Genomic DNA, 72,089 nt, shown 5'->3' with positions numbered 1-72,089 from the left:
AGGCGTGCCTTCAATCTTTCCCTCTATTCAAGTCTTCACTCTATTGTTACTGATGCTCTCTCCTTTAAGAACCATTCTCCATATAACGGCAGGAAGGGGAAAATGGAAGCTTGCGAAGCATATAGTACACACAAGCGCTAAGGAAATCAGTTCCAGCCTTGAAGAAGACAAGCCCACTTGCCGAAACGTCGGCTCGAGCACCCACCCCCCATTTTTTACGGATTCATTCTCCATATAGTTACTTTTACCAATTCTATCAATTTGACCAATCTCTGAAGTGCGCTGCGTTGCCTTCTTGACAATATAGATGAACGTGGTCAAGATTTAGCGAATTTAAGATCGCACACGCGAGTTCAAGGTGTGCCAAACGTAACCTGCTCAGTTTTTTGTTTCTCTTATGCCAGTGAAGATGGGTCAACAAAGGCGCGCGCACAGGCAGGGCAGATGGTCCCTCCCACCCCCCTCCTCTTTTAATGGGGAGCCCTGCGCACGCTTGCATATCAATGTTAGTTAAAATCTAGTCAAATCGAGTCCGTAGACGTGCTTTCACGGCGATCTATCTCTATTTGTCTTTCCGCTATTTTCGACGCTTTAATCTCTGCGAAGACCTCCGGATTCCAGTTAACGACAACCTACCCTCGAATAATTAAAACCAGGTGCCTCCCCCCCCCCCCCCCGTCCATAAACCAGTGTGCTTCCAACAACGTGGAATCTTGATGGCTGCCGATATATTTATACGAGCCGCAGGTTCACCCGCGCGTTCTTTCACGACTCGTTAAACAAAACGGCTCCCTCTGGAAGTGCCTCTGCAGCCTAGGGGTAAATGGTTTAATTTGCCCCCAATAAAGCGGGCTCCGGTGTCAGCGCCTATTTTGCGGAAGTGAAGAGAAGGCACTACCCGGAAGTACGCGTCGGTGATGGTTGAACAATTAGCCAGTGAACAATTAGCCAGCGCCTACGGTGTACGGTAGGCTTAAGCGGCTGCACGCCAGGGAATGCTCTTGGCCTAAGCGGAGGCTCTAAGCGGCTGCAGGTCGGTCGCGCGCCACGGCCCATCAAGTATAAGCGACCCACTAGGCCTGTACCTGATCAGTAGTTTGAAAGTCTGGTGCGGCTAATAGTTTTCGAGGGCCGAACTCTGGGAGTGCGATCAGCCATTGTCCAGCCGGCCATTCACTAATGATATCTACACCCAGCAGCAAAACATTTGCCGGACATTGGTTACACAACAAATGCGAATTTTTTTCTCTTTTGCCGCGTAATGCTTCCAATCAAGTTAGTGTCTGCATAGGTTGCAACACCAACTACAGGCTGGAACATTTATTCGGAAGTTACGTTCCCAGACATAGCGAGAGCATAAGAACATTTCTCGAACATTTCGCGTACTGCAAACTTTTGATGATGAGTGTACAGCATCATGGTTGGCTTAAGTTCTATATTGCCACGTACGTTTCTTATCGTTACTTTTGCTGTATTCGGTTTTTCGCCCACAAAGGCTGTCAGCAACGCTCAGCGCAAACTGCGCCTCATTGTTCGAGAAGCTTCGCGGTTATTGTAGATCATTTTGTTAAGATTGAGCGCAAGACGCGAACACTCGAGCTTATTCTAGAGATGGCGCAACAACCACCGATGTCGTTAGAAAGTTCGATAGCGTCTGTATAGAAGCCGACGCGCTTGACCGCTTGTCAGTTGATGGACGGTCGACGCTCTGTCCGCCGATATCATTGTATTGTTGTAGCTTTCAGTTTCTCGGCCACGAGTTCGGCCTAATAAAGAGTTTCATCTCGACTTGCTGACTGCTGCTTTCGTCGACGTCACGACCACGTGACAATATTAGGAACAATCCTACAGGGAGAGAGAGAAAGAAAAGAATGTAAGAAATTCGGAGTGGTCAACAAGAATTTGTTAAGTTTGCTGTCCTGCATGTCGGAAGCACAATGAGGGAATGAGAGAGAGAGAGAGAGTGAGAGGAAGTTGAGTGCAAGCAGTTCGCGATACATACATGTACATTGCAGCGTAGCTACAAGCGACCACTGAAGACAGTTGGCTTCAAGAACTGTAGAAGGAATTTATGGCTTCGTAGGTTCATGCATAGGCGTGCGCTGGGTTCCCTTCAGGGGGGAGGGGGGCGAAAGTACATCACAGCGCCCCCTCCCCTTACTAAGTCAACGTATGGGGCAGACTTCGCCCCCCCCCCTCCTTCTTATGTGACAAAGGGGGGCGGCGGCTCCGCCCCCCCCCCCCCCCTGTACGCACGCCCATGGGTTGATGAGATGCGAGGAGTCGAATCTGTGGGCACCACTCGAGGACATGTGCGCTTTCTTAGCCGACGTTCCTTATATGCGGTGTCCCTGACAAAATGCGACGTCGCGACACAGGCACTTCGTGACTTCGTGCCACTATATTATGCCACAGCGAGCGCTGTGCTACCTTTGTGCCCAGATGACAATCAGTCCACCAGGACGCTAAGAACCAATTCGAGCGAGGTCAGAGCAGCGGTAATCGCGAAATCTTTTCTTTCCTCTTTAAGAAGTTCAACGAAAGATGTACAACCCTGTATATATGCGTCATGCACGCATGTTTTGCCGCTCGGTGCCCCTCTTTTCATCATCATCCCGATATTCTCCATCAAAACTGGTTATGTAGACCACTGACATGGCCTGCGGCCCCCGCTTCAAACCCAATATTTGGCACAAGAGGAAGCGGCTGTCGGAAGCATAAACAAGCCCGTCACTTCGCGTAGATATAAAGTCTGCGGCGAAGTCGAGGGTGGAACCCAAGGCCCCTCACGTCTTCACCAACGAAGCCCTCAAAAAGCGCAAACATTCGATTTTTTTCTTCTTTCTTGGAGGTCACCGTGAATCGTCTCACTCCCACATGTCCACCGGTTACTCTATCTCTGCTATCCCGTTACCGCCTGATGCAACTAGGAATAGACTACGCAAAGTTTGATTGAAAGGTGCATAAGATTGGACGACGCAGCGTCAGAACGCGAGGAAGCGAGAAAATAGAGTTTGTGAGGCGAGTGATTCTGCTTGGAGTTTTGCCGCACGCACGGACGCACAGCGCAACTACATAGGGTCCAGAAAGCAAGCGAGGCTTGATGGCTACGGTTCTGCGTTAGGCCTCGGTGACGTGCCTCCATCCCACTCTTCGTCCCTGTTGGATGTGTCTGACCGATGGCGGCATCCATCAAGGCAAAGGGCGGTGGCTGTCAAAAACTTACGTCGCCGGCAAGACCCGGGGTCCGCCGGTAGGTGGCAGCAGGGACGCTTCTATGTAGTCGTAGTGTTAGTAGTACACACGCGCATCTTGGATGGACCTACTTTCTTCGCGTAGCGGAACCTTATATCGAAAGAGTGCTGCGGACCGACGGCTGCGTGTGCGGTGGACGTAGGCTGAGATGAGATTTGTTGCGCTTCCTACTTCTGAGTAGATCTTGTCCTCCCTTCAGTGTGTTTGTGTTGCCGTCACCGAAAACAAAATAAAGACGAGAAATGAGACACGTCGGGTATGTTTGGCAGGTCACCACGTCCACGAGGAATAATACAAGATGGAACGCGGGTACGGCGTGCAACTCCTGTCGGCCGGTTTTTCGTGTTGGCCGTATAAGAGGTCTTGCCAGAAACATCTCCTGGGCACGACTGCGTGGATATGATGCAGTGTAGAGTGAAGCCAGAACGTAGTGCGAAAAAAAAAAAAAGCGGAAGACTAAACGACGACTAAATAACATTTGACCCCATATTCGTGATAGAAATAAAATTCCTGCGCTAACTTCAGTGCTATTTCGTCCGAAAGATGAAAGAAAAACGTCCTTTAGGAAGATGGTGGACGCTAAGTGGTACTGTTGACCCTTGGAGGTCAGAGCTTATCTCTGCATAGAATGATAGGTAGAGGAGATTCGTAGTTGCCTGGATGCATGATGGATAGTCGCCGACTTCGTTTTGACCGGTGATCAAAATAATATTCGACAGAACGATGCCATTCCTCTTACTTTGGACTTTTGATTGCTCTTTTTTAGGACGTTGCAGCAACGCTGTCAGGCGTGTCCCATCAGTAAACGGAACCCCAAAACAGTCACAATAGTTTATAGTGCAACGTGCCTGAAAATGAAAACAACAATAAAACGGAGATTTAAACACCCTTCGTACCAAAATTTTTGTTGTCATTCTTTTAATCTATTACTTTCGGCTGTGCCTTAGTGGAAATCTAGGCTTATAAAAATTCCATCCAACTATGTGAAAACGGAAAAACCATTTTTTCCGATTCAGTGGAAACCACTTATTATATTTCCCACATTGAAAGATGAAATGGTTTAAGAGTGCCGGCTGCTTTTAATTCGCCTATCATGTAGGTAATTAAATATCTTCCAAATGTATCGAAATATTACCAATTCTTGGCAAACTAGATAACCATACATCTGAATTTGCCGTCCTGAAACATAAATGATTACTGATTTTATTAAAGTCGGTTAATTTTATTTTACTCAAGCACTTGGCTGGCTGTAATATATATTAGTAAATAATATCAATCAATCGATCAATCAATCAATCACTCAATCAATCAATCAATCAATCAATCAATCAATTTATTTCCTTTCAATAGGAGGAGTACAGGACTAAAAGCACGATAGCTTGACGAGGTCCCGACCCCGTTACATGTTGGCAAAGCAGCAGGATGATGGACAGTCATGCATGAAAAATACGGAAAACTCTTTAGAAGTATAACGTGACGTTAAGTAATATAAAAATCATGATACAAGGCGCTGAAAATAGAGAGAATAGTGCATATTTATAATAACAAAGTGGCATGAACATGAAAAGCAACAAGCAACAATGAAAAGCAACATGGAAAGCATCAATATCTCGGACGTTCGCAGATCTCTAGCAGTCATTGAAATGGTAAAATGAAAAGAAACAAGTAATGCGTGGTGGTGGAGTTTCAGAAAATCTTTCCTACCGATTTTTGGCACTTGCAAATTTATCGGTTTTTTGGAAGCACGCTATAGCTGCAAAAAAATGGCGGTAAAAAATTTCGGGTTTTTTACCTGTATTAGCTCGAAATTGTTGGCTAGCTTATTTTCAGCGAAGTAATTTTAAGGTAACGCTTGTAATCTTGTAATCTAAATTCTGAAATTGTAATCTAAATATTTACGCGTTCACATGTGCTATAACGCAAGAATTCTGGTGTTTCCAGAGATAATCCTTCATCCTCGCAACGGAACTGTATACGCTAAAGCATAAGTTTGCCAGTGAAGTGGGTGTTGTTATTTTTTTGCACATGGCTCGTACAAAACTGCTGAAGATTAATGTATTCAAACAATGCCTCTGAGTATTGTAGACTCTACTTGATCCACCTGAGTTGACGACTACAAGCGTTTTACCACGAAAGTGTTTTATGCCGGGGTTCACCACGGCTCCACTGACGCATTTCCGTCACGGATATGACGTTGTAAAATATAAAGACTAACATATGGCAAACAAAAAACTATAAGAAAGAGTTCCGTCACCGGGAGTCGAACTTACGTCCTCGTGATCGCCAGCGCGCAGCGCGAAACGACTCCGCCACAGACGGCATGTTCTCTGCTTTGCCAACGGCGAGTTATTTATGTACATAATTTGCCGGTGGCGGTACTCAGGGATCGGCGGTACAGCGTGTTTTCGTTATCACTAGCGAGATGGCGCGAAGGGCTCGAAGACCGCGCTTTAAAAGTCGTCCCCCACGCGGATTAGCGCGCGCCTCGACAGGGCGTGGTCGCTCGTGCGGCCGCTTATCTGGTGATATCGGTGGTTTGTACGTCTTGCGCTCTGCCTGCAAGTTTCGGTTGAGAGCACGAAGGTCACCTAGCTCACTGCAGCGGCCGCTTTTGCGAAAGGCGCTCGCTGCTCACACAGGAATAAGTTACAACTGTGACAGTTCGCGCTCATCCCGTGTATGTTCGTTCCGCGCGTCCTTTCTGCTTGAGCAGCGCATTGCAAGTTTCGAGCGGCTTGTAGTTCTTCGCGTAACATTACAATTTGATGCTGTAGCATTCATTCCTTCGCGCAGGGGGCGAAAGAATGCACAACAAACGCTAAACTACGTCTGTGAAGACACGTTTTACTTTCGAGTTATGCCGATTCCTATGACAGAGGGATCAGCCATGTTTTATGTTTGACTGCATGAGCAAGATTTATGGCGTTCATGAAAATTGATTTACGCTTTGGTATCAGAGGTTACAAGAACCGAGGAATTTTCGAAAGCCATAACGTTCCTACTGTATGTAAATAACTGTACAAAGTGCGCTTGTTACAATGTAATCTGAGGAAACATGAGTTCATGCAACCTGAAGTTCATTGAACAAGCGACCAATACGTGTTCACAACACTTGCATAAGCATGAGCGCCGGTACAACCAAAAAACAAGCGGATATACATTTAAAATTTATCGTCCGAACGTTTGGTGCCGGTGGCACGAAATAACGTCCTTTATTTCACCAAACAAATGGCATGGCCGTATTTCTTTCGGGCGCCTGCTCTCGCATTTTAAACAGTAGAGAACTCCTAAACAACTTGATATAGAGATGTCCAAACGGCACACGTACATTGTGTTATACAGCGACCTCCCTCAAAAGACGCATTTGTTAGGGAGGCTGACGCTGTAGCTGTTCTTGTGTATGCTTGAGTCAAGAGGCAATTGCATTCTTGTATCATCCATCCATCTCTCCAATAGAACAAGTTTCCGTTTTTCTTCGCAACCAGACGGCATTTCGGCGCTCCGCATTCGCGGCACGTCGAGTGTTTTCCCAGTATTCCACCCATCGGAAAACGCTGTTGTTATGAAATGTTGCAATGGAAAACGCAAAAAAAAGCAAAACAGCTGAAGTCATACTTCTAAAACGCAAATGTTGGAAAAGATTGGACAAACAACGAGGCAGAGAATAAATAGGCGGATACAAGGACTATTCCACCAAGCCTTATTCAATTTCATGCACGAATTCAAATTGTTTGTTTACGTGTGACGGTCCTCGAGTGATATCATGTACATGCGTTATGCCAAAGGACAGTCTTTCGAATAGAAAACCATTGTATGTAATTTAGAAAGGTGAGCATATTTAGAGAAGGGCACGCAGACACGCCAAGGCCAATTACTGGCAATACTTACACACTCATAAAGAAACGTTGTCGTAGTTACTCTCAGTTACTAACTACACGTCATACACGTTACAACCGCTTTAGTAACTCCAACTAGCAGCGGTGGCTTTAGTAAGAGTCACTAACTATAAGTGACAGTAACAGTTACGAATGGCGCTACTGTAACGACTCCAAGACCTTATAAGCGTTATAGTCCGCATTGCAAAAAAAAAAAACAGAGAAAAAAGTGAGCTTCTGTAGCCTCTGTGGAAATAGTGAAAAGTTAATAACTACGTGTGGGACAAAGTAAGCCCTGCTATTGCTGAATCTTTGCTTGCCGTTACGAGGCTCCCGCTAATCTTACCTCAACTGTGGGCTCTCTTTATGTTGTTTCTCTATGCTCAGTGCGCTAAACACGCTCTCATGCACTGTGCTAGTAGAGACGAATGTACTAGATCCTCAGGTCGAATTCGCAAGGCTATTATTAAGAGCGAAGCTCTTATAGCCGGCCGTAAAGTGTTCATGGTCACCAGAAAACTATCATCGCCAAGGGGTATGCGCCAGAGAAATTGGGCAAATCCCACTACTCACCAGTGGTCAACTAAAAATGAAGAAGGGTACAGTTAGCCCAACAAATGGCCATACGAAGCGACTGCGGCGAGCCACAAAAAAAGAAAAAGAGGGAAAAACATAGACAGAAATAAAAGGGAATAAAGACATAAAAAGAAAGAAAGGCACATAAATAGCTAGAAAGAAACAGACACGAAAGAGAGATAGAAAAATAGTGCGCAAGGCAGAAAGACAAAGAAAAAGAGAGCAAGAAAGGGAAGGAAGAAAGTGAAGATAGAAAAGAGAAATAGGTTGAGAGAGAAAGAAAGAACTCGAAAGAGATAGGATATAAAAATAGATAAAAGAAACAAAGAGAGAAAGAACAAAAATAGAAATAAAACAAAATACAACGAACGCCACCCAGCTGCGCTCTTCCTGCACGCTTGACATCACTAGTACGAAGCTGCTATAATTTTTCTTTTTAAATTCTGTCATCTATTGGCAAGTTCTCCACCCTAATGGTAGGTCTACCGCCAATTTCGGCTAGCCCCTGCCTTTGGCGAAACAACTTTAGCGACACAACACCTCGGGTGATACGGGTCGGTCAGATTTGAGCAAACGTTCTTACGCTGGAATTGTTCCCAACAACACCGCACCGAATTTCGCGAAAAGAACTGGATATTCCGTCGGGCACTAAATGCGAGCGCCTGATAGTGGGCGATTATGCGGCTTTGCTATAGAACTCCCGAAAAGTTATGTCATTCCTTGCGCAAAAGAATATAATAGACTCAAATCAAACTCAACTAAGGAGGACAGGTATGTCTTCCGCCCCTACAAATACCATACAATGAGGCTCAGCAATTTGTTTTGCTTGCACTTGCTGTCCTCAATCGATGAAACATTTTCGCCGCATGACGGTTCCCTTGCTACCAGTGCTCTTTTTCAGCGCGAACCTAGGAAGCGGAAACGCGTTCGTAAGCAGCCGAAAGAGAAGAGCAGGTCAGGCAGAGGACAAATAAGGCACAGGTCACTTAGCATACACGCAGAGCAAAACGGTTACCCCCTCCCTCCCAAAAAATAATGCAAAAGCGAAAACACGAGAAATTCGGAAAAGATGGTCAGTCCTCCGAGCTGCAACGAAGCCGAAGACGCACAAACAAAAAGAACACTGGCTCGGCTCGACTTTGAATCTCACAGAAGCGGGCACAAAGGCTACGCCTTCACCTCGCAATACACGAGGGAAGACCGCTAGAAAAACAAACTTTGCAGTCCGTGAGACGGCGTGGGCGGGAACACATACACACAAGAAGCAAAAAGCAACAACTCAGCTAGCAGACGATATAGCATACGATTCGTGCAGCGAGCCACAAACAGAGCGAAAAAAAAAAAAAGATGTCGGTAGGAGTTAGGAAGCCAAGTCAAGCCCCAGCCGCGTATGAAGGCGTAGTCATGCGAAGAGGAGCCGCTGCTCTTTCCTGTGTTTGCGAGCCTCAGAATCAGACGCGTGGAACAAGAGGAAAGGAGAAAGAAATAGCTCAGATAATCGCGAATAACAAAAGGAAAATCGGAACTCTGCGGGCGGGCCTTTCGCGCAGAGGAGGCACAAGGAGGCGGAGTTGTCTTTGTTGGCTGAAGCAGAAACTCGACTGACGTGAAGCCTCGTTGTAGTGAGCAAACGGAAAACCGGGCGCGCTTTGGGGGCCTCTCTTTCCTTTCGTAAACTAGGTAGAACAAAGACGCTCCTTCTGCTTCTCCAAGGACGCCAAGGCGGCGCAGAAACAAACACTCTGTATTGTGTTCTCTTTCGTTTCGTCTTTTTCCGGAAACACCGCTTTGGATTCTTGCGGTGCCCCTAAGCCTATTTCAGCGAAAGGCCCCGACTCTTTGATGAGGTGGCCATGGGGATTTGAAGTAGCGCCATGTTTTTCCTCTTATTTCCTGCATATCACCGATGGTTTCCGTTCTTGTCTCTGCTTTTTACGCGAATAGCGAAGGGGAAAGGATGTGTGGTTGGGGATGAGGAGGCACGTGAGTTCAGAATCGAAGCCTTTCGCTCTGCACTAAACTGCACCAGGCGCGTTTTGTTGCTTGTCTTGAAGGTGCTTGGTGCTTTGTATGCAAGTGCTCTTCAAGCATCGAAGCTTTGTTTCACTTTTTTTTAGGAGTCGCAGCCACTCACAAATCCATTATTCCCTGGCAGTTCCGCTTCAACAAGTGCTTTGAAGTGTCGTGGGAAACGAGCTTCCTCGCCCGAAACTTCGGGCTTCATTTCGTGCCTAGGCTAAATTCCGATTCGTTGTTTCCGTAGCCACACAGAGCATGTTTGGAGACCTTGTACACGTATAGTCGCGCTCAATATGACTTGCAACACGGGAGCGCGGAGCCTCACGCGTTTAAATATTGCGCATGCCATCAACTTGCCCTCATTTCCGTAACTAAATGCTATTTTCTTATTTGGGAAACCTATCCAAGCGAGATAACAGCATTTAGTTGTTGAAATAATGGCTGTTCGAAGCTGCTCGCAATATTTGAGCTCGTGAGGCCACGCGTTCCCATGTTGCAAGTCATATTGAGCGCTACTGTACACGACGCTGGCCCCACGTGAGCCGACAATACCGGAACAGAACGAATGCGCCAACGACGGTGGTTTGCGCAATGTGTCTGTTTAACTGCAACATACTCGGTTACAACCTGAAGGCTCGTTCACATGTGTGACTTGCGCCAGTCGCGCGACCAAGTCACTCGCCAAGCGACTGGTCGCGTGAGCAGCGAGCGACTCAGCCGCTCGCTGACTCTGGCGTACCAACTCGTTCGCGAGTGCGGGGGCTGGCGTCGCTCAGTCTGCCCGCCGTGTATATATATATATATATATATATATATATATATATATATATATATATATATATATATATACACGCTGTTTGTTTTAAATCAATGAAGAATCTGCACGAGGAGATTGTGCAGACGGGCCACCCTATACCGCAACAACACAGCAGTGTTTACTCACATTTTGGAAGTATTGCCATGAAATTTAAAAAGTACACCCAAATTTAACCTGATCATCTGAGCATTTCGTCAGCAAACTTCCCAGTCTTACTTTGACGCTTGACAGTGCCGGGGATTCGCAAGAAGGCGGAGCTCTCATCGCCAGCTTTGAAGCAGATGACTTACTCATGCTACACGAAGAATACAAAGGTCATGTAAAACTTTACACGGATGGCTCGACAACTGTTGGAGGATCTGCAGGAGCTGTGATCTTCCCAGCGAGAGCCGAAAACATACAGTTTCGAACGTCACACAAGAGACAAGACGACATCGACAGCCGTGGAGCTCGCGGCACTCCGTAGAACACTCCGCAGGATTGATCGAGAAGCACCACAAAAATGGGGCGTTTTTACTGATTCGAAACCAGCCCTGCAATGTCTTCGAACTGCTCTACGTCGTGGGGCTCAAGACCAATTGGTGCTGAAAATAAGACAACTGTACCATCAACTAATAGACGAAGGACATGCTATAACTTTTCAGTGGTTGCCAGGCCACTGCGGCATCATCGGTAACGAGCATGCCGACGATCCAGCTAAGAATGCTCACGAAAATGGCGCGATGGAACCTATACCACTATCAAGAAGAGACGCAGCAGCAAAGACTAATACGCTCGCGCATGATGTGGCAAGGTCTATGTGGAACACGCCCGGTTTTCGCCACACCCGTCTTCACCGCCTGGATCCATGCCTACGACTCAGTATTCCATCTGGCCTGCCCCGATTCGAGACGACCCTTCTCTGCCGCATGTGGCTTGGGGTGTCTTTTACGAACGCCTTTGCGTGTCGCATCGCAATGACAGACAGCGCTGCATGTGACCATTGCGGCAATGACGAAACGATTGAACACTTTTTATGTCAGTGCCCTCGGTACAGCTCTGAGAGACAGTCCCTCTCGGCAGTGTTTGCTCGCCTCGACGACCAGCCGCTTTCTGAGCGGTCAATCTTGGAATGTCGGAAAGATCGAGCTTCACGCCAGAATGCAACGAAGGCGCTGATGAAGTTTCTGCGAGCGACCCGCCTCGTTGAACGATTGTGACACTCCTGTGTGTGTGTGTGTGTGTGTGTGTGTGTGTGTGTGTGTGTGTGTGTGTGTGTGTGTGTGTGTGTGTGTGTGTGTGTGTGTGTGTGTGTGTGTGTGTGTGTGTGTGTGTGTGTGTGTGTGTGTGTGTGTGTGTGTGTGTGTGTGTGTGTGTGTGTGTGTGTGTGTGTGTGTGTGTGTGTGCGCGCGCGCTTCCCTCCCTACCTATCACATCCCTCTCTTCCTTACCTTTCTGTCTCCCCTTACCCTTTCCGCACTGCAGGGTAGCAAACCAGATATGTTTACTGGTTAACCTCACTGCCTTTCCGCATTACATTTCTCTCTTTCTCTTTGGCGTAGTAGATACGATGAGTATGAAGAACCTGCTATGAATTTAGTACCTTAAATTCTCACTTATTAAACGAAACAGGTAGCTGACAAAGCAAGCTACTTCGCAGAAGTCTTCAGGCTAAGCCGAGTGCCAATTTCTTTGCTATTACAGCCCTCTAATATAAAGTCTTTCTTAAGAAGAAGAGCAAGTTCAGTCGATTAATACATAAGCAAACCACATTGAGCTGGCTGTGTATAGTTATAAGATAATAGATGACCATGAATTTATATACTAGGTGTCGTTCCTTGCCCTCCTACTTTTCCCAGCTTGGGTGGGGGTGGATGGAAAAGCGGTGCAGTACCCCTTTACACGCTCTCCGGTTCCTCCAAGTAAATAGCCTACGTGAACTGTGTAAGCTCAAATTTTCCTTGAAAAAATGTGGGCGATTATAACGTTAAACTATCCCGCATTGTTTCCTTCCGTATTGGTCGTTAGCTGTTAATGATTGGTCGAAATTTTCTGGGTCATGCTCACAGCAGCTGCTCGTAAAACGACGCAACAAATGACGCGTAAGTGATCCACCGCGTAATTACCACGTACGCATGACTGCGTAAAAAATAATAATTAACTATTTTCAATACGGCGTATTGTCTGTAATTTGTTCTTCGCTATTCGTCAAAAACTTTCAATGTGCCATAAAATCGCCTCCAATTGTTACGCGACGTCACAAGTCTGCGAAAACTCGCGGCGTTAAAACGAAGTGTGCACAATAAGAACTTTACTGTGCTGAACAATAACTCATTTTTTTCGGAATAGCCAGACAGTGTCTCTTTCTGAACGTAATTTAAGAAGGCTGCCCGCCAATCACATTGCCAGCGGCTGCTTAGAGCAGCGGGTGAGATGGATTCATATGTGTATGATTGATACTTTCAGTTCTAGTATGACGATGTTTAGCTGTTTTTGCGCGTGTACAGCTCTCTGTCAACTCTTCATTGCTGAGAAAGAGGTAGAGAGAGAAATAAACATTATTAGGAACAGACACAATCCTTTGCATGTAGGCAGCCTTCTTAGTCCAGAAAACCGTGGACGCTGATCATCTCCAGATCAAGTAACGGGGCAAACTTGAAAGCTGGGCTTCTCAATGTGCTGGAGGCTACCATATGATAAGCCAAGTGAAGGAGGCTGATCGGAGACTAAAGTGGGAATTTATTTTAGCTGTCCTGGCCAGACACAACTAAAATACTGGGCACTTCTGCACGCTCATCAACTCACAGTAGCTTGAATATGAAGAAGTGTAGATGCTATTCGTTTTCAAAGGAACTGAATTTCCTGAAAAAGGAGAGTGTTTGATCGGGCTATAAAAGCTTTACTGTTTCCCGCCCATATTTGCGTCGCGGATTACTTTAATTTCAGGCCAGAAAGGACAAGATAAAATCATGACAGATTGCTGTGATGTTACCGAGCCCCTGCTGAGCGATAGCCTCCTCTGCAATGCTCGAGCGCAAGACGCACAAGCGTGGAATAGGCAGCCCGCACCGCAGGTAGCCTACAGTGCGTGGTCATGACACACGGAGGACAGTCGTCACAGCAGAATCGTAGGACAAATTTTATTACAAAATTACGTTATTACTCGGTTCAAGTAAAACTTTGCCTGACTTGTTAGGTTCCCAGTCTTCAGCCGACAATCACCACTGTCGAAAGTGGGGGGGGGGGGGGCTCTGGCCCCCCAACATTTCACAGTGGTGGGGCTAGCGCCCCCCTTGCCCCTCCCCCCCCCCCCTCCGGTAGATACGCCTATGCTCGCTGCTCGATATTTCAGTCGCTCCGCGGCTGTCGCAAACCGCTGAACCAATCACATGGGCAGGAACAGGACGTCAGCTTATTATCCGGGGCAATGCCAATGCGAGCCACATGCAAGCGGATGTGAATTCTGTGCGACGATGCACGCAGAATTCACACCCGAGTGTGAACAGCGGTCGCCTTGAGTCGCTTTTTGGTCGCCAGTCGCATAATGTCGCGCGACCGGTGCAAGTCGCAGTTGTGAATGAGCCTTAGAAAAGAATGCCAGCTCCGCCCATAGAATCACGGTGCGTCTTCCCGTCACGTGTTAAAGACAGTCGCGCTACCGCTCAAATCGTAGGTACTCTTTTCTTGGTTAATGTAAACAATAGGCGCATTAAGAGCTAAAGGTTCGTCGCTACTACCCAAAACATTACGTTTTGCTGGGCAGCGATGGCAGAATCCCTGACAAAATTTACCAGAACTTTCAAGTTACCGCCCCAAAACCAGAGACACAAACGTGCCTCTGTATGGGAATATCAACTATCTCAAACACTCGAGAAGTGCTCGACGTCACGAAAATGAGTAAGCGCTATTGGGTGGAGCATTTATGCAAATTTTCTGTGGGAGGGACAGCGATGGATCTGGGTGGAGCTGACATTTTTTCTTGAGTTGGAAACTAGTTTTTATAGTAAAAACGTCTGCGGGGCACTCCGTCAAAGGGCACAGCCTAACCTTGGCCGTCACGACTTCTTCGACATGAAGTCTAAAGGGGCATTGCGAGGTAACGCATATCAGTTCTAAAGGTACGACTCTGCAATTCGAGTCATACATGGTAAGCAAATCGGATGAAGCATAAGCAGCCAAATGGCATAACATACTCTACAAACCTACGAGGCCTTTCTTTTATCTGCCTGTGCGTGATGTAAACACGGGCCCACGGCGAGTGCACAACTGCCGACGACGCGCACGAATTGAAAGTTCACTGAACGTCCTCTGCCGTAGTTTGATTCAACATTCCGAGAATCGGGCATTCTCGCTACATTCTGACAAAAATTTAGGTTTGTCTTCATCTTTTCGAGCCACGCTTCTTGGCGCATACATAAAAATGCCTGGCGACTTCTCTTTGCAAAAGCAACTTCTCTCCTGCTCTTATAAGTAATCAACTGTAGCGAAAAACGTAAATACAAAGATTTAAAAAAGAAAGAGGAAAATTTTCTCGCACTTCCACATCTAATCAACTGCAGCGAAAGAAGACTAAACTCAAGAAAAGGAAGAACAAAGAAGAGTAGCAGACATGTGAATCACGCACGCCTTCCTCGCTATAGGCAATCACGCATACTCGCACGCGCGAAACGCGAACGCATATGCGTGCGCACGCTTTGTTTATTTGGATTCTTCGAGAGCGCCTTTTGGTCTTGTTTAGAGCGACTTCAAACATCACCGACATTTCTCGCGTCTTAAAGGGAAAGACACGGCCGCCTATTGATTTGCATCTTACGCTCTCTGCATAGCGTGCTTTCGCTCAAACATTCGTATTCATTTCTTTCGCTTGCTTCGCTCACACGTTGCTCGCTATGTCCTTGCTTTCATCTCGCGGATGTGCTCGCGCTATCTCGACAACGCATGCAAAAATGTCAGAGCGTGCAACGCGGACTGGTTCCGCGCATTTTTAGACATAACCTCGTGGCTTTTCTTTTGTTGCTTTTTTTTAAGCGTAGGCTTTCTTCGCGTTCTATGAGAAACAAAATAAGGAATCGATGGGTTCCCGGAGATGCAATGCGTATGACACGACGGTCGCGCTTGTCACTGGCATTTGCGTGCGACCAATTTTTAACACTTTTTCAAGCAGGGGGCGCCATCCAACTATTTTTTTTTCTATTTTTGTGATGCCTTTGAAACTCGCTCGGCTTTTCGCGCCTTACTTGCACCTTGCATACATTCCTCAATTTTATCGCCTCAGTAGACGGCATGCATAGGAGCATTGCAGATAGGACAACAGGAAAACCTGCACAATACGAAGCGAAACATTAGACGCCTCAATTTGTAAAAATTGGGAGGAAAAAATTACACCATTTCCCGCTAAAGGCGACCATGAGGCGATGCGAAGCCGGAGCACTTCCACGACCGCGTTCCGTTGGCGTTCTTTGGGCATGCTAGCGACCTCGCGTCGTGGAACGCGAAGAGGAACTCTGCGCGCGTCTTGTCTTCCCTCTAGCCTGGCCGTTAATTCTCACAGGGCGAGCGGGGAACGCAGTCGGCAGGCGTGCGAGAGGGGGGCAGCGTAGGAGAGGAAAGAGAGGGGGAGGGGACGCGCATATGCGCTGGAGCTCATCGCGTCGTTGCGCAGGAGAGAATTTCGGCATGTCTAGCCAACGTTGGTCTAGCCCGCATTTTAGAGGAAGAGTAGAGAGGGGGAAAGGGGATGGAAAGTGGAAAGGGTGAGGGGAGAGGAGAAGTGGAGAGGGGGAGAGGGGAGTGGTGAGGGTATGCGCATGCGCAATAAGGGTGGTCACGCCGCACACCACCACCGGATTGAACTCCGCCATAAGACACTTCGCATCTAAAAAAAAGAAAAGAAGTTCTTCAGATGAGCCATTTAAGTATTCCAGGTCGATGAAGTGGATGCGCTTGAAAGACGAGGACGAAGAAGAGACGGGACACACACTGCGCAACTTACAACTTGTTTATTGGAAAAAAGGGAGTAGCGTCACTTATATACACCGAAGCACGCGACACAGGGCCTGCGCATTACACTTCACTGAGCACTCACAGTGACGTGTAATGGAGAAGGTTCGCGTTTTCCACTGGCAGTTTCGGAGAAACCAACTCCGCGACGGAGCGTTCCGCGCTGCTCCGTCTTGCAAAGATGGATTTCGCGGGAACTCCGGCAATGCGATGCCATCATTTCCTGTGCAGCTGGGCAACACGGTTGTCTTCAGCGCTTTTTGAGGCGGTGTCTGATCACCCGGTGCACTTGTTTACATTCCAAAAAAATCACAGCATATCCACGGAGTGAATGATGATGAGTGGGCGAAGCTGCGGAGGTTCATCGGTAAACCGTGAATCTTCCGTGAATTCTGCCCAGTACATCATCACCGACGTGAGATAGGGCGCGTTTATACTAAAGGTTCGATGAGTTATGACGACTTGCAGCTCACTTTAATTTTACATGTACGCTGTGAATTTTCATTGTTTAGAAAACCATTGCTTTAGAAAACATCTGGCGTCTTTCGTTAAGCAGCTGGCGTCTTTTCCTCTTGCTTTAGAAACATCTGGCGTTCTTCCGTTTTGCTTTTACAAAACATCTGGCGTCTTTCGTTGGTTTATTTCATCAATCAACAGCGTTTTGAACAAAATTGTTATTGATTAATCACGCACAGGAGAAATCTCACCAGGCACTACCTTGGAGGTAAAGAATGGCTGCTAATGGGAATGAGAGACAGAAGAAGTCGGCTTTTAGCTACCGCTGCGAATTTTTTATTGTTCAACAACGCACAGGAAAAATCTCCCACCGGCACCACCTTGGAGGTCAAAGCGTAAGACTGGTTACGGACTACGACTACGACTACGAGGGACGAACGGGTGCCGCCTTAAGGAGCTTCGCCCCTAAAATGGCGTCGTTCAGCTGTGCTAGACGAGCTATTCTAGAGCTGCTGGTCTGCGTCTTGCTCTAAGCGATAGCGAGTATATATAGACGCCGTCTACTGACGAGAAGGAGCTGCGTTGGTCGCACTGGCCCGTCTCGAGTTCGCTGACATTGGCCTTTAGGGGCACGCAGTAGACAGACGCGCGAACGCGTCCACAGTGCAGCCCGGCCACAGTCTGCCCACTAATGCAGGGAGGGAGACGCGCGCATCGCGTTCCATTTTGACCGGCCCCGTCTCAAAGTTGCTTTTTTTATCCGCTAGGCTGTGCGTTCTGGCGCTGCAGTCACACGCGAAAAGTCGACTGCACGCTACCTATACAAGAAATATCTAGAGCGCCTGATTCTCCATTGTTGACACCTGCAGACGCAACGTTCCTGATATTCGTTCACTTTGAAAACTGCTCTCGAGACACGCACGACAAAGTGGCCTTAAAAATAGCTGTCCGACGCTCGCCTGGCGGTCGACCGCGTTCTTCGCTCGGCCTGTGAGTATTAACGGCCAGACTAGAGGAAGACACGATGCGCGTAGCGTTCCTCTTCGCGTTCCACGACGCTTTGAATGGATGGATGCAGGTTACGGCGCGGTAGTTCGCCCCAGCTTAAGATCCTGGACGAGCCAGCTCCTAAAAAATTCTGCTCAGAACATGCCGCATTTTTGCGGGCGCCGATTGCGGCTGCTGCCACGTGCACATACGTACCGGCTAGTTGCGTGGGCAGCCGTCATAAACAATTATTATCATTTCGTGCAGAATCTATGATCACTGTCAAGTACTTGGCAATTTCCTCTGAACTCACTCCCACCATTCGCAAACACGCCCAGCAGCAGCCGGCGCACAGCCTGAGAGATTTCCGTGTGCTCGCCCATATTTATCAGTGCAACGCAAGAAAACGGTATCCCTGCTTTCCTTGACTGCGTGGTCGAAATGCGCGCTTTGCAGTGGTGACCGAAGTTGCCATGGAAACGTAGAGAGCGCAAGAAGAAATCTTTTCCGGAACAGGTTACGTGACGTATGTTGAACAACTTCCGGAGCGACCTCACGTGGAGCGTTCACGTGTTCCACTGGCAGATTTGGCTTGGTGCAATTCGAGTGCTCTCTCCAAGATTTCGGCGGCCCCTCCGGATCTCCCAGTGGAATTCGCCATTAGATAATGTCAAAGAAGCTATGCTGACACATGATTCTGCGCGTTCTAAAACATATATTTTGCTTCAACTACGAGCCTCGCCGATTGATTGTGGTTGCGTCCTCGTCTTTCAAGTGCATCCACTTCATCGACATGCAGAACGAACTGGCACAACTAAGTGCACTGACAAATATCCCAAGCCCGTTCATTACTTCTCTTCTTCAAGAGTGTATTACACAAATATCTGTGCACGTCTTTGCACAAGCCTTGCCCGTAGTATTTTCTTCGGTAAAAAATATTGCATCCTATTACGCGAGATGATTGCTTGTATCTTGGACTATACTACTTTATTTCACTTTTCCGAAGCCGTGAGCATTTTTACACTGGTTCTCCATCTTTCTTGCCGGAAGGTATTTGCCCTTTTCGAGTCTTTTAACATCAAGCCACTTTCATTGAGCGCGTTTCAGTGGTTCGCGCGTGTCATTTATACTGAGTTTTTTTTTTTTTTTTTTTTTTACCGCGATAGCGTTGAAGAGCTCGTTTCGCAGAAATTCCGCCGTCGGCATCGGTGAGCCGTTGGTTGTAAGCGAAAAATCATCATCGTGTCCGTGACCGAAAAATCGAGAAAGATGCAAATTAAATAAATAATAAAGAAACTTCGGTTCCAGTGAGGATCGAACCCAAGCCGTGTGCGTCGCAAGCAGGTGCTCTACTACCAAGCCATGTTATCGCTTGAAACTGCTTTGAAAAAAAAAAAAAAACATTATATGAATGTCATGTAGTGAGACGAGTCTCCTTAACGCAAGTAATATTGCGTGGCAGAAGCGTAGAGCCGCGCCAGGCGTCCAAACGTGTTAAACCAGCTGCAAAAGCATCAACAAAGTGAGCTGCTGCGTAGGTTCGCATGTTGCCTTACGGACTCGTAGTGGGCCGTTCGCTGATTCGCAAAAACAATAATGATGGCGTCATGGGTACTTAAGAACTGTACGCCGATCGGCGCTCACTGACACTCCCAGGTTTAAATGCACATATATACCCCAGAAAGTGGACGGGGGGATGACCGCCGCCGTGGCTCAGTGGTAGAGCATCGGGCGCGTTATTCGAAGGTCGCAGGTTCGGTCCCTGCCGGCGGCAAGCTATCTTTTCGTCCACTTTACTTTTCTTCTCATTTATATCCTAACTACTACAAATAACATCTCCTATACTTTCCGTGGCGTTATTGTCTGTTAGTTCTCATTAATATTGTGTATAACAAAGAAGCGAGGCCTTAAAAGTCATCTTCTTTCTTTCCCTAGTTTCCATAAAATAACTTCTTTGGAACGGCCGCGGCCGTTCCAAAGACCAGCGCGCGCTCTATCTCGCAGGTAATCAGTGGCAGTTCCGAGAGAGAGAGAGAGAGAGAGAGGGGAGATGAAGAGGAAGACAGGGAGGTTAATGCTCGACTATTTCGCCAAGGCCTTGGTGGGTTAAAGTGCGCCCACGTGCCTTTCGAGAACCTTATGGGACCACCTGTCGAGATGAGCACCCAAGCCTAACCAAGCGCCAGATCGGTGTACTCTTCTACCCTTTAGGAACAACCGGAGGGCTTCCAGTCAGCACTGGGAATCGAACCCGGCACCTACCACATTGGAAGCAGAGGTTCTGCCATGTAACCACCGCTGCGGTTAAACGCGTGCACACACACACACGCACACACATACACACACATGCATGCGCGCACACACACACAGACACTACACACACAGAGATGTTATACTGTTTACAAAGTTTTGTTAATGCTCGTGGCCCCCAAGAACAGAGCTTTCGTCACGCGTAACGCACAGGTGGTGCTTTGCCATGAGACGAGGACATGCCGCATTTATAAGCCCGTGTCCCGCTGAAAGTGTAATGCCGTCTTCAGTGACTCTCTCTAATGCGTATCACCTGCAGTCGCACAGAACATGTTTCAGGTTTTCTGGGGCGTTACATTGAATGCATATTGGCGAATCAGACAGTTTAATCTTGCTCTTCAAGTAGTTGGTACAGGCGACGTTTAGTCTGATGTGGTGTAGGCATGTTTGTCTATCGTTGTCTGTTGATTTTGTCTATTAAGGTCTCGCGGCATGTAGAAGTTATACGATGGATCTATTCTGTATAGAGGTGTGTACTAGTGATTTACATCTGTCCAGAGAGTTCGCTGGAAACGTCAAGCGTGTGCTGATTGGAGTGTGACTGCGTCCTTTTGTTGAGAAAGGTATGTCGACCATTCCTCTCGACGCATCGTGTCCAGCTTTGGCAGCATGATAAACCTGTACGTTGCCTTGTATTCCGCAGTGGGCTGATATTCACTGCGGAAAAATGCTGTGATTCAGTTCACATCAAGCGAAATGGGTTCGTCTTTACCAACGCATACGCGACAAAATTCTTGTTTAATTAGTAATGGAATATTCGCTGCAATATTCTACCCTCTTCAATTACTTCGTCTTCTGTTTTAAACGTTTTACCGCGAAATGGTGTTGATATGGTCAAGCTTTTCTTCTCATGAGGCCCATATCTGCAACTTCAAACGTGAAGTGGTCTTGATGATGACGTATCGTGGGTGCTTGTTTCTTGCATCTCTTGAAGCCTGCATGAGCCCAGAATCAATGTTTTCATTTTGTTATTTGCACAGAATGTCTACGCTGCCACTGCGCGAGGCTCAACTGAAAGAGGCTGTGTTGCCCAGTCAATCTTTCCTGATATATTTCTTCCCACACAATCTGCTATGTGAAGTGGTCAACAAGTAAAAAAATACAAAATTCCGGTAAATGTACGAAGCTTACTTCGTATCGATACCTGATGCATTGCTATTGCAGACAGTGCCCGCCTTTATGACTAAATTGCGACTTTTTTAGTACCAAAGGACGAGAGAGAAGTGCCGGTAAGCAAAGTATGAAGGAATAAGAAAGATGACGTAAAATCATGGAGAAAGGAAAAACAAAGGAGGGAGTATGACGTCACGAGATTGAAGCCCACCGTGTCGGCCCAACACGTGATCAAAACGTCAGAGCGCGCGGGTAGGTTTTAGTACTACCGGTGGTGTTCCGTTTTTGAACGTCCTCTGTGAGCCAGCCGCTCTGCGCCGAACAAGCGCGCTTCGATTAAAAGCTACCGGGTGCCATACTCGAAATCTCGGCAAACCTCATTTCTTGCGTGATCTTGACGCAAAAGATCACTTGTTGGGCCGAACTGCTGGCTTCAAAGCGAGCTGGCTTGCCAAGGCTGGCTGCGTGACGTAATGCTACCTCCTTTCTTTTTCTTTCCCCCATGCGTAAAATCATAGAAACAATAAATGAACGGACACGAGAAAACATTCCATAAAAGGAACAACAGAGGGGCTTATAAGCGAAAGCAAGACGGAAAAGCGATAAGAATAACCGACAGGAACGAACAAGATCAACTCCAAAAAAGACAGACAGACAGACAGACAGACAGACAGACAGACAGACAGACAGACAGACAGACAGACAGACAGACAGACAGACAGACAGATAGATAGATAGATAGATAGATAGATAGATAGATAGATAGATAGATAGATAGATAGATAGATAGATAGATAGATAGATAGATAGATAGATAGATAGATAGATAGATAGATAGATAGATAGATAGATAGATAGATAGATAGATAGATAGATCAAATAAGAAACAGCGGAAGAATAACGGTGTCTCGCTCTCCTTCTGCTTCATCCCATCCCACCAACAAAGGGAAAAAAAGGAGAGTGAAAGCGCATGTACTCGAACAGGGCGTATGGAATGCAGGACGGCATTCGTCCATCTCCAGTGGCCGCTGCGAAGAACACGTTGTAGCGCAGAGGCCTCCCTCCAACGTTCACCCTGCTTTCCGCAGTACACGCCGAGGGCCTTCGCTGCCGAAACCGCGTTTTCTGGGTCCCATTTGCGATTCCATTACGCCGCGCGGACCCTCCCCGGGGTCTGTTGCAGCGCGCACTTATTCGTGCTCTGCTTCTTTTGCGTCGACATACAGGCGGCCATTCGGTCGGTGATACGGCTATCCATCCGTGTCCTTTGCTGACGACACACACGCACCACCCGAAACGTGGCTCTGGAATGAATGGACGCGCCTGCCTTGCTGGATGGGCGAGCGTGGTTTATGCTGTGGCTTCCGAACACATATGGAAGCGGAATGGGAGCGTGGTGGCCGGCGTATATTATATTATATAGTGTGTATTATATACCTGGCCTAGCCCCAGCCTCCGCGCGATTGCTTCAAAGGCATGCTTCGAAGGCGAAAGGAAAAATACGCGATGCGCCTGGAAACGTCAGGAGCGTTGGCACGAGCAGCACTGAAATGGCAGGCGCGTGGCGTCGTACTTCGTCCGATGCACAGTGTCGTTTATTTCCTATTTATTTATTTATTTATTTATTTATTTATTTATTTATTTATTTATTTATTTGTTTGTTTATTGCTGACCAATGTTCTGTGAGTAGGCGCTGAGAGTATCGCCTTGTTTGGCTCGATTGACGCGTATTGGGTTGTAATAAGAGTCGATGTTATTCAGCTTTGATGCGGCATGATTATTTCTTTATCTACGCTTCGGTAAGTTGGATTTATCGATGATCTGTTTGCCGTTGCCATAAACGTACCCTCGCTAATAAGAGATAATTACCACATTACCGCATCTTAGTTTCTTTTGTTTATGTTGTGTGGATCGCGAGACGATAGGAATAACAGAATGGTCGCAGCCTTCGTGGGCTCAATCGTTGTATATGAGGTGGAGAGAGAGGTAAAGGATACGTAGATACCAATGATACCAAATAGAGGTAGTTTTGGTTCGCTACCTTTGGCGTTGAGCAAGGAGGTGATTGGATAATAAAGAATGGATGGCAGAGGAAGAAGCACCATTTGAACGGCATACATTTAATAGTGGATGCAGATCGTAAAGTGCCTTCATAAGCCTGTCGACGTGGGGAACTAAAGCAGCGCAAATTTAGCCTAATGAACGCACCGCATACAGAGGCACTTCCCGCTATACCTATGTGATTGTATAGCGCACTCTCGAAGTATGAGTTCAAGTTGCTACTCAGGAGGCCAATGACAAGAATCTTTACTAACTGTAATTCATTGTTTCAAACGGCCATTGTAAGTTCTTTTGATTGTAAGTGCTTTTCAAATGGAGTGCGAGATAACGATGAACGCGAAAAATTTTACTGATTATATCGAGTAGACAGTAACAAAAACAGTTATGACCGATGGATACATGACAACACATTCCACAAGACACTTCTTCACTTCATACACAACACCGGCCTAACGGCGCACATTTAATACAAATATACACAACAAATATTATGCCTTAAGGGCAAGTCTTTGTCGCAAATAAAAAAAAGAGTACAGTACCTCTTAAAGGGACCCTGAAACGGTTTTGACGATTTTGTACGAACACATTTCGCTGGTAGAGCAAGTGCTAAGGATAATTTACAGGCCGCTTTTAGCTCTGTACGTACACGGTGCATCGCTTATTTCCTGGTGTGAATGATTTGGGGATGCTGTTGCCTAAACGCTGACAAAACTAAAAAAAACCGTTTCAGGGTCCCTTTAAGAACGCTAAATTCGACCGTTTTAGACTGCAGACCATCCAGAAAAGTCACAGTTTCGTCGCAAGGGCGGATCAATGAATGCGAGAGCAAGAAGTTAGAATGTAAAACGTAGAATGACAAGCAGCTCGAAATTTACTGCGCGACGCTCAAGCACAAAGGACGCATGAGAAGGACACGCACAGGACGAGTGTAAACGAACAACTGTCACAGCTCGACACTTGCAGCGCGCTGCTCAAACACAATGGGCGCTCGAAAAGAACGCACAGGTATACACAGAACAGGCGCGAACTGACAACTGTCGCAGTCGTTACTTATTTGTGTTTGAGCGGCACGCTGCAAAGCGTCCACTATGCGCAACCGCACGCTCTTGGATATTTATTCTCCTTTTTAAAAATGCGGCGCGTGGAGTGACCCCTTTGCGTCTCCTGCCGCGGGGTGACGTTCGACATATTGTGTGTTCGGTGTTCCACATCGCTAATGGGTGCAGAAATGGGCCACATTCTCGTGCGCGTCTCAAGGGCATTTTCAAATTGAAAGAAAATCTAGGAAAGTTGTTTAAAGCGCGCTCTTCGCGCCATGTCGCGGTTAATAGAACACGCTGAAGCACCTCCTGATCTGCGGTGAGAATGGTGTTTTGATGGGTTAAGTCGGAGGAAATCATTTAGAATCAGGAACTCACCCAGCTTTTGGAACAATTTTGGACCTGCTTACCGCCCGCGGTAAATGGTATATATAAGCAACTCACCGCTAGTATGCTGGCAGAGGCATGGGGCGTGGTAGAGTTGGCTAACGTGGCGCGCGGGGGAGCAAGAGTTAGCAGTTTTGAATGCCCTGTCGCGTGCTTCGGATTTTTAAATGCGAAGCATTTCTTAGCGACCTTGTTTCTTCTGATTTATTTTTCTTTATGGCTTTTTACATATATACATGCATATACATATACGGGACATGACGGCGACGGCAACGGCAAAAACTCGCCGAGTGTGTCCATATGATTGCTCTCGCAATAAACACGCGTTCTTATACTTCCCCCACTGCTCGACTAATGAAATTTTGTAATCCGATTCACAATAATTCAAACTAAAGCGATACGAAAGAAAGAGGGTGGAATTAAATTACCAACTGAGCGATATTACAGACAAATTAATAAAAACATCCCGAACTACTCGGACGCGATCGTTACGCTCCCACTACATATCTCTCTCATTTTCAATCAAAACCAGCCCGATGGCACAGTTCATGAATTAAAGAACGCTCCTCCGTAATTTTCCGCTCGCCCCAACAGTCGTCATCCTTTATTCACCAGCACGCTGCTGCACCTCATTACACTCTGCAGGTATTAAACGAATTAAAAAAAGAAAATATTGCGTAAAACACTCGTCTTCTCACCTTCAGTCGGCACCATCGACTGTTCAGTTCGTAAACACAGCAGATGTAGTGGCGTACACACTCCCAGGCGCAAGCTTTTATTACAAAACGTTGTTTATATTTTACGAACAATCGAATATGGTGCCTCCGAAGCATCTTCTTGCTTGCCTCGAGGCGTCACCTCCATCGGTGTTAAGAAACGATCCCCGCCTCCCATCCAGCCCCTCTGTTCAATAGTAAAGTGCATTGCCAAGCTTCGCGTGTGAATACCAAGTTCTTTTTTTGCTTCGTGACCGGCGTATAGCGTGTCTTGGTGCAAATAATGAGCCTGATTAATGCGTTTCCAAAGCAACGGTGCGTTTTCCGAGCCGTGGGTCTTTATTCCGAGAACCCAGCCATGGCAGCGCATCGACTCACGCTTGCCTGCTTCGCGCCTTCCTTTGTCGAAATCTTTAATTCCGCATTGATCACCTTGTTTTTGTCAGGTGTATTTTTTTGTTCTCTCGTGTGCACTTAAGGATGTAGGATCCTCGGTACGGTACTTTAATTATAGCCTCGTTAGCGACACCATTACGCGCACACGTACTGCTTATTTTCCCGGCAAGACTGAAAAATGGTTCGCCTTTTTTTCTGCCGAAATGCGAGGTTCGGGCTCTCCTTTCGAGGCAAAATACGCGAGCTTCTCTGCGTACGAACGCGCGACAGCGGTTAAAACTAGAGACAAAACAGTAAAGAGAAGAAAAGTTCCCACTTAAGGTAATAATATATTTAACGTCATTCTAGAGGTTATAAGAAATCCTCCTTTTCTTCGTTATCGTCATCATTATAAATTTAGATGGGTTCTTGTCCTACGTTCTTAATAGGACAGTGGAAGTAACCGTACAATTATCAACAGTATATGTTTGGTTCAGCCGAGCTTAAGCTACACTGCGCCCCTGTTTAACCGCTAGCTCAGCATTAGCACTAAGCCTAATGGAAATTTTTCTTGCGATAGCAATTATACGGACCCTCTCGTAGGATTTTTGCCTTCGCCGTCACCATCGTGTCCCGCATATGTAGTCCATGTATGTGTATATATCAAAAAAGCACAAAGAAAAATAGATCGGAAAAAAAAATTCTGAAGCACGCGAATGGGGATTCGAGCCAGGGACCCCCCGCTCCGCAGCGCGTCGCGTTAGACAACTCTACCACGTGCCATGCCTCCGCCGGCGTAATAAGGGCGACATATTGATATACACCATTTACCGCTGGCGATACGCAGATTTCGGATGGGCTTGAGCGTGTTCTCTGTCACGCAACGTTCCTACGCTTTCTTTCAATTTGAAAACTGCCCTTGAGACGATCACGAAAAGTGGCCCCTTTGTGTACCCACTCACGATGTGGAATAAAAAAAAAAAAGGAACACGGGGCACACCTTGCGTCAGACGCCGCCACGCGGCACGAGACGCAGGCAGGTCACTCCGCGCGCCGCAGTTTAAAAGAAAAAGAAATATCTAATAGCGTCGGGCTTTTGCATAGTCGACACTTGCGGCGTGCTTTTTAAACACAAAGGTGTGACAACTGTGGCAGTGGTTAGTTTGCGCTTGTCCTGCGTATACCTGTGCGTTCTTTTCGAGCGTCCTTCTTTGTGCTTCAGCGGCGCGCTGCAAGTTTCGAGCTGCTTCTCGTTCTTCGTGTGACATTCCGATTTCTTGCTATCACCTTCATTACTTCGTCCTTGCGGCGAAACTTGGACTTCTTTAGGAGATTATGCAAATCACTTCGTGCGTCGGTATATATGGCCGCCAACTTACGTTTAGCTACGCTTGCTGCTAGCGCAGCCTGGCGTGAAGCGAACATCGTCACTGTGGTTTAATCCTTAATGTACACTTCTTGCAAGGAGGTGCCTCCCACTCCTCCGAGCCTCAGCGTGCAGTGTTCGCCTCCGTGCATTATAAACATTCCAGCACATATCGTGTAGCATGATATGTTCGCGATGGGATACAATACAGCTAAATAAAATCGCCTGTAAAAGAACGTCCTTTCGTTTATAGGGACCCTAAACCACTCCGAGTTCAGATACGAGACAGTGGTTTCCTTCGCGCCTTAACTACCCTCCCTACAAGCGATATCGCCTCCTTGGCAGATATTTCTTCATAAAACACATGGGAAATGTGACCACTAAGCGTTCATTCTATCAGGATTCCGCGCTTTTTGGCTACACGCTGTTGTCCCCGCTTGCACAGTCAAAAACGTACGAAACGAAGTGAAATGAGTTGATAACACACAATAGTCATGCAAGACAAGGAAGAACTGGCGTGCGCCTGCATGGCATAGCTGGGAAGCAGACAGTTCGCAACTGATATCACTCGTATAAGGGCCAATCGAGAGCTTATTTCTTCATGACGTAACGTGAACAGACTGCTGGCGCCACGAATTATGCCAGAAAGACGGGAAATGCCCGGCAAGAATAACGTGCTCGTTCTTTTTTTTTTGAGGAGTTGTTTAGGCGCCCTTTAATATTTGTCCGTGTATACATATGAAAGAATTTGACTAAGAAAGCGCCCTTCAAAATCGGTTGATCGAAGTACTATTATTCCCTAGTGATAGGTTAAGATTACACAAGTGTTATTTGGGCAGTTCTTGAAAGAAGGCTTTTCTGTTTCGAATGAAGCGCCTACTGATTTAGCGTCTGCAAATTGCTTGACGAAGTAAACAGTTTCTTTTTATTTTATTTGTTTGTCCTTAGTCAGATATTTAAGGAAGAAAACACGTAAGTATCTAGTGAAATGTACTCTTCGCGTTTAAAATTTAAGAAAATCGCCAGCTAGCTAGTAGCCGCCCACCTATAGTATTGCCAGTGCATCCAAGAGAGATTAACACACAAAAAAAACATAATGGTTTACAATGCCATTATGGTCTACACTGCACTTGGAAATGAGAAGCAGTAGAAAAATATAGGTAAGTTTAACAAAGAGGTGATGGCGTGAGTGCAAACAAGAGTGCAAGGCTGTATTCGGTGGTAACGAGGATAAGGTGTGGTTTTTAAGCGTCAAGGAAACCATGGGTGATGGACTATGGTATGCCTCCCAGCAATGCGCTGGTGCAGAAAGTCAGATGATGAAAACCGTTTCGCCACCTTGACACCAGTGGCGCGGCCTTCTATCTCTTGTTTGTATTCGGTACCTGTCACTACTGACTCGTAAAGCGCACCAAAACAGGGGAGGAAGATGCCTAGTGACAAAAAAAAACATTCCTTTATTGTAAGTGCAAAATTTCTACGAAGCTCATCCCTTGGTCTATCAAAACAGGAAAGAACAGACACCTCTAGGAGAGGCTGCATAACATCGTCCATTTCCGGCAACCAGCGACAGCTTATCGCGCTTGCCATCAGAAACATCTGAAATTCAGGAGTAGTGAGCTTTTTTGGTTTCTATTGCTTAGCCCATTTGCAAAAAGAAAAGAAAATGTAGTGGCAGGCTAAAAAGAAAATTGTACGCAAACCCACAGGCTGGTTTCTTTATTGAGCCTGCAACGAGAAAAAAAAAACGAAGAAAAACTCGTACGGCTACTTATGCATCGACCTAAGCCGCCTCTAAGGCGAAACTCATGTTCCTCTTTTTTTTTCCTCACTCGTTTGTATTGATGCCTTCCAATATCCCAAGGTTTTCTGCACCTAACGTGATTTTCCACTGCCTCCGGGATCGCAGGTGTTGGAAGCTTCCTGCGCGTCGCTTGGTTTTGCAGTGCCTCCAGGATCGGCCCCCCTTTGTTCAAGCGACCACGTCATGTGATCGTGTGACGTCACGTTATGGGACAAATTTTTGAGATTTACGAAGTTATAATGACGTTACATGATGAGGTCATCACATACTTTCTAGCGTCACTTCATGTGTACGACGTCGTCACGTTTAATTAGGCATCTCGGGCCTTCGCCTTAAAAACAACGCACCAAGGTGTGTGCATAGCGCGTAAGCCGTTATGTTCGCGAACATATTTACGTGTGGGAAGGTATGGGCTGTTCCTCGTCAGCACGGTAGGGTTTTGTTATTACGCGGCCACTTATTGATTTAGCAACATGCCATAACTTCTAACCAAGTTCACGTACAAGTTTCTGTAATATATATTCGGCTGGATGTTGAACTATTTTTCTCGTTGCGCAAGGATGCTTAACGTGTCTCGCTGCATCTTAGTTGCGCATCTGTTCCAGGCCCTAATAAAACATTAAAGCAATTTGAGCTCCCTGACCCCCCCACACACACACGTATCTCGGGAGCGCTTGCAATGCGGAATGGAATTGGGAGAGAGAGAGAGGCGGGAGACCGTTGCGTCACAGCAAACTTTATATCCCACCACAGCAAACAAAAAATTAACACACTAAAAATTTACAACCAGAAGTAACTTAGGCAAAAATGCCAAGCTGTACAAACGAACACAACAAACGAACACAACAAACACTTCTAACTAAGCTCGGCTCTACTGGCCCGAAAGTCTGGCCACTAATGCGTCTCCGCCTCGCTACCCAAATCGAACTTTCCTACTTCGTAGTGTCCGTTGCCTTGATTAGGTGGCAAAGTCGACACTCTGTCCCATCGTCGCAGCTACTGTCGACGTCTTAGCGTCGTCGTCGTCGATCCGTCGCCTCGCTGGTCATCGCCGACCCTCCGGTCTTTCGTTCAGAACGTCAGTCTCTCCGGTTAGGCCTATCTCGTGGCCTCTCCTTGGTGCCACCGGGTCAAACTGCCGATGTGGCTCTCTGGTGATTGTTGGTGGGTCGCCGTCGTCTTGCCGAGCTGGGGTAGTGCCGTAGGTGCCCTGCGAACTGCTGTGATGATGCTGCCGCAAGCCCGGGGAGCCTCACTTGGACGACACCAATGCCGCAGGCTGCCCTCCCGAGCCTCTTGTGCCGCTGCCTCCAGAACGTGGCCCTGCTGCTTTCGTCGCTAGTGGGACGCTGGCTTGCATCACCTAGCTCCTGGACAACTCCACCGAACAATGCCTGCTTGTTCTCCGGGGGTCCCTCACCTCAGCTCGGGTCGCGCGGCGCGCGCCCTTCCCCGGCCAATGGTGTGCGAGGACGTGGCAACAGTGCACACCATCGGGGAATTTCCGTGGCGCGCACACCATCGTCACATTCAGGCTCTCGGCACGCGCCTCGTGCCCCCTTTACACACACACACACACACACACACACACACACACACACACACACACACACACACACACACACACACACACACACACACACACACACACACACACACACACACACACACACACACACACACACACACACACACACACACACACACACACACACACGCATGCGTACACACAGGATTGCTTGGTCCTAATTTTCTCTGCCGAAAAGACACAATGCACTTATCAAAGGTGACTCCAGCGATTATTGAAGTGTTATGTTTTAAGAAGAAAGCCTTAGATGCCTCATGTGCTGCCCGTGGCTCAGGGTGGCCTTCACGAAGGCCTACTCATTTCGAACTGGAATGGCCAGCAGCCCGACAAGTGATAAGTGCAGCTGCGAGGATACAATCGCCCATCTTCTCTGTGAGTGTCCTCGCTTCAGTGCACCACGAGAAGAACGGTCCAAAGTGTTTGATAGACTTGACAATCGTCCATTGTCGGAGGAAAAGATCTTAGGACACTGGCCGAACCCGTCCTCGGCACGGAAAGCTTTGAAGGCGTTGTTGCGCTTTTTGCGCACAACTAGTCTCAGAGACAGACTTTAACCTATGTCGTTTATCGTAATAATGTCCTTTTTCTTCTTCTTTTTCGTAACATCTATTTTCTATGATCTTTCACTCCCTCTTCCCCTTTCCCCAGCACAGGGTAGCTGGCCGTTCTGGGAACTGGCTAACCTCCCTGTCCTTCCGTTTTTCTTCTCCTCGTCCTCTTCCTCAAATGCGCGAAATGACCTTCGGCGTCAACACGAATGATGCAAACAATCATCGCCATGTAATGACGCTACTCTATGACATTATCATGACATCAATATGACATCACATAACGTGACGTCACGGGATTACGTCACCGCGCGACATCGTTGCTTGGTCAAAGGTGGTCCGATCCCGGAGGCACTGTAAATCTAGGGGGCATGCAGAAAGCTCCCAATGCCTCCGATCCCGGAGGCAGTGCGAAACCACGTTGGGTGCACGAAGTTTTAGAGGGGGGGGGGGGTTGGTATTATTGCAATAGATTGAGAAGAAAAGCAAGCATGTGTTTCGCCTTTGAGTCGTCTTAGGCAATTGTATAAGGAAGCGTGCGACTTTTTTTGCTTATTTTTCCTTTATATGCCTTCGCTTAGTAAAGAGGGCAAACTTTTCTGTCGACAAAAAACTCGTTAAATGAACTATACATTGAAATATCCCACGCAGGGAACACAGGGCAAAGATGCTTATTCACCTGCTATATTGTTTTTGTTTACGTTTTCGAGACACGCGGTGTACTGATTGAACTTCGCGAATCCCTTGCTCTAATCGCGAGGTGCACTGCCCCGTCCACCGACAAGGCCGGGTGAAAGGGCTCTAATTAGTGCCGCGCTAATGATGTGCGGCTGATTAATGAGCACGGGAATCCTGAAAAATGGTCCTGCATGGACGCGCGCCCCATCTCTGAAAAGTTTGCGAAGCAAGCAGCGGCACTGCCTAGCTGCCTTGAGTACGCAGGGTGTCTCATCCCTCACCTAGATTGAAAAAAAGAAACGAATACTGATTATTCCACGCAAATAAATAAATGCGCATGCACTTTGTTAAGAGTCATGCTGGCAAATCACGAGTAATTTGAACGTCTATACTTACTTCATGAGAAGCGATTACCTAACCTAATATTTATCAGTGTAATTATGAACACGTCAATTTGGCGGCTCTTTAGAGAATCGTAGGGCACGCTATAATGAGATCCTTACTGTATAAGGTGTTAATCGCCTGTTCAGTTTGTTCTAAACCATTAGCGAAATTCCGCGAAATACGGGAAAAAAATTGGCAGCGTATCTGCGTGCTTCGCTGCAAATGTCGTCTAAAGACGATAGAAGAGGCGCTGCGTGAGATATGAACGCCATCTGGCAATACGTCGGGAAACATGAGTGCTGTGTTGCGGGCTGGTAGTTCCGGCGCAGCAGCAGCGGGATGTTCAAAGTGCTCACGTGTTAATAATTCGAGCTTTGTGATAACGGTGTGCCTGTTCTTCCCATGACGCGGCGCCCACCATCTCTGATTATAATCGCGTATCAAGGTCAGATACATGTTCTGCTCTGAACTGGTAAGCTTCAGATGAACATGCTGCTTCCCCACTGAGACTACTTGGTTGAGCGGCTATTCAATTATGATCAAATATGTTTTACATTTATGTTTGTTTACACGCACTGTAATGCAAAACGAGGCCCTGGTATTGAATGCGGCTTGAGTTGTGCATAGTTGAAATATCATCCCTGTTGATATAAAATGGTGCTGCAAATTTAAAACATACAAACGGCAAAAGAAGGACACGAGCCACACTATAAGTAGGAATCCTTAATGGAAGCGCCTAGTCTGTGCTTGTTTCACGTTCTGTCTGTTTTATATCTGCAGCGCCGTTATACAACTACAGATATCCTAGAATCAAAGCCTAATTTTAAGATTCTACACACAAGAAAGGCGTAGACCAGTTAAGGTAATTAGGAGCGCCAGTGACAATACAGTAGGCTAAACCACAGAGTCAAATATACCAACTTGAACCCGAAATAGCAAAAAAAAAAAAACCGGCAGATCCCAGGCATTGTGCGAATCAATTTCATAATAATAATAATAATAATAATAATAATAATAATAATAATAATAATAATAATAATAATAATAATAATAATAATATCTGGGGTTTAACATCCCAAAACCACGACATGATTATGAGGGACGCCGTAGTGGAGGGAGGGCTCCGGAAATTTCGACCATCTTGGGTTCTTTACGTGCACCTAAATCTAAGTACACGGGCCTCAAACGAATCAATTTCACGCGAAGCAGTCATGCAGAATAGTGATGTCATAAAGGCATCGTGATTTTTTTTCTACCTGTGACGTCATCATGCCATCACGTAGTGACGGCATTACATTATGATTTCTGTGCATCACTTCGTGTTCACGCCGACGACGCCGACGGTCACTTCTCGCGCACGACGAGGCATCTAGGGCTTCCCGCTTAAATGATCCAACCTCTATAGTAATTACGTATGTGCAAAACCAAAGTACGCAAAAATAAATATACGTAACTGGACAACTCAAACGCGTATGAGTAAAAAAGTATATGATGGACGTGATGGCGTTCTGACAGAACACCGTAGCAGTACCGAATGATTCATTGTTCATCCCAGCATTGTCCCATTCCTATTCCACGCGCGCTCGTTTGGTTACAATCCGTATCAATCACGCTCAAAACTACACGAAACGACGCCTCCCCCTCGGGATGCATTAAGAAACGCGTCTCAGAAAAGATTATCGCGCCAGCGCGGAACACGGCGTCAACACCGTATATGATAAAGCATCTTTCACTCGCTCTTCTTGCTTCGTCTCGCGGGCATAAAGGGCAAATAAAAACGCTGTGTCACGAGCTTCCAAGTGATCTCAATCGATCACATAACTTTCAGCGCGAATAGCAGCCTTGCGCAAGCGCAAAGCACACGTGACGTTGCCTGGCGGAGAGGCACGTTCCACCGGTCCACGGTCTCATTTGTCTTGCGAGCGTGTCGAGCATCGCGAAGTTCTGCTTCTGACTCGTCACTCTGGTTCTTACGAACGCACAAAAAAAAAAGACACGCCCCCGCGCCTTTTTTCGGTATATTACACGATGCGCGCCCACTGTTAAAAAAAAAAAAAAACGGGCGGGGAGGCACGTCGTCGACTCCCTAAAACACACGGCGTGTCCAACTTTCTACGAATTTTTACATTTGTTCTTGTTTTCTTTTTTTTTTGCGCCCCACCGGGAAACGTAAGTTGTGCATCCTGAGAGTGCGCGGTAGTTGCAGGCCTTGTTTTGCTTTCCGCGTTACTTATCGCAACGTGATCTTGTAGTTGTAGAACAATTTGATTTATGGTTAAACCTTTTTTTTTTATTCATTTAGCTCGCTTATTCGCTTTATAAGTCGGCACGTTACCTTTCTTTTTTTCCTATGTGGGCGAGACGCCGACGTGCGGGTCTTGCTGCCTGGCTCGAAGACACGTCGCGTCTATTCCCTTAAAAAAGTAAAGGGCGCGTTCAGCATGTATACCTTTCACACTAGTTACGCGCTTTTTCTTACCAATATTACCTTGACTGGGGAGAGTCACTTCATACTCGGAAAAATGCACCGCGACTTATACGAAGGCAGGAGACACAGAAAGACATAGACTACTTGTGCTCGTCTGTGTCTGTCTGTCTCTCCTGTCTTCGTCTAAGTCGCGCTGCCTTTCTCCGACCTCGTTCTTACGCTTTTCAGATATTGCATAGGAGTAAACGCTTTAGTGCAGACCTCGTTTCGGCTTTCATCCTTACGTAATACCGTAGTTCTAGAATTTCTTTATTCTAGGGCGAAACGTCTTTTTTTTTCCTTCGCTCTTTTACTCTAGTTAACGCGGCACGCTTCCTCTATAGGAGAGCAGCGGGGAAGCAGCTAGAGCTCCCTTCAAGGTTCTCTAAATATTGGATTTTTTTTTTCTTGTACTTTCTCGGTCACTATAGATATTTCTTCTCGGTTGCAACATTTTTTTTTAGCCGTAACGCCCCCAACAGCGAAAGAGAGTAGCACAAAAACGACGAACACAGAAGAGGGAGGCAGGCAACGGACCTTTTTCTGGGTTCGTCTTCCTTGCGCTAAAGTCCTTTAGCGTTCATGGATCTAGTCCAATAGTCTGTTCTCTTAGTGTCCTTTCACTGTCGTCTTCCCCTTCATAGCAGGCGCTCCCACTCGCCTGCAGCCGAATTCGGGGCATCCAGTTTCTTAGTTTGTTGTGTTTTTCTCGGTGGACGTCGAAATTGTTCTCGCTTTGCCTGGTTTCAGTTCTCGGCCCATAACACCTCTACTGCCACTTTCAAACACTCCCCCCCCCCTTCTCCCTCCACCCGAGATCCTTTCTTCCTTTCGATCAAGAACACGCAGGTGGCTAAGAGATAAGTGAGAAAGTGTAATAATGCGGACTTGTTGGTACATACTGGAATTTGAAAAAAAAAATAAAAGGAAAACTTGAAGGACGATTCAGCTTCGCTTATAAGAGTAGAATGCGATAGCGTAATCGGACCGTGTTCGTATCGCCTTCTCAACTGCTAGCCTCACTTCGATTCTCGGTGCAAGCCTCAACCGCTCCGCAAGGAAACGAGCGCCTGAGCGTGTAACGTTGGCCGTTTGGATCTATCCCGTCTTGTCACCTCCATTCCGTGCCCGTCCTAGCACTGCTTCGAAGTTTCAGCAGGTACGGTCTGGCGCTGCTAAGCTCGAGGGCGCGGGTTCGAGCCCCTGCCACGGCGGCCGCATTTCGATGATGGGACGAAATGAAAGAACACCCGTGTGCTCATATTTGGGCGTGCCTTCCAGAACCCCAAGTAGTCGAAGTTAATCCCCAGACTCCGCTACGGTCGTGACTCGTAAGCATATTCTGGCTTCGGCCCGTCAAAACCCGGGAAGCATTATTATTACCAGCGCTAGTTCTTGTTCTTGTTCACCTATCACCTGTGGCTCACACCCCCTGTGGGGTATTGGCCAAGAATGGAGTGGTGTTATTAACTTTTTATAAAACTTGTGCATAGTCGTGTCCGTCTAACTTCGTTGTTTTTGTTTGCGGCGCTTCAATCTTTTTAGATTGATGCGCCGCAAACCGTACGAACTAGCGTGGTTGTCAACCTTGATACATTATTGATGAGAACACGCACCTTCGAGTCAACTGAACCACGTCTAACAAGCGACACCCATGCCGTCTACGCACCCCTGTTTTTTTCTACATTCTGCTGTCCTGTAGCGAAGCTACGTTTTTGTCTTCTACTAGTGATATTTCTCATAGCTAATTCATTCTTGCGCTCTACTCAGAGAACGAAAAAACGAAAGTTAGAAACAGTAAGCGACGGCGTTTTCCGAATTTCTGCCTCACACAAGTCGTATATCGCCAGCCGTTTCAATCGCTTCGCGGGCGACGCATACAAATCGCATCGAGCCACGGCTACTGAAAAAAATGAACTGAAATAAAATGAAATAAAAAAGGAGGGGGGGAAAGCACCCTTTCCTGCCAAACCGTCAACCAAGCGCTTATTTCTCTGCAGCCATTCGTTTTTTTTTTCCTTTTCATATCTACTCGGTTTCTTGTTTTGTTTCGTTTAGCTTCTTCATCTCGCTGAGCAACAATTTTTGCTCAGCGGGTGACTCCTGCTTGCGCGCCTCGCCGCACGCCGACGCGAGGAATCGCGCCCGTCACGACATCCACGCGGCGCTCCGGCAAAAGTTAAAAGCTGTCGAATCCTAGCCCGAAATCACTCTTTCCGCCTCCCTTCACCGGCACTTTTTTTTCATCCCTCCGAACGTTCTCACGTTTTCTTTCTTTTCCTCCCGTCTTCGTCAGACATTTGTTTTGGTTTTCCCCGGTTTCTCTCTAACTTGTATCTCCCACGCCCCAGTCCACGCCCACCAACCTTCCTCCTCTCCCTCTACGCCTTGCCGCTAACCCTCTCTCTCTTTTATCGACCTCCCATGGTGAAAGCTCTTTGCTCTTTCTCTTAGCTTTTTACTCAGCATCACGAACAGTCCCTCTTCCTGAGCACGTTCTTTTTCTCGCTCAGCAGTTCCTCTCTTGTGAATTTGTTTCTTTTTTCTTTCTTTTTTTGCTAGTATATATGGTTCTGTATACACGCATAACACGCACAAAGAATACACGCATAAAGTGAACGTCCTTTTTTTTTTCCTGTTTTGCCGGAGCTGTATACGCAATCACTTTGAAGATGCATGAAGGACCCATAATATCAATTTATGTTTCTCCAATCTCTACTCTTCAGCTTTTGACACTGATGTCTCTTCGTTTGTGTACGGTGGCTAGATGTTATGGCCTCTTTATTTTTATTTTTTTGGCGCGGTACGCGTGGTCGAAGCGATCCGAAATATTAAAATGTCGGAAAGCTTTCGCGTGATTGCTAAACGTTAGAAAAAAAAATGTACATGTAACGCAGATGCACATCACTCCACTTCAGACATAATTTTAAGTAAACTAGTGCGATATAAGCCTATACAACAAACACATATTTCTACAAGGAACTATTATTCCTAAAACTATAAGCTGAGGAATACGATACACAAAAAGGCGAAGTTACATGCATTGTTATTACTTTTCTTTTTACCATTTGCATTTGCATCGAAGCTAGCTGCCTTTCTTTTTTGTGTGCTTTGCACTGGGATCGTCCTATTTATTGATTTATTTATTTTTAAAAATGTCACAGTTTTGCCGCATGGGCGAAGCATTGAATGCGATAGCAACACATTGGAATGTCACGCGAAGAACGGCAAGCAGCTCGAAACTTGCAGCGCCCTGCACAAGCACAAATGACGCAGGAAAAACACACACAGGAAGAGCGCGAACTAACAACTTTCACAGCTCCACACTTAAAGCGCGCTGCTGAAACACAAATAAGCACTGACGAAACGAACGCACAGGTATACACAGAACGAGCGCGAACTAACAACTGTTACAGTTATTAACTTCTTTGTGTTTGAACAGCGGGCTTCTTTCACAAACGTGGCCGCTGCAGCGAGCGAAGTGACCTTCGTGCGCTCTGTGACTTCAACGCGAACTTTGTGGTGAAAGCACAAGAGGTTCAAACCACCCCCATCACGTGATAAGCGCGCGCGCACGGGCGACCACGCCCTGTAATGCAAAGTACAGGTGGCAGAGGTAGGAGGCACGCGCACATCGCAATGAGCGGGGCGATTACCTTTAAAGCGTGCCCTTCGCGCCATCTCGCTGGTGATGCAGACAACATGCTGAAACGCTTCCGAGCTCTGCGTGCCGCCAGCGGTAAATGGTCTATATAAAGAGCTCGCCGTAAGTAGGCTGAAGGATGTGCGCTCCCTCTCGAGCCGTTTAACGCCGCGCGCTGCGGAACCAGAGGGTGCAGGTTCGAATCTCTGGCCGCGAGGTTCGGAAAATATTTTTCTTTGTGGCTTTTCTATGTATACACACATGCACATATACGGGACATGACGGCGACGCTGATGGTGACGGCAAAGACTAGCCGAAAGTGTCCATATAGTTACTATCGCAGTAAAACATTTCGCATGTGTGGCGTTTCGTAGCGCAGCGCGACGATACAAGCGCAGACTGGGACAGAACTGTTCGCACGACTGCGAACTGTGTGTTCGCACCAATCAGCTTCTAAGCTTCCCTGTTTTGCACGACGCATAAGGCCACACCTTGTTTTTTTCTAGTTTTTAATCGAGCCGCACTGGCTGTACTATGTGAACCTTGTGTTTACTTAGGGAGCCTTCTGTGTCTTCGTGTTCTTTTTGTATATTTCAATAATAATAATAATAATAATACTAATAATAATAATAATAATAATAATAATAATAATAATAATGTACTGGAAATAATGGGTAGTGGGGGCGTGGCTTGGAAGGAGAAGACGACGACGACTTTTCAGTGTTTTCGCGGGTGTCATCTCTCGCTGCTCGGCTCTACCGTCTGAGGACTTGGTCACCCAGAACACCTCGTGACATTTGGTGGAGGTGCTGGGCACTTCCAGACCTGGAACTCCGAAACCGGACGATCCCTCCCGTGCCAACCATGCCTGACGATGCTGGGCAGAGCAATGGTCCCCAGGCATCACCTGTAGTCGTCTGTTCAGGTACGCCATGCCAACGAGATCCTCCCATCTTCAATGGAGCTGAAGATCAGGACGTGGACAACCGGTTGTCATTGTATGACAAAGTCAGCGTCTGTAATAAATGGAATGACGCGGATAAGCTCAGCTTCGTCAGCTTCTACCTCTCCGGAGTCGCCAACGTTTGGTTCTACAACCATGAATCAGTTTCCTACTTGGACGGCATCCAAAGCCAGACTTCAAGAAGTATTTGGTCGCCCCGCCGTCCGCAAGCTTAGGGCCGAGCAACAGCTGCGCAGTCGTGCTCAACAAAAAGGTGAAAAGTTCACCAGCTACATCGAAGATGTAGTTGACATTTGCCGGTGCATTAACCCGTCCATGACCGAAGACGAGAAGATAAGAAACATCATGAAGGCATAGAGGACGACGCCTACCAAATGCTTTTGGCGAAAAACTCTGAGACAGTCAACGAAGTGGTTACTCTTTGCCAGATCTACAAAGAACTGCACAAACAACGGCTTTCCACACGACGAGCTCTAATACCAGAGGACACGCTTGCGGCTTTAACCAACAGTTCATGTGCTGCTGCTTCCGACTCGTCGTTCGTCGACCAGGTCAAGCAATTTGTTCGGGAAGAAGTCGCACGCCAGCTGTCTCTTCTTCTAGCCGGCCAAGCGTCTGAATCGCTCCTGACTCCCGAGATCCGACAGGCCATACACGAACAAGTCGCAGGCATTGTACCACTTGCTCATCGGCCGGCTCCAGTGACAGTTTCGCTTACGTACGCTGCCACCGTCGCCAAGCCGAGGCCGCCTTCTCTGCACCTTTACCCACGAATGCAAACTATACGCCAGGTAACTACGGTCCGCCACCGCAGCTTTTTCTCCCGGCTCGGCAATACCTCGCTGAATCTGCGGCCCCTGTTTCAATCCGTGGCGCACCCAAGACAACTGGCCCACCTGTTTCTCATGCGGATGTGCTGGCCATGTAGTACGATTCTGCCGCCGCCGTGCTTGGTATTCCGGCTCTGCACAGCCACAAAGCAATGGTCCGTACTACACCTACCGTTCTGCTCCTGCCGGTCCACACTTCGACGTCACGCCTTCTTCTTCCCGAGGCTACAGTACCCGTCAGTCTCCATCCCCTCGTCGACGTTCTCTTTCTCCCCTCATCCGCCGACCTGAAGCTGCCAACGAGGAAAACTGAATGACGCAATTCCGGAGGCAAGAACTGCGATATCAGCGAACTGCTGAAGATTTCATTTATTCCCAACCAACGTAATTGCAGTTTATGCCGAATGTATTGGCGTTCATGCGCTTGTCGGTACTGGAGTAGCGGTGTCAGTGATTTCTGACGAGCTTCGTCCTCAGCTCAGAAAAGTCACGACGCCGTTTTCTGCGATTTCGCTACGAACAGCAAGCGCCGAGCCGATTGACCCCTTGGGAGCGTGCACCGTCCGGGTTTTTATGGAGACGCCCTGTACCTCATTGAGTTTGTCGTTTTTTATAGATGTACAGTGAAACCTCGGTGATACGACCACAGCTCATATGAATTTCGGGGTGATACGAATTTTTCGTTGGTCCCGGCCAAGGCCCATTGGCCTGCAATGTAATGGAGTACGGTTGTTGCGAACCGATTTTCACCCAGCGACGTTTGATACGAACGCACGCTACCGCCCAGGTACGAAGAGGAGCTGTCTGCGCTGACGCGGAAGACGCGCCAAGCACGTGTGAGCGCGGGAACGCAAGCGTGGGCATGCGCGCCGTACCGCCAAATCGTCAGAATCACGGTGTAAAAAAGACTTTTCTTACGGTCAGAATAAACCTTCAGAGACGCGTCACGACCTGCGACATTGTGTGCGCGAATCTTTGAGGCTCTGATGTGCCTTCGTGCACCTTGCGTTCAGATTACAGAGGAGATTAGCGCCATGTTTTTTTTTTCTAACGTGTCGACATGGGCTGCTGTCGTTGTACTGTGTTTACACGTACCTGCCTCGTGCATCACACATCCTATGAAAGGTGGACGAGGACCGAAAGAAGGCGAGGACGGTCTTGACGAAGGAGTTGATCAGGCCTCACAATGTCAACATGCGCGACCGTGGAGGTCACCCCTGTGCGGGCACGGCCATAAATCTCCCAAAGAACATCCCCGACACCTCCGCGATAACAAAATCATAACACAGGACCGTGGTCCTGTAATTTTGTGACCTTGATCCATCGCGTCAAAGCGCTTCCTTCCTTACTTCGCTGCAGTACTCCGGTGTCGTGCAAAAATGCATACTAAAATTTGTTAGGGGCTACTGCTGTCGCGAGTCACAACGCACCTGGTTCATTAATTGAATAGGCGCGTACGGGCCGTATATTTACGATTGCTGGTATGATTGTCGACAACCAAAACCTTAACTGACAATCATTCAAGGTTCTTCTTGACGTTGCTGCGGCCCTGAAAAACAATAAATAAAATGTACGCCAGCTTTATTTTGTGGCATGCTAATTTTCCATGCTTTCTGGTGATACGAATTTCGGATGATGCGAATATTCTTGGTGGTCCCGTGAGATTCGTATCACCGAGGTTTCACTGTAATATATTTAGAATTAGGAGCCCTTCCTCTGTCGAGGAAATGGGAGCAAGCGAGGCTTGAGGTGGACTTTCTTTCTTTCTTTCTTTCTTTCTTTCTTTCTTTCTTTCTTTCTTTCTTTCTTTCTTTCTTTCTTTCTTTCTTTCTTTCTTTCTTTCTTTCTTTCTTTCTTTCTTTCTTTCATTCTTTCCTTCCATGGCATTGCGAAATGCCTACTCCTAACTTCTTCCTTCCTCCATGTCCCAAACTAAACCTTCGTTCACGTACTTAGCAGCACAACACTTCCGTTGCTACAGGCAACAGCGACGGTCATGCGTGAAACAATGAAAGGCAACTATTAAACGTGACAACGCGAAATGAAAAGTGACCTCGAGTGACCGACAAGACCACGATCAAGAGAGCATCGGTTATCGTAAGAGAGAGAGAGAGAGAGAGATGAAAAACCCCAGGCCTGCGCGGAGAGCTCAGCACAATCACAGCGATCGCTCGAACAGCGGCATTTCCAGAGTCCATTGTAAACGCTCTTGTGGCTACGAACACAAGTACATAAGCAACGTACCCGCTACGCCACAGATAATGATTTTTGTGAAGTTGGGAAGCACCTACTACGACATTATTTGTCATTCTGCGGAGAAGCGAGGTACCATCAGTAAGGCATTATGTGCACTTTGTTGATGCGACGGTTCATGAGGATGAAGAGTTATGGCTCAGCCCTTTGTAATAGGTTGGAAGCTTTACACCAGACACTAGCTAGGTAATTCACATTGTGTGACGCCCGGTCGTTATTTAACACTCCCACCACGGTTTACAACACATGTTAACGTGAGAAAGAGAGATAGAGGGGCAATTAACTTTATCGAGACCCTGAGGAAATGGATCATGGGAGCCTTATGGGCTTCCTCGGCAACCAATGGAAGCGCACTTGCGAGGAACCCACTACGCTATAAATCATCATAATTTTTGTGAAGTAGGGAAGCAGCCATTATGCGATTTTTCGTCGTTTTGCGGAGAACCTTGGTACCCGCTGAACACCTGTAAGGCATTATGTGCATTTTGTTGATGCTGTTGCTGATGACGATGAAGAATTATGGCAGAGGCACTTGTAATGGGTTGGAAACATTCAACAACCCACTCGTTGCGCAATTCGCGTTGTGTGAAGCCTGGTTGTTATTTTACTCTTGTACCACACTACATTACATACGTTCAGGGCTGGGCAAAGATACTTTGAAATTGTATCGCGATACGATACAAGATACTCAGGCAAAAAGTATTTGAGATACAGATACAAGATACTGCCGCACTAACTGTATCCGATACGATACTTGGCAATTGTATCTTAAGATACTTCGATACATTCTCAAATTTGTTATTATAGATCCATACAATGTAGCAGCAAACGCCTATACACAAAGATGTCTCCTTGAAAATTTCTGAACTGTGACCTATTTAGTTTCACTTGCATGAAATGTCTGTTAGTATCTCAAAAGGTTTGCCCTTCTTGCTCAAAGTACATTAGTTTCCTTCCAAAACAACTTATTGGGGCTTGTTTTAGCTTGTTCACAGGACAACTCTTTATACACTTCGCTGACAGCGGTTCTTGCCTGTCATTTTTGCAATTGATGGGAGTCGCTGCTCAACTTGCCGACCAGCTAGCGGGTTGCCATGTAATCACAATAACGTCAATAAGAAGCTTTCGCACGACGGCGCAAATACCGGTGTGGACTTTTACCTTGTCCGTAAAAGACAGTTTGCACAATACCGTATATCCGGACAGGTGCACAGCAGCAACAACTCTAATAGCGACTTTTTTTCTTCCTTGGGGGGGGGGGGGGGGGGGGGGGGAGTGGTGCGGGGAACGCATGGTGTATACGGGGCTTGCGACCGTTCGCTAGCGGCCCGGCCGGCACACATGACCGTCTCCGTTCCATTTGTTTTTGTTTTCTAAATAAGTATGTTACTGAGCTACACAGACATTAGTGGTCTCAAGCATTTCTTTCGTGAGGAACACGTGGTCACCATGTGCTGAAACATAACCGTGGAACAAAAACTCTATATTTCAATCCGCGTCCAGATTTCGCTCGTTATGTACATCCGTATCGTTGTTTCTGGAATCCAGACTCAAAATCCCCTTCAGAAATGACCTATATATGAGATATGTCAAAGGCCTCCTTTCAAGCAGGGTGTCGGAACGAAATGTTTTTCGTTTCGGTTTTAGTTTCGTTCCACCGCAAAAAGTTCCGTTCCGTTTCTGTTCCGGAACGAAAAAAAAAACGTTCCGTAACGGTTCGTGACGGTTTTTTTATGCACAAATTTGAAGTTAAGGTAATCATAAAAAACATTGGATTTGTGATGTAGTTACTTGCCCTTCTTTTAAGAAAGTGGGACAAGAGTAAAACACTTTCTGCAGAGGAGCGGAAGTAACTGTAGCACGAATTCTTACCAACTAGCACAAACCAGTATTAATTTCAAAGTCATAGTATTTATTTTCTCAAAAGACAAATACGAATTTTTTAGTGGGCTCAATGCTTTGTGTCAAGGGAGTGAGCACGATCTCAGAAGCAGCACGTCATTGAGTGTACCCTCTGATGTGCGAGACCGCTGTTCTGATAAAGAGATCGCCAGGCCTGCGCGACACATGCAGCACAGTCACAACGAAAGCTGGAAGAGCGGACTTTGTAGAGCCTGACGGAGAGTCTCTTGGGGCAATAATACAAGTACACATGCAAGGTACCCACTACGCCATAAATCATCCCAATTCTTCTGAAGTAGAGAAGTTCCCACTATGCCATTTTTCGTCATTCTTCGGAGTCTCGTGGTACACGCTACACATATGTAAGGCATTATGTGCACTTTGCTCTGTGACTGAAGATGATAAAGAATTATGGCTGAGCACTGCAGTGGGTGGGAAGCAGTGTGGCGGAATGGGCGCCTCCATTCTATTTCAATTCCATTGCGGGGAATTATAACTTCCCGCAATTCGATTCCTTTCAATTCCTCGGAATGAAAAAACTTAGCCCATTCGCACTCCGGGAATGGCCAGGCAGTTCAATTCCATCAATGTAATTCTTCCACGTAGGAAAGGCATCTTGATACTTTTATTGAGTTATGAATGAACGCCCCATAAAGCTGATGTCATCAAATGCATTAGGAACTGCAAGAGCACGCAAAACAGGTTACCAAGGTCGAGGGATAGTAGCTTGGTTACATATCTCGTGCACTACAACCACCCTACTAATACCCATAGGGGCAGTCCTCCCGCTACCTATAGTATTTGCATGGTCAGCATGTTTGAACGAATGGTGGTGTTTTATTATTGTTTATGCTTAAATGTCTTAATGCTAAAATGACGACGTAGCTTATTTTTATGCTGACAAAACTAGTATTCAAGAAGACTAAGCAGTTTTGCCACGCGTCTGGAGCGGTTGTGAATATGGAGAAAAATAAGATTTGGTTAATGAGGAATAAGACCCTCTAGATCAGCTGGTATTAGTTGGAACAGTGCACCGCTCGGGCACCTTGTGCCTTTGTATCGAATACGGAACACTGGGTCGCACTGCTCGTCAGCACTCACGCTTGTCAAGCGCTACTCGTAAGCATAGAAGCACTAGCGTGGCACTGTGGTAGAAGACCCGACTGCCACGCAGAGGGCGCGAGTTGAAATGCCATCCGATCCAAGAAATTTGTTTCTCGTTTATTTTTTTTATATCACGCGATAGCGGTCACGGACACCGGCGGCGGTGGACAACTATGGCGCCAAAATCAGCTGTTGTGATCTCATAACAGCTTTCGCTGTAACAAACTTCAGCGCCGACAATGCCCTCTCCACGCTGGGCAGCGTGAGAGGCGCGCAAAAATCCACTTGCGTTAATATAAACATCTCTGGTTGCCACTGTTTTCGTTTTTCGCACAATTTCGACATATCTTTGCTTTGGAATTCCTGCCTGAGGTACGCGCTAATACCCTACCCTGAGATATGCTCACATTGCACGATCTCAGTTGCTCCGGATTGCGAAGTTTTCTCGTGAACCGAAAAACGATTGAAAAAATTTCGTTTTCACTCCGGAACGAAATAATAGATAAAGTTTCGGTTACGTTTTCGTTCCGGTCGAAAATATCGTTTTTTTTTCGTTTTTCGTTTTCGGTTTTCGTTCCGTTCCGACACCCTGCTTTCAAATGGCAACGTCATTTTGTTCAAACTCTCTCCGACCCCAGCATCTTCACTGTCCCCGGGCCTTTGGAGCTAAATTTCGCGACTGCGGCCCGCCGGCTATAAGCTGAGTTTGAGAGCCCTGTTGTATATGTAGATGACGTAAACCTGCAATGAATTTCCATGTTCCACTTAGCTGCTGGCGTAAGGGATTCTTTGTTGATATACTCACTAACGTGCAAATTTTTAGCAATTTTTCTTGAACGAGAGAACATGTGCAACACATAAATGTCTCAGACGTATTGCGTAGCTGCACGAAGCATCGCAGGACACCGCCGCTATTCGCGCTATTGCCGCTTATAGCTCCCTTTACGTAGCGATTAGTAATAAAAAAATATTTAAGAAGGCCTAAAACTGAAAACAAATATAAGTAAAATAGAGAGGTGGTTGTTTATCAAACATTTACATTGAATGAGTACAGAAACATGATACAGACGGCGCCCTTAACAGTTATGATCACGAAGTATCGTCAACTTACCTGTTGAGACCAGGCCCGTAGCCAAAAATTTTTTCGGGGGGGGGGGGGGGGGGGCACTTGCTAAAACCCTTGACTATTTGAGAAAAACACCTATTTTCATTATTTATTTCGGTATAACCACCTACTTCACCAAAATTCCGGGGGGGGGGGTCTCAACCAAGCCCTTAGCCGCCTCCCCCCCCCCCCCCCCGGCTAAGGGCTTGGTTGGGACAATGTGAAATTCAGTGCCTATGGAAAATAGCCTGAAACGGCTCGTTGGGACGCTCATGAGTAAAACGGCGCATTCAGTAAAACAACGTTTCTCGAATCCCCTTCCTAACATCTTTAAGATGGCTCTTCCATTTTTATAGTGCAAACTCAATTTCGCTATTTTCTTAAGCAGTAAGTAGAATATTTTGTACTGTATACTCAAGGCACGCCCACATAATAATATATTTGTTTTCAAAATCGCCTTGGCAACGTGTAAATGTGTAAACAGTTGTAGAAATAAAGCAGACAGAAGAATAAAAACAGCAATCTTTTTTTGGGGGGCGCGTTACAAAACACATACTGCAGTGACCAGACCGGAAAAACAGTGCAGAGACCTAGGTAATGTATGTGACGCAAAATTGCAGCTAAGAAATCACTTGTGCCTTGTGCTAATAATCAAATTATGATTTCATGAATTCTTTGAATAAATGCAGGTAGAAGTGAAAAATACCGTACGCCAAGATATTTTCTGTTAGCTAAACGCTTGCTCTATTAGATCTAGCATCAGTACCTGTGGTGCTAAAGTTGTTAGGATCTTATGTGCATATAAGTTAATTCATTGCATGCAAGTCAAACTTATATCCTCGAGATCTTTTAAATCGCTAATATGTAAAATCCACGCGACGCAAAGCAACCCCATTCTTGCACGCATCACATTTCGTTACGGATCAAGACGCAAAAGAATCTGCAATAACGACACTGTAAAAACATCAGAATTTGCGCGATAGACGCCGCACGCAGTGGAGTACGCGGCGCAGGACAGTGGTTATGAGCAAGTGTAGCGGCATTGGAGCAACTAAAAAGAAAGGAAATCGAGAGAACAAAAGGTACGTGGGCTGGGCGTAGACGTCCGCGTGCTTGTCTTCCTGATCTACCCTCACTGGACGACTCTGGCGTAAAAATAACGTCACTGCCCTTAGACTTATTCAGATCGCTTAGTGGCACCAGTACCACCTTGAGAAGCGAAGTTTGGCCAGCGATTATTGTTTCGCACGGCTGTGTTGCGATAGAAGTATCTTGTATCTTAAAATACACGATACATTATCGAATGTATCGGAAATACAGATACAGATACTCGTCTTTCGAGACGTATCGCGATACAGATACAAGATACCCAAAGTGTATCGAAGATAGTATCTAAGATACATGTATCTTCGATACTGCCCAGCACTGCATACGTTAATGTGGTTCCTTCCCGATGTGAAGCCTGCATAGGGTCTTTTTGCAAAGCAGTGTCAAGGACCGGCCTGGGAGCCCAGTAGAATACTGGCTCCCACGCAGAGGACCCAGGTTCGAACATCATTTCACCCCGAATATTTTTTTATTTCGAGCGATAGTGGTTACGGACACCGGCGGCGGCGGCGGACAACTAAGGCGCCAAAAACGGTCCTTGTTGTGACTTCATAACAGCTTTCGCTGTAGAAAGTGCAAGGCCGGGAGGTTAACCAGATATTAGCATCTGGTTTGCTAACCAGCACTAGGGTGGGGAAATGGGGGCAAGAAACAGGGTGTAGAGAGAGAGGGAGAGGGGAAAAAGAGGAGAAAAAACGCACGTACATACACAGGATAAAAAACAACAACACACACAGGAAGGGCGTTCTGGTTACAATAGTTCAGAAAGGCCTGTCGATCGCATGAAGCGCAGTAACCCTTGCATGGCCTTCTTCTAAAGCAGCGCATACAGATACGCATGCGACAGGTGCACTCTTCGAGGGCCGCATTTCTGCTCACTCGCCGGCGCCACGTTTTTCGCGCACGGTGCCGCCAACTCCAAAATCTGTAACTCGCAAAAGCTTCGCTTGAAGGAATGATTGAAGTTTTAGTGCACGATGCACGTTACTCTGGGAGAGCGGTAAGCCGCTCCCGTCAGAAAGAATGGTTTGAATGTAGTGAATTGCTATGCCGCATAATATGGAGACGAGATAGATGGACTATTCAGAGTACTGTGCAGTACTCTACTACTGTCTACGACGCCTCCCACACAGCTAACCTCAATGAGCATATAGGGGAAGGGATGGGTAAATGATCGCGCTCATTTGTGGCGACGGGCAAATAACTCTTGTACGCAGACTCCACAAGTATTGCAACGCAAAGTTGCACTGTTCGGCGTAATAAAGCAACTAACTCCTACGCAAAACCGGGGAGATGATGTCAGCCCGCCGGCACCTCTAAAATTACACCAACCGGCTAACGTAATGTCGTTCAATACTCAATGCACACTTTGTTTTAATTATTTTTTTTCTATTACTTAATTATCAACTGAGTACCAGTTATACATAGAATTATCGCGTTACATTACCCTACGCCGTCAAAGCGTTACGCGCATGATTGTTGAGCTCCGTTTTTCCACACAAACTCTTGGAAGGTTGGTGGTGCGGGGCATCAATCCACGTCTTTAGGATGGGAGTCGCGGTGGGGCGAAGTCCTGCACGCCGTAGGTGGCTTCAACGAGCCGTTTGTAGGACATGGCCTGTCAGTAGGCACAGGCGTGCGCACAGGGAGGCAAGAGAGTGTGAGAGAGAGAAAGAATATATGAAAAGCACGGAATACGTCCAGTTTGCTACCCTACACATGGCGAGAGGATTAAAGGAGTAAACCAGAGAGAGAGAGAGAGAGAGAGAGACACACACATTTCCCAACACACATACAGTGCGGGATTTCAGAGGCGGTTGTTCAATTCTGTTGCCTTAAAGTACTGCAGGAAGGCTCGTGTGGTTCTCTGGGTTGGTGTGCTGTGAGGCAAGGCTCCCAGGATCTTTCCTTCAAGAAAGTGGTGATCATCGAGTCTCCTCAAGGCACACTGAGAGCCCGGTGGTGATGTCCAAATTGGGGACAGCGGCAGAAGAGATGATCGATAGTCTCTACACAGTTGCAGCTATCGCACATGGATGAATCTGCCATACCAATGGTATAGCAGAATGATTTGGTAAGCTGAGGGGGAGAAGGGTGAAAGTTTAGCGTTCGAGGTACACGTTAAGAGTGCGACTTTCTGATGCGTACAAAAACTCGAAATGACAACATAAGTGCAAAACGAATGTGAATACCTCACCGGTGTGTGCGCTGCGTCCCGTTTCAGATAGCTTATTGTTGAAAATGAAACAGACATGTTTTATTTCTTCCCTGAAGAATACGGATGCAATTGCGTGACAACATTCAATAGTGGTCGCATTCGCGTAATCTGGCTCTGTAGCCATGGCTGCATTGTCAAGAGTATAAACCAATGAGTATTTAAAAAAAAAGATGCATTTAAAAAAAATCATCCTTGGTATAGACATATTCACCGTGGGCGAGCTTTGAAAAATACTCGGTTTCCGAGCACGGGGGGTCGCACCTGTCCAACCCACTACCGCGAATATTTTTCTTTCGAATTTACTTTCCCGTTTTACATTATTTATTTATAGCGATTCTTCCTACATGACGGAGGGGTGCACATGTTTTCTCATTCGGAGGGCATAAGAATCATTACCCATCGAATAAACTAAGAATTAATGAACTAATGGTTGCGCAGCGGTGCAACTGCCTGCCTCTAATCGACTATACGTAAGAGAGCCGTGCTAGACGGTGTCCGCTCAAAGCCGATGTGTTCTTACAGTGAACCTGGGGCTCTGGGGCTAACTCCACAAAACTTTACTTTCGTAAGTTCGTTTTCTCATTGGTCACCCGGTTTCGCTAGTGATATGTCCCGCGTCGTGACTGGCTGAAATATTCTTTTGCGAAAACTTTTAGCACATGACTTTGTTTTGGGAATACTGGCCCTGTTTTTGGCTCGGGTTCCATTTATTTTTTCATGTGCGTCAACAAAAAATTGGCGCGGCTTGGACTATGACGCACAAGGCTGAGTCACAAAAGAGGTGGTGGGCACATAGCCGGTGCTGGCTTGGCTAGCCTTGAACTCTCTCGCCTGTCTCTCCGCCCCCCCCCCCCTTTGTTTATACCACAATAAACTATACAAGGCTATGCTATGCTCTGCTAGCGTGCCTGGGCAGCCAGGTGGTTACGACGCTCGCCTTCGCATCGTGGGGACTCGGGTTCGAATCTCGCCTGGCCAAGAAATTGTTTTTGGCAAGAATATCTTTCGTTCTGTATCTCCCTTTTTCTTTCATTCTCGCTCTCTTTGTACTCGTTTTCTCGCCCAATACAGTTATTGCATCCCACGCGGGAAAAATCGACGCACGCGTTCTGGGAGCCATGCCGAAGAGGAAGAAGAGGAAGGCAATGAAGAGGGCGAAGAGAGCGAGTGCCGGTTCATGATGATGATAATGCTCCATCTACGATACACGGCGAAATTCGGCCGTAATAGCTCTGCCGTAAAACGTATGCGGCACACAAATTTGACAAATTCGACCGCTCACCGCCGGTCCACTTAAAATAAAAAAAGGCAACGCAATGGCGGCTAATGTAATCGTTTCATGGCCCGTCCGCTAGGGTGGTTTAAAGAAAATACAAGTGTTCTTGTGTAGCGGGTTTCCTTGAGGATCCTCGAGCTCTTGACAAATATTACGGGCGATCTTGTGACCAACACTCCTCTGAATGAGGTATTTCCTTCAAAAAAAGAAATGGCTGATCCCTCTGCCATTGGAATCGGTATAACACGAAAGTGAAACGTGTCTTCACAGACGTAGTTGAGCGTTTGTTGTGCATTCTTTGACCCCAAGTGCGAAGGAATGAATGCTATAACAACAAATTGCGACGTCACGCGAAGAACGGCAAGCAGCTCGAAACTTGCAACGTGCTGCTCAAGCAGAAAGGACGCACGAAACGAACATACACAGGATTAGTGCGGACTGTCACAGTTGTAACTTATTTCTATGTGAACGGCGCGCTCCTTTCGCAAAACCGGCCTCTGCAGTGCCCGAAGTGACCTTCGTGCTCTCAACGCAAACTTGTGGTGAGAGCACACGACGTGTAAACCACCGCTATGACGAGATAAGCGCGCGCGCACGAGCGACCACGCCCTGTAGAGGCGCGTGCTCATCGCAACGCGTGAGGCGACGACCTTTAAAGCGCGCTCTTCGAGCCCTACGTGCCATCTCGCTAGTGATAACGAAAACACGCTGATGCACCACAGATCTCTGAGTACCGCCACCGGCAAATGGTATAGATAGGTATTCATAGGCTCGCCATAGGTGTATATAGGCTCGCTAATGGCCTGGTGAAGAATTTGCCGTCTGTGGCCGAATCGCTTCGCGCCGCGCGCTGCGATGCGAAGGGTCGTAAGTTTGACTAGAACTTTTTCTTCTAGTTTTTTTTGCCATCTGTTAGTCTTTATATTTTACAGCGTCATATCCGTGACGGAAATACGTCAGTGGAGCCGCGGTGGACCCCGGCATAAAACACTTTCGTGGTAAAACAAGGGCTTCTTAGTTCGTCATTTGGACTTTTTAACCATTCAGTACCATAGGAAAATTCGTGCTAGCCGACGTTGACGTCTTTTCTTGTCGTTCATAGACACCACAAAAATCCCGGGCATGCGCATATATGGCGGGATACAGCGTCTCGCGCACGCCATCGCCCTCGCGTTTTGTCTCTTTCTTGTTCTAAATGTGCTTTGGTTGTACGTCTACAAGTGCCAACGCGGACGGAACCGTCAACTCAGCGTTCCCTTTTTCGCCCGTGCATTTAAGCGCGATGCAACGGGACGCACCTTGTTTCTCTTCTTTTTTAGGGGCGAAGCTCCTTAAAGTGGCACCCGTTCGTCCCTCGTAGTCGTAGTAGTGCGTAACCAGTCGTAACGCTAGTACCAGATCTTGACCTCCAAGGTGGTGCCGATGGGAGATTTTTCCTGTGCGTTATTGAACAATAAAAAATTCGCAGCGTGCGCGTTAACTAAAAGCCGAATTCTTCTGTCTCTCATTTCCCATTAGCAGCCATTGGCATGTTCCAGTAGGAAACGTTAGTAGAAGTAGAAGTGTAAGTGTTAGCTAAAAGCCGACTTCTTCCGTCTCTCATTCCCATTAGCAGCCATTGTTTACCTCCAAGGTAGTGCCTGGTGAGATTTGGTGAGATTTCTCCTGTGCGTGATTAAACAATAAAAATTTTGTTCAAAACGCCGTTGATTGATGAAATAAACCAACGAAAGACGCCAGATGTTTTCTAAAAGCAAAACGAAAGAACGCCAGATGTTTCTAAAGCAAAACGAAAAGACGCCAGCTGCTTAACGAAAGACGCCAGATGTTTTCTAAAGCAATTGTTTTCTAAACAATGAAACTTCACAGCGTACATGTAAAATTAAAGTGAGCTGCAAGTCGTCATAACTCATCGAACCTTTAGTATAAACGCGCCCGATCTCACGTCGGTGATGATGTACTGGCCGAATTCATGGAAGATTCACGGTTTACCGATGAACCTCCGCAGCTTCGCCCACTCACCATCATTCACTCCGTGGATATGCTGTGATTTTTTTTTTATCGTGTGGCCGTGCTTGCGCTACACTAGTCATTCACCTTCGCAGAGTGTAATGGCGAACATCTTTTTTTTTTGGCTCTGTAAACTGAAATTCTGGCTTGCTTAACAAGAAATAAAAGTTCGTTGCTTCTGCACAAAATGTGGCCCTTGGCCGAGACTGATATCAGGATGTCCAATATTATTTGTGATGACGCTCACGATTCCAAAAGAAAAGCAGCGACACAAATCCGTACCTGCACGGTGAAGTTTTGAACGAGTAAGTACTCACGATGTCACTTCAATTTTCAAGCGTATCTTCTGCACCATAGACAGCGTTGCTTTGCTGCTTTCTTTGATACACCTGGCACATACCGGGACAGCTTATTACTATCCCATAGTTGAGTGCACATAGTACTCTAAACTGTTGATCACTTGTTCTAAACACACTCGCACCCTAAGAAAAAAAAGAGCCCTTTGATTCTTCTAGAGTTCTGGCTACCACGTATATGACTCTTCATAGAGACACTTCAGTTCTCGTTGAAGGCCAATATACTTTCTTCGGATAGTCGCGGGACCTGAAAGAGAGTTAATGTCTCTCTTTAAGGAGAGTCATTTGCGTGGCTAGTCAGGACTCACCGAAAGGAGTCACACATACTCTTTTATTTCTCCTTAGAGTGCGCTATTGCGCTCAGCTAGTACGCAAGCTTGTAATAGGCTTCTCCAGCCTTGACTGCTCTTAGTGGGGAGCAGTTCCTGCGGCAGTGGCCAACACACTTCACACGGCTTCGCAACGGGGGCACTACTGCGCAGCTGTCGCCGTATTAACCTTGTAATTTACAGGGAGTTGCAGCTACCGCCACACCGGTGTGTCACCTTAATGTTTGCTTTCACTTTCTTTGTACGCAACACATTCAATATGGATAATAATATACGGGGTCTTACGTCCCAAAACCACGATATGATTACGAGGGACGCCGTAGTGAAGGGCTCCAGGAACTTCGACGATCTGGTGATTTTTAACCTGCACTGACATAGCACAGAACACGGGCCTCTACAATTTCGCCTCCACCGAAATGCGACCGCCGCGGCCGGGGTAGAACCCGTGACCTCCGGGTCAGCAGCCGAGCACCGTAACCACTGATCCGCAGTGCCGGACACATTCAATGTGTAATAGGTCCGGTTTTCTGCATACCCGCCTTCAGCGTATGGATCCGTCACTTCAAATTCCATCTGGACTATCCCGATCCGAAACAACCGTCCTCGGCCGCCTGAAGCTTGGAGTGTCATTCAGGAACAGCTTTCTTTACCGAATCGGAATGGCAGCCAGTGCTGCCAGTGATCACTGTGGCAGCGAGCATACGTCCTTTGTTATTGTGCTCACTACAGCTCCCAGAGACAACAGCTCTGAGCAACGTTAGAAAGCCTCGATGACAGGGCGCTTTCCGAGCATTCAATTTTCGAGTGCCGGAACGTTCGAGCTTCCAACCAGAAAGCGACGAAGGCATTGCTGAAGTTTATGCGGTCAACCGGCCTAGCTGAACGCCTGCGACACACCCGGGCTTGAGTGTGTCTGCGTTTTTTTTCCTTTGTATCTTTGAACCCTTTCTCTTTCTTCTCCTTCCTTACCTTTCTGTCCCCCCTTACCCCTTCCCCAGTGCAGGGTAGCAAACAGGATAATGTTCTTCTGGTTAACCTCCCTACCTTTCACTCAACCTCTCTCTCTCTCTGTTTGGATGTTTTGATGAGCCTTGTTGATGTATGTACCATTTTCGTTGTTATGTTTCTATGTATTTTTGATCGTTAACTAAACTTCTCTAAACAGCCGTGAACGCAGACGCCTGGCCATTGGGCGTGAGAACTTACGAAGTCAAGAATTTACGAGCTCATCCCTCGACGGGAAAGTTCACACTCTTTTCTTGAGATCTTCTACATGTGGCATGATTCTTTAAAATAAACAACAAAAAAAATCACACGCTTCCTTACGCAATCACCTTAGACGATTCCAAGGCGAAAGTCAACTTCTATTCCTTTTCACTCAACTGCACTGACACCCCGCCGCCCTCCGAAAGCTTTCTGCAGCTGACATGATATTGCAGTGCCTCCGAGATCGGCTCACCGATGACCAAGCGGTGACGTCATGTGATGACGTGATCAAGGGGCGCCACGTTGCGTGACGTCACACTGACATCATGGCGGCGTCGTAAATTTTGAAAATCTGTGACCTCATGACGATGTCATGAGGTGACGTCAAAACATGATCTTTTTATTCGTTCGTGTTGACACCGACGCCGCGGGCGCCGACGGTCACTTTTCAAGGCTTTTGCCTTAATAATCTAATACTGAGAATGTTAACGTGATTGCGAGAATTTTGCCCGAACTCCCACTTTGCTCCGGAAGATAAGCGAAGTGAGCCGTTGAAATGCTGCGCTTGATAGCAGTTTGCTGGCCCTACAAAAAAAAAAAATGACGTCTTCGACCACGTCAGTGCAATATCCTTCCCGTCGCGTGTTCGAAGTCTTCTACGCGGTGATAGAGTCAAGAAGCCGAACGCCGCTCGCAGAGACGACTTCGCATCCGCACAATCTTAGCGAGAGGCAGGTAAGCGTGCCACGCTGCCATATTCGGGCGGGGTGCGCCGCGTCAGCACGAATCGCACATCGGCTGCCTACGTAAGCGAGACTCACGGCACCGCGCCACGGGCGCGCAATCTGGCGCACCGCAGACGCTTTTTCCTTCGCTGGAGCTACACAGCATCGATGGGAAGAAGCTCCGTTAAACGATTGCTCAACTTCCTGCGGCAGTTCTTTTCGTTTTCTTTCTACGGGTCTTCCTTTATTTCGGGCTTGTTCGTTTATTCATCTGGCGCGCTATTAGCGCGCGAACAGTACGTGAGCGCGCAGTCGTGCGGGGAAGGCTCTCCCTCGGCAAAGACCAGGAAGGAACGACGGGATAGAAGTGAAGGAAAATGAACGAAAAAAAAAAAGTCCGTACGGAAGGTGGACGGTGGCATAAATAAGCGCGTATAGCTTAAGCAGGGCTGCGGCCGGCGTAGGAAGGCTTTCATAAATCACCGCGTAATGGTGGCTCCCGAACGATTTGCTTTGCTCCCTCAACCACCGAGGAAAAGAGGGGCAGAAAAAAGAAGGAAGGCCACGAGGTACCAGCCGGCTGGAAAAGGTGTCCGTGCAAATGCGGCGCCTGCACGCAAGGTGTCCCGGACAGCTCCCGTGTAAGAAGGCGGACCGGGGCACTGCCTCCGAATGGAGCGGATGTGTGCGCGTTTGCACGCTTTGGTCCGCATGAATGTGTGTGCGTGTGAGAGAGAGAGATACGAAGAGAAAGGGCAGGAAGGTTAACTAAGATTTGTCTCGGTTGGCTACCCCACACGTATTGTGGGAGAAAGGGGGGAAAAAACGCCAGGCCTGCGCGGACAGCGCAGCACAGTCACAGCGAAACCTGGAAGAGAGGCATTTTTAGAACCCGTTGTAAACTTTCTTGGGGCTACTAATGCAAGTGCACATGCAAGGTGCCAACTACGCCATAAATCATAATTTTTGTTAAGTTTGGAAGCACCTCCTGCGACCCCCTCCGAAAGCTTCCAGCAGCTACCGTGATTTTGCATCGCCCCCAGGATCGAAGGCATAGTAAGCTCTCTGCACCTCTCGTTGTTAGGCACTGCCTCTGTGATCGGCCCAGTCGTGACCGAGGACGGTGTCATGTGATGACCTCATAATTTGACGTCATGGTATGGCGCGTCATCACGTGATGATATTTTGCATCACTCATGTTGACACCGACGCCGCGGGACGCCGATGCCGACGGTCAATTTTCGCGTTTGATGAAGCATGTAAGGCTTTCGCCTTTAAATATGTGAGATAGTGAAGAAAGAACAAGGGTAACAAGAAGTAGTGAACAGTAAGTGTGAACACATCACGAACACGCGCTGGTGGTCCACAGACGCTGGTGAGGTCCGGTCGCCTTCAAATAGCACAGTAGAGTGTTCGTAACTTTCCTTGATTTTGTGGGTTATTCGGTCGTGATAGTACCTTGTGGCACAGATGATGACTATCTTTATCGACATAGCAGCTATAACAAAAAGCCACCTATCCTGGTATGGGGAGTTGTCGACGGCATATCGGGCTCTGCCTGTCGAGAGACGCGCAAACCAAATACTGCGGTGACCTCCATGTTCTACTGAAGAGCTGTTGTAAAATCGCAGTAAGTAGATATTAAGTAAGTAGCAGTACCTTCATGGATTTCCTCCGACAAGAACAGTGACACCACATAGCACTCGTTCAAACATATGGCAGTTGGACACAAACGCTCATGATGTCGATACCAGCATTGCTGCTGCCATACGGGACATACGAGTAATGTGGGAAAGGTAAGGAATATTAAGGACAAAATAAAACTTGTTGGAAAGCTCTGTCCGGTCAGTAGGTGTTTCAGCCATAACACGACATTATCTTACACGTATATTGCCTAAAATATGGTGGTGCTAACGTTTCTCCCGCTCCGCATTGCTTTCGGTTTTTGCTGTAAGCTTTTCCGTTTGCTTATTATGAAGTACGCTTAGTATGCTTCTGCCTAGTATGAAACTTGCCTAGTATGCGGTTGCTTAGTACGAAGCATACTTGGCATGATTTAGCTTAATATGAATCGAAGTTCTCTCTTCTGCCTTGAGCGAGAGCAAAGGCGTCGACTCGCACTTCGGTTACGCAAACACGAATGCGAGGGATCCAGGCGGTATTCTTGTTCACTGCCATGCTACGTGTCCTACGGAGTTGCAAACATTCGCAGAGGTCATTTATTTACTCACACACAATGTCCCTGGCGCAATAACTCGAGCGCGTACAACGTCATGGTCAGCTCTTGGGACAGCTATTATTAATTGACTTCTTTTACACATGTCATGTGAATGTATCTTTCGATATTTGTGTGCAGTTCTCTTTTTTTTTTTTGACATCGGTAATCTTGAGGACAACTGTACGCACCAATTTACAATCCACGGCATTCTCGAGAATAACATTTATTTCAACATTCTAAGCAAAAAAGTATTCCTTTGAATCTTTTCAGTGAGTCCTGACTTCCACGCATTTGACTTTCTTTAAAGAGACATGCGAACCCTCTTTGGAGGTCACTATACTCTCGTCGAAGAGTCGTTGTACCCAAAGGAATGTCAGCGTGTCTCTTGAAATATACTCATATACGTCGAAGTCAGGAAAAACCGGAAAGAGTACCACACACTCTTCTACATTGTTTTTCTTTATAGAGTGTACATCAGACCCATTTTCCACGTTTCTTCTAGCTTTACTTATATATATATATATTTCATGTCTGCACAACGCTTGAAACCAGGGAGAAATTATCCGACTCGAATTGTAGCTAGAGCCAACATTTCGGCAATAGAACTACACAGTGCTTCAAAGTAATTTTAGACGGCAATAATTATTAATAAACTCTCATGCGTTGAATATTACGTGTACGTGGTACACGAATTCGTGTGCCACGTACACGAAAGGCACCTACTGCTGCTTTTCACAGAGCCCGACGAAACGACCCAGTCCTACCAAGTGGACAGCCAGTTTCGAGTCAATTTGCATAGCGATATACTCCGTCAGGCTTCGGCTTTTCACATGCTGAGTGCAAAACCAAAACTGCTTTGCATAGAAACAAGTAGACGGACTTATGTTTCGGCGAGATAATTTACATACGCAATCCCAACACGCCGGGTCCCGCAATTGCTTTTGACTCTGTGCTGTGAGGCCCTCTTCCGGGGATAAGTCATTAGAACATGCTAAGCAACCATATTACCTTTTCCTAAAAGATTCAGGTAAGCTTTACGGATCCTGTTAGCACATTTCCACAGCACTCTGCTTTCTTCTTACGTCTCCTTCCAACTGCTGAAGCGTTTTTCTAGGCCGCTTCTATTAGGAAATTCTGCATTTTTGATCATAGATGTTACCGCTACGGTCTTTATCTAGGTGCTTATTCATCACGCATAACCCTGCGCTTCAGTTCACATCACCTTCCTTATTAGGTTCGTTTGTTTTCTGTTCGTTTCTTTTTGGGGCTGGCCAGGTTGGTTTGAAAACATACCTACTTTCGCAGTGATTACTGTAGCGTATAAAAAAAAGTTCGCATGGTCCCTTAGGCATTCGCCTACTAAGACAACTCGAAGGAGAAAGCAGTCTTTTTTTCTTTTCTGTTATTTATTGATCCCCGATACCACCCCTTCCCCCCTCCAAACCGTTCTGCACCTATCGTTCTTTTTTGCACAGCCTCTGTGATCCGCGCAGCTTTGACCAATCGACGATGTCGCGTGGTGACGTCACCGTGTGATTTTACGGTATGACGTAACGATGAAGTCATAATGGCTCGAACAAGGTCGCGTGGGTTGTTGACGAGACTATGCGGGACTTTAAGACCTCGCCGTCTCACGAATGAAAGTGCCAGCGCAGCCATTCCAGGCTTTCGCATTAAGAAGGCGTGAAGCGAAGCTTTGTAGCAGCCGTTTTGAAAATTCGCAACTTCATTGACAGGCGTATATAAGCACTGCACAAGACAGGAAACAAAGTAACCTTCAAGAACATGTGAATGTGGCGAAGAGCGTTCAGGACAACAGGAAAGCTAAGCTGCATTTTTTTTTAGTTGCTTGGTTTGTGTGGTTCAACGTCCCAAAGCGAGTCAGGCTATGAGGCACGCCGTAGTGGAGGCCTCCGGATAATTTCGACCACGTGGGGTTCTTAATGCACACTAGAGGTGTGCACGGGCTCCGGGTAACTCGAAAGCCCGAGCCGACGTATTTTCACCTCGCGGGCCGACGTATTTTCACCTCGGGCCCGGGTCGGGCTCGGGCTACTTGGCGTTTTATCGGGCCGGGCTCGGGCCCGGCGCAAAGCCCGACTCAAGCCCGAAATATAGAGAATGAGCGGGAATTGTTTTCCAGCACGCATACAGCGCCTTTTCCGCGACCGCCTTTACCACTTTTCCTTTCCATTCGCTACTTTAAACAAAATGGGAGCAGGTAAAGCACTGGCTCTGTTGCACTCCGACAAACAGAGAAGTAACACCACCTGAGCTAGTGACGGCGCCACGCGACTGTTCGCGTTAGATTTAAGGCCAAATTCCATATTAGTGAAAATGCACGCGACAGCGACGAGCGACCCGACGTAGATCGCCTTCGTGCAAGCTAACGCTTGCATGGGCATACCCGATACACGTGACGTCTTTAGCGAGCGAACTCCATTGTTGCTGGCATGAGGACGTCTACTTATAATTTGTAATCTGTGTAATAGAGACTGTTCGTCGTGTGTCGTTTGATCATATTGGATATGCTTAATAAAATGCCAAATTGCCGGAAAACGATGTTTCGTTTTCGCAGCGAACCTTCAAAAAGCCGGGCCAGGCCGGGCCGGGCCCGGGATTTTGTTTTCGTGCGTCGGGCCGGGCCGGGCGGGCTCGCCGCCCTTTGCCGTCGGGCTCGGGCGTGCCTTCGACAATGTCAGCGGGCCCGGGCCGGGCTCGGGATCGGCAATACGGCCCGTGCACAGCTCTAATGCACACTAACGACGCACACTGCACGGGCTTCTAGCATATCGCCTTCATCGAAATGCGTCCGCTGCTGCCGGGATCCAGCCCTCGTCTAGTGTCGGCTAAAATATTTTTAAGTGTTGGTGAGAGAGAGAGAGAGAGTGAGAGAGAAAGGTAGAGGAAAGACAGGGAGGTCAATCAGGAGGAACTCCGGTTGGCTACCCTGTACTGGGGAAGGGGAAAAGGGGTGCGAAGGAATGAAAGTGAAGGAGAGAGTCTGTAACGACACTGCAGAGTCATGAAAATAGCTGTCTAAAAGTAACGCACCAACATTGTCCGAGACCAGTCACAACTTGTCGTTCAGTCCGGTTTCTCGAAGAAACCGCAACAACACCCTCATAGCCGCTCGTGCTGAAGACCGGGTATGCCAGTGCCCTATAAGGCACTGGCGTAGTGAGGACCAAATCCTATATGATTTGATCCTCAGAGAGAGAGCTATTGTCTAGCTAGCCCAATGCGTCTGAGAGGGCTACTCTTTGGGTGTCAAAACGAGTGCACTAGCAGAGAAGGTGTGCGATTGCTTCGCTGCTCCCGCAGAGTCCACACAACGTTGGCTAATATTACCAATGTGGGCTATCAGCTGTCGAAACAACGTTGCGTCCATTGAACCTCGGTCATTTGATTGAGCTCTACATCAAGCTTATCTAATTGTCGACACTGTCGCTTTAGGTATGCAACTTACGTACTACCATGTTGCAACTTCGCGTCCGTCTGCGGCGAGCTTGTCCCGTCGCCCAGCACACATTCGGAACGATCGACAGGGCGACGGAATCGCGCTTGTAAAACAGTGTGTTCACAACGTAGATGGACTTCGGAATGCGCCATCCCGACGTGCCTCATCTCCGGAATCTGTTATATCGACCGGGCCCAATGTCACGTTCATCTACCGTTATGGCGAAAGACCAGGCGAACGCCACGGGGCGGGGAAAAAATATTTGCGCACAAAGAACTCCCGGTATGTGGGTGATATAACGGACTGTGAGTTTGGCACGCTGGAGTGGAGTATAGGGAGGCATAATATAGAACACACGCAGCTGCCAATGTCGCATCGATGCCTATACTGTCTGGAATGCTTTGGGCATGTCCGCTGACATAGCAGCCGGATTGAAAAGAAGGAAAGAAGCTGCGCTGAGTGCAGCCATACTGAGCGTAAGATTGTTTAGCGAGAAATCATACCCTGCGGAAAGAACGAGACTTGCTCAGTGCCTCTTGGAGATAGTTTGCTTGTGAAATCGAATTGACTATCACCACTACGAGCCTTAGCGTTGTGACATTGATTTCAGTTGAAAGAAAAAAAAATACAAGTTCAGTATAAGAGAAACATCGAAATCGTGCTGGTAAGCGGCGGTTACACAATGGCCACGGAGTTATTCCGCTGAGTGCGCATCGTTTCAGCGCAATTTGTTGAACTGATGGCCACCCTAGTTGAAATCGTAGCTAGCTGCACTGTGCATGGACATATTGCATGGACATATTCTTCTTGGGCATGATGTAGTTATAAAGAACACCGTCAAAACATTTTTAAAGGCACTTTTGCGCCATTACGCAACCAAAACTCAGTTCGTACGCTTTCATAGCGAAAATGACTGCGTCGCAGCAAATTTTCTCGTTTTTTTTTACATTTCGCTCTCATCAGAATGTGGCCGCGGTAGTTAGAATCGCATCCAACTGGATAGATGGACGGATGAATGAATGCTATGAGCGTCCCCTTCACAACGCGGTGGTGACCTGTGCCGGCGGCAAGTTATCTTTACGTCCACTTTACTTCCTTCACATGTATATCCTGATTACTGCAAATAACATTCCCTTATCAGTTATCAGTTACCGTTATCAGTTGAAAGTTCAGCTTCATGCGCCTCACGGCAGAGCAGTCAAGGTTTTCACGATGTCGTCTTCGTACTTAGCCACGTCGAACCTTAGCCACCAAGCTATTACTGCGAGAGCCTATCAATTTTAAACGCTATACTAAAACATGTCTCTATGTATACAGCAACAAGCACCATTCATCAAGTCTAGGCGAAGAAGCTATGGAAATTACCCGCCTTGAAATAGCAAAATTTCTGTAACCGAGAAAATAGGAGAAAAAAAACAACACTGACGTTGCTTGGGCACCTGCTTAGGGTACACACAACGTGTCGCCTCTGGACAACAACAACTACACCTTTTCCTGCTAGAAAGGACGCTGGTTGTTCTCTCGAGCCACCTAGCGGCCATAAATAAAACTAACCAAGCGTTACTACAAGCCTCCGTCACTTATAGCAGGCGATACATCGATGCTTCCGAAATAACTTCCACGCATGCTTTCCGTATTTCTTTCAAAGATCGCTTCTTTTCTTTCCTTTTAGTGCGTGCTTGCCTCCTACATGGACTCGCTTTCAGCTTGTCATTGTCTCGTATCCACCTTTACGATCTTGGGCGTCGTAAACCTGACCGAACGTATGACCGGCCGCAGGCCCCAGAATGAGAGGCGGCACACTCACCATATATCCGTCGGTGGCCCGCTGTGTTGCTTCACTGTATAACAACAGTGCACGTCCAAGAAGCCAGCTTGGCGCCGTACCTTGTATTGGGCGCCACAAGGGGGTTTATACTTCGAGCGGGGTTGCATCAACAGCACCACAGCATCTCCGTATACATAACACAGAGCCGAAGGTTATTTGGTGAGCTGTAGCCACGAGTGCGTACGCAGTTTGTGCATCGTAGTCGGCCCTGGTGTGTGTCTACTCGTCGGTAATGCGGCGTGAAAGGTATCGCAGCAAGGTATACGTGTTTTCACCTACCCCCCCCCCCTTTTTTTTTTCCTGGTCACTACCGGATAAGCAAACGATGCGGCGGGCACACTTTGGCAAGCACCGCTAACACAAAAGTTGTGTTTTCTTTTCCTTTTTTTTTCTTGGGGTTTTGTATGGCGCTAGCTGCTCTCCTGGCTGTTGCGCGATATCCGCCGGGAAGTTTCGGGATGACAGTAACCACCCGCATCTTAAACCTCCTCCACTGTCCAACTTTTTTTTTCGCGCTTTCTATTTTCCATCGTCGGTTTCTTTTCGTCGCCTTCGCGGCTCGTATTGCCTTTTCTTCACCTGCGCGTTGGCTCTTTTGCATCTTTGTTTAGTTCTTTGTTTGTTTTTGTTTTTACTTTTTTATTTGTTGTTTAGGACACATTTTTTTAGAGGGTGGCTTGCTCTTGCCTCGGTTGGGCAGAAACAAGCTTTAAATCACGATGCTTTTGTTTACGTTATTCTGCTCTCTGAGCAATTCTTTCAGTGTACCCTTTTTTTGCTATTTTATTTTGTTAGTGGTCATTCTTCCTATTCCCATTCGCACTTTTTTTGTTAGGATTTTCAGCGTGAAAGTGCTATGATTTATTTATTTATTTATTTATTTATTTATTTATTTATTTATTTATTTATTTATTTATTTATTTATTTATTTATTTATTTATTTATTTATTAGAGGACGGATACTACGGACTGCGCAATGTTTGCTTTTCATCTGGTACAATGGCAGTTACCTTAAGATATCTTCTCGTGCGTAATCGATATTGTACGTCGCCTACGCAAAAGGCGTAGTAGAGAATGATAAATAAGAACAGGGAGGTGGTTAGTATGATAATGATTGTGGTAATAGTAAAATGCTTTCGAGGAAAAGCTCTAAGTATTCTTTACGAAAAGCGATCGCTTGTGATGGGGCAGAATGTTCTGAAAAAAAAAGCCGGCAGATCCCACGCATTGTGGGAATCGATGTAATGCGAAGCAGCCAGCAAAGAGCTGCATACATCGTCTTGTATGTCACTGAGGAAAACGCGTGACATGGTTTTCATGTTAACTCCTATTATTTATGTTCGTCACACAGTAACGTCGCGTAATACCAACTTGGGGGTCGATCAACCTAGAGAAACGGCCGCCAGGGCACCATGAGCGTGGCACGTAAGTCATGCTGTACATGACATGTGTGTCATGACTTTCATGTTAACTCATGTCATTTATGTTCGTCACACGGTCACGTCGCAAGATACCAATTTCGGTGCATATCAATCTAGCGAAACGGCCGCCAGCGCCCCATGAGCGTGGCACGTAAGTCATGCTGTACATGACATGCGTGTCATGATTTTCATGATAACTCGTGTTATTTATGTTCGTCACACGGTCACGTCGGAAGAGACCAATATTGGTGTATATCAAGCTGGCGAAACGGCCGCCAGCGCACCATGAGTGTGGCACGTAAGCCATGCTGTACATGACATGCGTGTCATGATTTTCATGATAACTCGTGTTATTTATGTTCGTCACACGGTCACGTCGCAAGATACCAATTTCGGTGCATATCAATCTAGCGAAACGGCCGCCAGCGCCCCATGAGCGTGGCACGTAAGTCATGCTGTACATGACATGCGTGTCATGATTTTCATGATAACTCGTGTTATTTATGTTCGTCACACGGTCACATCACAAGATACCAATTTCGGTGCATATCAATCTAGCGAAACGGCCGCCAGCGCCCCATGAGCGTCGCACGTAAGTCATGCTGTACATGACATGCGTGTCATGATTTTGATGATAACTCGTGTTATTTATGTTCGTCACACGGTGACATCGCAAGATGCCAATTTTGTTGTATATAAAGCTAGCGAAACGGCCGTTAGCGCACCATGAGCGTGGCACGTAAGTCATGCTGTACATGACATGCGTGTCATGATTTTCATGTTAACTCGTGTTATTTATGGTCGTCACACAGTCACGTCGGAAGAGATCAATATTGGTGCATATCAATCTAGCGCAACGGCCGCCAGCGCCCCATGAGCGTGGCACGTAAGTCATGCTGTACATGACATGCGTGTCATGATTTTCATGATAACTCGTGTTATTTATGTTCGTCACACGCTCACGTCACAAGATACCAATTTCGGTGCATATCAATCTAGCGAAACGGCCGCCAGCGCCCCATGAGCGTCGCACGTAAGTCATGCTGTACATGACATGCGTGTCATGATTTTCATGATAACTTGTGTCATTTATGTTCGTCACACGGTCACATCGCAAGATGCCAATTTTGTTGTATATCAAGCTAGCGAAACGGCCGCCAGCGCACCATGAGCGTAGCATGTAAATCATGCTGTACATGACATTCGTGTCATGATTTTCATGTTATGACTTGTCATTTATGTTCGTAATACAGTCATGTTACGCCATACCAATTTTGGTGCACATTCGATTAACCAAGCGACCAGGAGAGCACGAAGTCGTAGGCGGCTAGATAGATAGATAGATAGATAGATAGATAGATACGGTCAAAGTCGCAGAAGTTCGCTAAGAAATGCTTCGCATTTAAAAAAGATGGCTGATTCCTCTGTCACAGGAATCGGTATAACACGAAAGTGAAAGGTGTCGTCACAGAAGTAGTTGATTGCTTTAGTGCATTGGTATATCAGAGCTTGTATATTGTCTATTGTTGTTTGGCAGATGTAGCACAGACTGATGTGGACGCACTCATGTTGACGCCTAGTGGCACGTGTCCGTACCGACGACTAACGCCCATCATCATGATTTAACCCTTGCGGTAGTTGAAGTTCTTAACATATACGTGGACGCCGCATATGGGGGTGAATCCCGCGCAAATATGGCATCAACAAGCACACAATAAACACTGATACTCGATATGCACTCCTCCATGGCATCGTAAACCCGAAGACAAACGTTAGGCGCGTTGTTTCTTTCCTCTAGCCTGGCAGTTAATTCTCACATGGCAAGCGGAGAACGCGGTGCGACCGCCAGACAAGCGTTGGAGAGCTATTTTTCGATATGGATGGACGCTATGAGCGGGGCTTGGGGTGAATTCACTACCTCGCGGTATGTTAAACGAAATTACTCTTCTATTGGAAACGCGCTGAATAGGGCGGTCTCAGCAACGGCGCGTTTTTTTTGTTTTTTTTTTTTCGAGCTTGGTGGCACACATGTCTCCAACCCGTTACAAAGGGGACGCTCATAGCATCCATCCATCCATACATCCATGCAAAAGCACTGTGAGAAAAAAGTGTGAAATATAAAAGGCGCGTTCACGTAGCCTCCGTTATGTGCTTGGCGGTACGTCGCGGACCAAGAGGTCATGGGTTCGACTGCTGTCGACGGAACTTTCGCTTATAGTTTTTTTTCTTTGCCATTTGACGGCGTTCACTTTGCTGACGTATTTCCGTGATGGAAATATGTCATAGAAATCTGGGTGGACCCCGGCATAAAACACTCTCGTGGGCGTGTCCAGATAAGATCGAACACGAGGTCCCGGTCACCATTCCCGATTGTGATGAAATTTACTGTAGGTCTAGGCATTACACCCAGAACAATGGTTTCGCAGTTATTTTTGCAAAAAAAAAAAAAAATTTGTTCGCCTGAAAAAAAAATATACAAATTTTGGCCGCAAAAAACGCTTTTCCGCTAATTTCGCGATTTCTGAATTTTGAGCGCACCTAGGGAAAAAACGGTGCACTTCTTCGTCACAACATTTATTCCCCTTAAAGAACATGTGAAATACAATCTTATGAGTCTTTTATTTCCCTTGCTTGTCGAAGCACTTTTGAAGAAAAAAATCACAAACTTGGCAAATCGCACAAAATAACTCTATTTCAGGAATTTATTGCTGCAAGCAAGTTAAAGTGAGGATAATAAAAATCGGTACATATTAACTTTGATACATCCGCTCTCTTTTAAAATAATTTGCGTGGTTTTATCGCGCTCTGTTTTACTGATAATTGGGCTGAAACGTAAGTGATTTACCAAAAACGCCGAACTTTGAAAATAATTTTCTCAAAAAGGCCATTTTTAATTTTTTTTTTAAAATCCCTCTCATTGAAGTCACGGACATCGTCTACCATTCTGCAGAAAAAAACGTTGCATTATTTTGGTTGCTAACAAGTTATAGTGTGTCAAATGTGACCATGCCAGCCTAGCGGCCGCGTCGTTGGTTATGGGCTGAAACTCGGATATAATATGCTAAAAATACTTGTACGTGACATAATCACAAATCAGCAGCTCCACACCAACAAATGCGCAGCCCGGTGTCATGGTCCAGCAAGCTTTGCCTTGCGATCAGCCGCTTGACAAACCCGCAGCAGCGGCCGCTCGATGCTGCGGGCGCTGACATTACATGAGTGCCGCTTCGACTGCGGATGAGCTCCGCTTGAGCGCCAAACTACGCTCAGAGGACAAACAAGAGAAGGAATGCATCGCTGTGAAGGTTAAAGGCCGTTAAGTGCCAACAAATGTCATAATATGCAACGAAAACTCTGCCGGCGATTTCCCAGTGAGCGCCTCCAACAGTGCGCTCATGTGTTGCTTTCTCTCTTCGGATGGCCTAAATATAATTAGGTTCATTCTATGAGCAACATATGGCACAAAAGAAAGCCATTGACATCTAAAGAAAGCTGTCATACGTGCTTCCGATGGTCGAGCAACTCAAACTGCAGTTGTTCATCTCGTACCAGAACACTTGTGTCAGCCGGCTGTGAAAAGAAGTGTGTCCAAGCCCTTTACTTCATTAAAGGACCGCTTTTACAATACTGTATTGTTGTGCGTCCGCAGATAGAATATTCAACGCAAGTCGAGCGTTTATCACGATATTATGCGGCTTCGGGTATAACAGCAGGGGAAAAAAATACATCCGTGCTGTATTGAAGGCGCTCACTGGGAAATTGCCGGCAGAGTTTTCGTTGCATATTATGGCATTTATTGACACTTAACGGCCTTTAACTTTCACAGTGATGCATTCCTTCTCTTTTTTGTCCTCTGAGCGTAGTTTGGCGCTCAAGCGGAGCTCATCCGCAGTCGAAGCGGCACTCATGTAATGTCAGCGCCCGCAGCATCGAGCGGCCGCTGTTGCGGGTTTGTCAAGCGGCTGATCGCAAGACAAAGCTTGCTGGACCATGACACCGGGCTGCGCATTTGTTGGTGTGGAGCTGCTGATTTGTGATTATGTCAAGTGCAAGTATTTTCAGCATATTATATCCGAGTTTCAGGCCATAACGAACGACGCGGCCGCTGGGCTGGCATGGTCACATTTGACGCACTATAACTTGTTAGCAACCAACATAATGCAACGTTTTTTTCTGCAGAATGGTAGGTGATGTCCTTGACTTCAATCAGAGGGATTTCAAAAAAAATTAGAAATGGCCTTTTTGAGAAAATCATTTTCAAATTTCGGCGTTTTTGGTAAATCACTTACGTTTCAGCTCAATTATCGAGTAAAACAGAGGGCGATAAAACCACGCAAATTATTTTAAAAGAGAGCGAAAGTATGAAAGTTAATATGTACTGATTTTTATTATCCTCACTTTAACTTTCTTGCAGCAATAAATTCCTGAAATAGAGTTATTTTGTGCGATTTGCCACGTTTGTGATTTTTTTCTTCAAACGTGCTTCGACAAGCAAGGGAACTATTAGACTCATAGGATTGTATTTGACTTGTTCTTTAAGGGGAATAAATGTTGTGACGAAGAAGTGCACCGTTGTTTCCCTAAGTGCGCTCAAAATTCAGAAATCGCGAAATTGGCGGAAAAGCGTTTTTTGCGGCCAAAATTTGTATATTTTTTTTTTTCAGGCGAACAAAATTTTTTTTCGCAAAACTAACTGCGAAACCACTGTTCTGGGTGTAATGCCTAGACCTACAGTAAATTTCATCACAATCGGGAATGATGACCGGGACCTCGTGTTCGATCCTATCTGGACACACCCTCGTGTTAAAAGAAGTCACAGTTTCGCCGCAATGGCGAAGCAATGAATGCGATAGAAAGAAATGGGAATGTCACACGAAGAACGAGAAGCAACTCGAAACTTGCGGCGCGCCGCTGAAGCACGAGGAAGGACGCTCGAAAGGAACGCACAGGTATACGCAGTACAAGCGCGAACTAAGAACTGTCATAGTTGTTACGTCCATCGGTTTGACCAGCGCGCAGCAAGTGTCGACTATGAAGAATCCGAGGCTCTTAGATATTTATTTTTCTCTTAAACTGCGGTGCGCGGAGTGACCCCTCTGCGTCTCCTGCCACGCGGTGGCGTCTGACGCAAGGTGTGCCCGGCATTCTTCTTTTTTTTTTCGTTACGCATAGCGAGTGGGTACAGAAAGAGGCCACATTTCGTGCGCGTGTCAAGGGCAGTTTTCAAAGTGAAAGAAAATGTAGGAGACTGGCGTGATAGAGAACACGCTCAAGCCACTCCGAGATCTCCGTACCGGAAGCAAGTGCTGTATATAAATATCTCGACGTTATTACGCCGGCGGATGCATGGCGCGTAGGTAGTGTTGCCTAACGTGGCGCGCTGCGGAGCGAGAGGTCGCTGGTTCGATTCCCCGGTCGGGTGCATCGGAATTTTCTCTTCTCATTTATTTTCCTTCGTGCCTTTTTTACATACATACATAAGCATATACGGGACATGACGGCGACAGCAGCGGCGACGCCAAAATCCGCCGAGAGTGTTCATATATATAATTGCTATCGCAATAAAAATTGAGAAAGGCAACAGAAGGAAGGAAAAAGCAGTAGATGGTCTCAGTCACAAGTCCCCTATTTATACAGCAAAGTGCTTTGTGCAAGAGGCATTCGGGAGCAACAGCGAATCTACTTCTGTGTGGTTTCATCTGACGCTGTTCGCAATGCTTATGGAACTTTCACTGAAATCTACCCTTTTTTTATAATGCGAACGATACTTTCTGCTCTCTGTCGTCCATTATATGAAGGAAAGTACACGGTGTCCTCTAAAAGCCTTAGCGTGTATAGTATTTCCTCCAGCAACGTACGTACCGTCTCTCACCATTGTCTGCAATAGTTGCCTAACCGGATAATGTGAAGCAGCCCGACAGAGACAAAAAAAAAAAAACACGAAGTCCAAGTTACTGAAAGAAACGACAAGGTTTGTGAAATTATTTTGAGCTAAGCTAAGGCGGCTGTTTGTACATGTTGGTAAGACATGATAAAAAGTGAATGCTTGCAAGACGTGGACAAAGAAGAGACTTGAGACACGCAAGCGCTCATGCGTCTGGATCCTCTTCTCTGTCCTCATCTTTTGCGCTTTTAGTTGCTACCATTTGAGCTGCGAGCTTGTCAAGTATGATGCAGTAGCTCACTAGCACAGCATATACTGAGTTATATGGGGCTGCATGTTAGGTAACAGCGTGAGCTTTCATGCAATATAAATTGGTCTCCAGGACTTGCAGAACTTTCTTGATAAACAGTCAACTTTGCATGTGGGGTAACGTCAACGTACAAGTGTTCCTCATTTCCTTCTACGTTTCCCGCTGTCGAACGTTTATGTTGGCCATTGCTAAACATTATTATTGCGCGCCATGCCATGAAATTGCAACGTATTACCGTCAGAAAACCTACTTCGACAGGAGTAAGTCGTTCACGCTGGCAGAGGTAACATGTAAGGTGTGATTGCCGGAAAGGTTCTGCCAAGCTAAACCCTCCTGTAGCAACATCACCCCCACAACTAACCAGTTTCCCCTTTAATCAGGTGTGCGACACCTGTCGACATCCCCTTGCACACGTCGCTCTTCGTTTCAGAGAGTGGGTCTCGGACTATCACAATCACCATGTCCCCCAATTTCTTACAATCCGTGCTGATTATTAAAACGAATATTTACCCTGTAAGCTCTAAGAGCATAAACGTGGCCAATCTACTGCTCTCTCCGTCCAGGAGTCAGTGCAGTTCCTCGTTGCAGTTTCATGTAGTTTCAAAAACATTACAGATTGCCGAGTTTTCAAAATATCGAGGATTGTTCCTGTGTTCCTTCTTTGCAGGCTTGCGGCAAGGCTACAGCCCCTAACCACCAAGACATCCGGGGATAAAAGTGGGTCCGTCTGCCGGCCTCCCACGCTACGCGTTTCCTCGAGGGATTCATTCAACGCCTGTGAGAACTGGTATGTTCTGTATTCAAAGCCACGTCGTCATTGGGACACACACTTCTTTTACAAACTTTGCTGTTTCTTGTAGCGGCTGGTATAGCCGTAGATGTCTCTGATTATGGTATCAAACAGAAGTTTTGACTTTAGACCGGTAGAGAGGCCCTTGGTTGAAAGGTGCGTGAACTCCGCAGTGGCGAGACAAGAGCCACTCCTAACATGAAAACACTGTGTTGTTGAATAAGCGGGACGTCTTGAAACAGCAGCTAAGAAACGTTGAGAAAAGACTAATCTAGGTTCGTGTGTACTTTACTATTGTTGAAAGTAATGTAGCAAGTTGTGTACGAGTCTGACAGGGTTTCTAATATGC

The sequence above is a fragment of the Rhipicephalus sanguineus genome, chromosome 11 (assembly GCF_013339695.2).
Source record: "Rhipicephalus sanguineus isolate Rsan-2018 chromosome 11, BIME_Rsan_1.4, whole genome shotgun sequence".
NCBI classification, from domain to species: domain Eukaryota; kingdom Metazoa; phylum Arthropoda; class Arachnida; order Ixodida; family Ixodidae; genus Rhipicephalus; species Rhipicephalus sanguineus.
This window is presented reverse-complemented; position numbering follows the sequence as displayed.